The sequence below is a fragment of the Sapajus apella genome, unplaced genomic scaffold, assembly GCF_009761245.1.
Source record: "Sapajus apella isolate SASKATOON/1434 unplaced genomic scaffold, GSC_monkey_1.0 scaffold12, whole genome shotgun sequence".
Taxonomy (NCBI): domain Eukaryota; kingdom Metazoa; phylum Chordata; class Mammalia; order Primates; family Cebidae; genus Sapajus; species Sapajus apella.
Genome location: NW_022436952.1, coordinates 32,849,342 through 32,921,430, shown reverse-complemented (window position 1 = coordinate 32,921,430; position 72,089 = coordinate 32,849,342). Strand labels below are relative to the sequence as shown.

General features: G+C 39.5%; 2 protein-coding genes across 3 annotated transcripts; one reads left to right on the top strand and one right to left on the bottom strand.

Annotated features, from left to right (window-relative positions):
* Nucleotides 1-15,864: 15,864 nt before the first annotated feature.
* CCT6B (chaperonin containing TCP1 subunit 6B) lies at nt 15,865-54,718 on the bottom strand. Of its 2 annotated transcripts, XM_032280897.1 has the most exons (14): nt 54,479-54,718; nt 52,767-52,830; nt 51,731-51,865; nt 47,632-47,805; nt 45,235-45,338; nt 31,322-31,432; nt 30,683-30,842; nt 28,735-28,817; nt 27,903-27,999; nt 27,464-27,611; nt 20,564-20,697; nt 19,169-19,271; nt 16,908-16,980; nt 15,865-16,063 (listed from the first exon to the last, which is right to left on the bottom strand). In XM_032280897.1, exons 1-14 carry the CDS (start codon nt 54,613-54,615, stop codon nt 15,991-15,993), a joined length of 1,596 nt encoding a protein of 531 aa, XP_032136788.1. In that variant the 5' UTR covers nt 54,616-54,718; the 3' UTR covers nt 15,865-15,990. The 2 variants fall into 2 exon arrangements, with proteins under 2 accessions (XP_032136788.1, XP_032136789.1); XM_032280898.1 differs by lacking the exon at nt 51,731-51,865 and having other exon boundaries at nt 54,479-54,717.
* A 45-nt stretch (nt 54,719-54,763) lies between these two features.
* On the top strand, nt 54,764-56,418 carry ZNF830 (zinc finger protein 830). Its single transcript, XM_032280896.1, has one exon. It carries the CDS (start codon nt 54,804-54,806, stop codon nt 55,920-55,922), a length of 1,119 nt encoding a protein of 372 aa, XP_032136787.1. The 5' UTR covers nt 54,764-54,803; the 3' UTR covers nt 55,923-56,418.
* Nucleotides 56,419-72,089: the final 15,671 nt, after the last annotated feature.

Genomic DNA, 72,089 nt, shown 5'->3' with positions numbered 1-72,089 from the left:
GTGAGATAATGAGGAAAGGCTCACTAGATGGCTATAGTGAGGGAAAAAGAAATGGTTCATTATTCATAGGAAACAACAGAATATGGATTTCCATGGAGAAGGGAAAAGATTATAAAATTTACACAAAGCAGAGAGAAGGGAAGATGCCAAGTAACAATAATAATAGCAGCTAACACTATGCACCAGGCACTGTTCTTAAAACTTTATTTGAAGTCCCTTCATCTTCCCAACGCTATGAGGTGGATACTGTTATAATCTCCATTTTATAGCTGAGGAAGCTAAGGCACAGAGAAGTGACCTATCCAGAGTCACCAGTTAAGTGGCAGTGCTGGGGTTTGAACCAGGTAGGCCAGCTTCAGAGTCTGTGTTTCTAACTATTCGATGTACAGGACAGGAACCTGGACAAAGACGGCTTGAAGAGAAGCAGGTAGAGCAAGGGGTAGATGAGAAGCTCAGGGGACAAATGTTGCCTTTCATACTATTTCCTTCCTTCCTTCCTTTCTTTCTTTTCTTTTTTTGTCTTTCTCCCTTCCTTCCTTCCTTTCTTTCCTTCTTTCTGTCTTTCTTTCTCTTTCTTTCACAGAGTTTCATTCTGTCACCCAGGCTGGATGGAGTCCAACGGTGCCATCTCAGCTCACTGCAACCTCCACCTCCCAGGTTCAAGTGATTCTCCTGCCTCAGCCTTTTGAGTAGCTGGGATTACAGGTGCACACCACCTCATCTGGCTCATTTTTATACTTTTAGTAGAGATGGGTTTTCACCATGTTGGCCAGGCAGGTCTCAAACTCCTGACCTCAGGTGATCCACCAGCCTCAGCCTCCCAAAGTGCTGGGATTACAGGTGTGTGCCACCACTCCTGGCCTATTTTCTCCCCATAAAATTCAATGGTGATGCTATCCATTTGGTGCTTGGGAAGTTTACACAGTGCCTTTCTATCTGATCTTTTCAACAACTCCATAGAGTAGGTATTATCATCACCAAATTACAGATGAAGACATTTAGATTCAAGAAGTAACCTTACTAGGGGATGGCAAAGACAAAATTCAAATACAAGGTTTATCTGTCTCCCCTTCCCATGCTCTTTTATTCATGCAAAAGGCACTTCTGGGTACCTGTTTTATGGCAGGCAGTGACCTAAAAGTATTTGAACATGGGAAAGTCACTGGCCTTGGAAGGATCCCTTGGTAGTGCCCCTCTCACCTGCACCTATACACAACCCCATAACAGTCATCTTACTCTTGGCTGAAGCACATGAGCAGGGATGGGACAGGTAGGGGCAGGGGAGCATTCATGAGATTCTGCTCTGTGCTTGGCATTTTTCATGCATTCCATCACCGACCCCTTCCATTAGCTCAGCAGGGTATATGAGGCTGAGACTGCTTTTCCTGTCCGGCATCCTTCTTCCTACCTTCTCAGCATGAGAACCCTGGTTTAATTGCCAATGTGACTAACTAAAGACTACATTTTAAAGCCTCTGTTGCAATTAGGTGTAGCCATAGGGCTAATTTCTAGTTAATGAAATGTCAGAGGAAGTCATTGTGTGGGACTTCTAGAAAAGCTTCTTAAAAGGAAGTGAGACTGCTGAGGTGGGCCCTTTCTACTCCATTATAATGGCTGAAAGTCCAACAGACATTGTAGATCATAAAGACAATTTTGAGAATGAAAATTATGGGCTCAGAATAGTGGAACAAAAAAATTAGAAGCCTGGGCCTCAGATAATAGTGAGAAACTGCTATACACAAATCCTGATTTCCCTGCTTCTGAACATGAGAGAAAAATTAACCTTTTTTTTTTTTTTTGAGACAGAGTCTTATTCTGGTTGCCCAGGCTGGACTGCAGTGGTGTGATCTCAGCCCACTGCAACCTCTGCCTCCGGGGTTCAAGCAATTCTCGTGCCTGAGCCTCCCAAGTAGCTGGGATTACAGGCACACATCACCATGCCTGGGTAATTTTTTATTACCTAGAGACAGGATTTCACCATGTTGGTCAGACTGGTCTCAAACTCCTGACCTCAAGTGATCTGCCTGCCTTGACCTCCCAAAGTGCTGGGATTACAGGCGTGAGCCACCATGCCCAGACTGAGAAAAATAAACTTCTATATTGCTTAAGTTAATATCATTCCTGATCTCAACTGCAGGCAGCCACAGGCATGTCTTGACTTACACAGTAGCTTTACCATCATCCCCATATGGAAACAGGCTGACAGGTTGCCTAAAATCCAACAATTAAGAAGTGGGATTCAAACTTGAATCTTTCTGGTTCCAAAAGTTATACTCCTCCAATCCCTTTGGTAACAGCCCTTCGGACAATTCACTCTCAGTAACTTATGAGAGGCACAAACACCACAGTAGCGTTTAGAACAGCTGACAAGCTTTACATCCCCAGCTCTTGTCTAAGAGATGCACATCAGAGTAGATTGTCTTCCACCTTACCTATGCACTCTAGTAGATAAGTTAACCACATACCAGACAACAGAAAGGTTTTTAATTTCCCATTTAATACATCCTCTGCCTCCAAATTCCAACTTGCCAGACTCTTTCAGAAATCCCATAGAAAATCCTATAAACTCACTTTATACAAACTTGATAATATGCTCTTTTCTCAGGAATACTTATGAATTCCTTAGAATTTTCTAGAGACTGGATCATGTTGTCTGAAAATAATTTCCCTTTGTTGCCTAATGGCACTAGCTAAAACCTCTAGTATTATGTTGAAGAAGAGTGGGCATCCTTGCTTTGTTCCTGATCTTGGGTAGAATGCATTCAGGATTTCACCCTGAAGTATGATGTTTCCTGTAGGTTTTTCATAGATGCCTTTTATCTGGTTAAGGAAGTTTCTTTCACTCTAAGTTTGAGCTTTTATCATAGATTTTGTAAATAATTTGTGTGTATATTGAAATAATTGTGTAGTTTTGTCCTTTATTCTACTAAGACAGTATATTATATTAATTGATTTTTGGATATTAAACCAACCTTGCATTCCTGGGATAAATCCCACTTGGTCATATTGTACAATGTTTTTTATATGATGCTGGATTTAGTTTGCTGATATTTCATTGAAGAATTTTGCTCAGATATTGATCTGTAGTGTTCTTTTATTTGATGTCCGAATACTTGCTGTATCAGGGGCCCACAAGACCACTTCTGGGGTTCAATAATTCAGAATTCACCATGTAGTTATATTCATGGCTGTAGTTTATTACAGAGAAATGATACAAAGCAAAATCAGCAAATCATCGCACCTGGCATATGGGATAAGTCCAGAGGAAAGTTAAGTGTAAATTTCCAAGGTCCTCTCTCAGTGAAGTCAGGCAAGATGTTCTTAATTTTTCCAGCAACAAATTGACAATGTGTAAAATGTTGCCAACCAGGAAAGCACATTAGAAACTCAGAGTCCAGGATCTTTATTAGAGGTCGATTATATAGCAACTACATGCCTGTGTACCCATATGTACCCTAAATTCCAAATTCCTAAAAGAAAAGCAGGTATTCAGCATAAATCATATTGACAGTCTGGACACAGGGTAGTGGGAACACTCCCAAATCCAAATTCCCAGATGCCAACCAAATTCCAACCTTGAAAGTAGGCCTTTCAAAGGATAAAACCTGGGCCTGCTATAACTCTTTTCTACATACTTACTTTTAAAACAAAAATCCAAACAAAAAAAAAATGCTAATGTTGGAATTTTAGCTATAGGAGGTAGTGAGTTTGAATGTCAGGACATTCTTGGTACCTTCAAACTGTACACCCTTAGCTTACACACATATAGGTGTAAGGTTAAGCCTGTATCTCTAGAAAGTTTAATGTGATAGTAATAAAGTAACAGAAAAGGGCTCTCACATCATGTCATGCAGAGCTTAGGCAGAAATATTTTCCCTGCACTGTAGGAAAAATGGCTTTATAGGCCTTGTGACCTTTCAGCAACATTAGGTCCCTAAACTGCATATCTCATCAGTCACAGTTCTGGGGAAGAGACCGAGAGAATGCCAAAGGGGGAAACAGGAAAGCAAACGTATATTTGGCAAACTCCTGTGGCACACTCTCCAACCTGCCTCCAGTCAGTAGGATCCTGGTCCCACAGCCAAAGCAGTGTTGACACTTCTCCACTGCTAGAGGCAGAAGTTTGCAGAGTTACTGTCATTAGTTGATTTTGCTCTACTTATGTTACAAACTGCACGCCCAATGCATACTGATGCATAACTATTGATAATAAAAATAATCATAGCTAAGCAGTTGTTAAGCACAAAGTATGGCTCAAGCACTGTGTATAGCAATCAACACGTACTGACTTATCCTCACAACAATCCTGCAAGATAGAGAAAAAAATTATCTTCCATTTATAGACTAGAAAACTGAGGCTAAGTGGCTAGCCTGACATCAAACAGCTGATGGCAGAGGTGGAATATGGTTGCACACTATGGCTCCAGAGCTGACATTCTCCTTTTTGGTTTTTTTGTTTTGTTTTAGAGACAGGGTATTGTTCTGTTACCCAGGCTGGAGTGAAGTGGTACAATCAAAGCTCATTATGACCTTGAACTCCTCAGTTTAAGTGATACTCCCACCTCAGCCTCCTGGGTAACTAGGACTACAGGTGCATGCCACCATGCCTGGCTAATTTTTTATATTTTGTAAAGATGAGGTCTTGCCATGTTGCCCAGGCTGCTCTTCAACTCCCAGGCTGAAACGATCCTCCTTCCTCAGTCTCCCAAAGTGCTGGGATTACAGGCATGAGGCACCAAGCCCAGCCCCAACATTCTTAATTGCCAACCCAACCCTGTTTCACAAAGACAACTCCATGACACATGGGGTTTCCAACACTGTCCTTTCCATAGGATAGTCTACCACATTCTCCAAACTAGATTGGGGCATAGAGTAGGAAAGAGTACTTTTAAGACTAAGGTTTAGTGAAGACAAAGGGCCAAGTATCCAAACGATGTATCAGTAAGTAGACTCCTGAACAGTTAAAGTTTCCTTCAATTGTACCATCTTCCTGAGCATACCTGGAAACACAGGGGCATCTCTGGCTGTCACAAAGAATGGAGGGTGCTACTGGCCTTTAGTGCCTGGATGCCAGGGGTGTAAAACATCCTACAATCTCTAGGAAGTTCTACAATTGATAGAACAGTCAAGCACAATGAATCGTGTCTCCCACATATTAACAGCACCCCCACTAACAATGCATGACCAACTGGCCCTCGTATACAGCACCAGGACTATAGAAGAAAGAGGCAATAGGAAAAATCATTTTAAGTTCACTGCTCTCAAATCCTTTCCTTATGCATTTTGAGCTTTTGTGAAGCACCTGCCAGGCAAGCATATGGCCCAAACCTATTCCTCAACCTCTGCATCTAAATTTATCTCCAAGTTATGGGCAGAGGCCAGATACAGGCCCACTGGCTATTTGTCCAACAAGGCACTTGGCTTCATCCTGGCCCAGGCAGCAAACAGACATAGGGGTATGCCAGGTGATTCTTGGACTAAGCAATTGAGAAAGTCTCAGAAGGAAGGAGACTGTAGTCATTGTTCATTGTAACCATCATTAGCTCAGTTATTTAATGCCAAGAACTCTGCCAAGCATGGAGAAGATGGCAAGTCAGGGATTCCGCCCTTGGATTCCCTCCCACAGCAGCCTGGGAGCTCTCTCTCTCCTTCTCTCTTTTTCTCTCTCTCTCTTCCTAATAAATCACTCTTTGCAAAAAAAAAAAAAAAAAAAAAAAAAAAGAAGAAGAAGACGATGGCAAGTCAGGCCCATGGGAAACCCATTCTTACCATCTATAGGCTCTAGGGAAATACCAGGATCCTGGCACTTCCCTTCTCTGTCTGTCATCCTCAAACATAATATCCCTCATGCTAAAGACCCAGCTCGGCTCCTCAAGTGTCCTCTTTAAAGAAGGGCTAATATTTATGAAATAGCTAAAGATCAGGGTAGTCAGGAATCCACAATTAATTCAATACTGTAAGGCTGTCTTTATAAAATGATTAGCAGCATATGTTTGTTTTTCACTAAAGCCAACCAAAACACTGATCTTCCAGGCTCCCATCATCTCTGTCCCTTTCCTATTAGCCTAAACATCAGGCCAAGAAAAGTATGACTGAAGATTAAATCTAATTCTTGGGGCACTTGATTTCCTCATTAGAGACTTCGATCTAGAATAGAATAAGGAAAGCAAGACTATTTACAGAGTCACTGGGGATGTCCTTAATGACTATATCCTTGCTCCCCTAGATCTCTTTGACAATTATATAGGCAGCTGTAAAGGAAGAGTGAATGGATTGTTACAAGGTCTTAATACCTGGAGATATTAAACTGAATTATATTCAAGAGCCAAAACCCTGGGATGACAGTGGTATTGTGGGAGGCTGGGAGGGTAGTAATGTATGACTATGAGACAGGATCAAAACATAAAGTAATAGTGATGGCACCAATAAAGTGATTGCAAAGAAATAGTTATTGTTACAGAAAGGACTGTAAAAAAAGATAGGTTAGAAACAAGCAGTTAGGAGAATGGCAGACAAGGGGATAAAGATTCTTGGCTCATGATACTTTAACTGTAGCTGGGAGATTTATGAAACAATCTTAGGATAAAGTCTTTTTTATTTTTAAGGGAACTGTCATGAATTTTTTATGTACTTAAAAGTTGGACATTCTCCAACAGACAGAAAAATTAGTTTAAAAATTTGCATTGATATGGTTTGGCTGTGCCCCGACCCAAATCTCAACTTGAATTGTATTTCCCAAAACTCCCACATGTTGTAGGACGGACCCAGTGGGAGGTAATTGAATCATGGGGGGCTGGCCTTTCCCCTGCCATTCTCATGATAGTGAGTAAGTCTCACGAGATCTGATGGGTTTATTGAGGTTTCCACTTTTCCTTCTTCCTTATTTTTCTCTTGCCACTGCCATGCAAGAAGCGCCTTTTGCCTCCCACCATAATTCTCAGGCCTCTCCAGCCATGTGGAACTGTAAGTCCAACCAAGCTTCTTTTTTTTCCCAGTCTCAGGTATGTATTTATCAGCAGCGTGAAAACGGACTAATACGGTAAATTGATACCAGTAGAACGGGGCGTTGCTAAAAAGATACCCAAAAATGTGGAAGCAACTTTGAATCTGGGTAACAGGCAGAGGCTGGAACAGTTTGGAGGGCTCAGAAGAAGGCAGGAAAGTTTGGAACTTCCTAGAGACTTGTTGAATGGCTTTGACCAAAATGCTGATACTAATATGAACAATAAGGTCCAGGCTGAGGTGGTCTCAGATGGAGATGAGGAACTTGTTGGGAACTGAGTCACAGGTGACTCTTGTTATGTTTTAGCAAAGACAGACAGCATTTTGCCCCTGCCCTAGAGATTTGTGGAACTTTGAACGTGAAATAGATTATTTAGGCTATCTGGCAGAAGAAATTTCTAAGCAGCAAAGCATTCAAGACGTGACCTGGGTATGGTTAAAAGCATCCATCCAGTTTTAAATGGGAAACAGAGCATAAAAGTTCAGAAAATTTGCAGCCTGACTATGTGATAGAAAAGAAAAATTCATTTTCTAGGGAGAAATTCAAGGGGGCTGCAGAAATTTGCCTAAGTAGCCAGGAGTGTAATGTTAATCCCCAAGACCACTGGAAAGATGGCCCCAGACCATGTCAGAGACCTTCACAGCAGCCCCTCCCACCACAAGCTCAGAGACCCAGGAGGAAAAAGTGGTTTTATGGGCCAGGCCCAGGGTCCCCATATTGTGTGTAGTCTAGGGACTTGGTGCCCTGTGTCCCAGCTGCTCCAGCCATGGCTAAAAAGGGCCATTGTAGAGCTCAGGCTGTGGCTTTAGAGGGTGGAAGCCCCAAGCCTTAGGAGCTTCCATGTGGTATTGAGCCTGCAGGTACATAGAGGTCAAGAATTGAAGTTTGGGTACCTCCACGTAGATTTCAGAAGATGTATGGAAACACCTGGATGCCCAGCAAAAGTTTGCTACGGGGGCAGGGCTCTCATGGAGAACTTCTGCCAGGGCAGTGTGGAAGGGAAATGTAGGGTCAGGGCCCCTAAACAGAGTTCCTACTGGGGCACTGCCTAGTGGAGCTGTGAGAAGAGGGCCACTTTCCTCCAGACCCCCAGAATGGTAGAGCCACTGACAGCTTGCATTGTGCGCCTGGAAGAGCTAGACACTCAATGCCAGCTCGTGAAAGCAGCCAGGAGGGAGGCTGTACCCTGCAAAGCCACAGGACCAGAGCTGCCCAAGACCATGGGAACCCACCTCTTGCACCAGCATAACCTGGATATGAGACCTGGCGTCAAAGGAGATAATTTTGGAGCTTTAAAATTTGACTGCCTCGCTGGATTTCAGACTTGTATGGGCCCTGTAACCCCTTTGTTTTGGCCAATTTCTCCCATTTGGAATGGGTGTATTGCCCAATACCTGTACCACCATTATATCTAGGAAGTACTAGCTTGCTTTTGATTTTACAGGCTCATAGGCAGAAGGGACTTGCCTTGTCTCAGATGCAACTTTGGACTGTGGAGTTTTCAATTAATGTTGAAATGAGTTAAGATTTCAGGGGACTGTTGGGAAGGCATGATTAGTTTTAAAATGTGAGGACATGAGATTTGGGAGGGGCCAGGGGCAGAATGATATGGTCTGGCTGTGCCCCCACCAAAATCTCAACTTGAATTCTATTTCCCAGAATTCCCAGGTTTTGTGGGAAGGCCCCAGTGGGAGGTAATTGAATCATGGGGGCTGGTCTTTCCCATGCTATTCTTGTGATAGTGAATAAGTCTCACAAGATCTGATGGGTTTATCAGGGGTTCCCACTTCCCCTTCTTCCTTATTTTTCTCTTACCACCACCATGTAAGAAGTGCCTTTCACATCCTGCCATGATTTTGAGGCCTCCTCAGCCATGCGGAACTGTAAATCAAATTAAACCTCTTTTTCCTCCCAGTCTCGGATATGTCTTTATCAGCAGCATGAAAACGGACTAACACATGCATTAAAAATAGATAGGTCCAGCAGTTCTAGCACATAGCAGTCTTAGCTAATGTGGACCACCCTCTACCTCACCCCTAATTTACAAACATAAAAATGCTAGAGGAAATGTATGGCTTGCAATGAGATACCACTTCATACCCATTAGGATAGCTGTTATCAAAACATAACAAATATTGGTGAAGATACAAATTAGTACCCTTGTGTACTGCTGGAGAGTATAACAATGTAAAGAAATTCCTCAAGAAATTAAAAATAGAATTACCATATGATACAGCAATTCTACTTCTTGGTATATATTCAAAAGAACTGAAGTAGGGACAAACAGGTATTCGCACACCCATGCTCATAGCAGCATTATTCATAATAGTCAAAAGGCAGAAATAACCCACGTGCCCATCAATGGATGAATAAATAAATAAAATGTGGTAGGTACATATAATGGAATATTATTCAGCCTTAGAAAGAAATTCTGACACACACTACAATATGAATGAACCTAGACAGCATTATGCTAAGTGAAATAAGCCCGTCACCAAAAGACTGTATGATCCCATTCATATAAGGTACATCAAGTAGTCAAATTTAGAGAGACAGAAAGAAGAATGTGGTTAACAAGGGCTGGGGGAGGGGAAAACACGGAGTTATTGTTTAATGGGTATAGAGTTTCAGTTTTGCAAGGAAAAGGCATACTAGAGATGCATGGTGGTGACAGTTGCTAATGCCACTGAACTATACACTTAAAAGGGGTTAAAAGGGTAAATTTCATGTTATGTATATTTTACCATTAAAGTAAATAAAGAACAAACAAAACAAAAACAAAAACTATATGGCTGTGCCTAAAAAAGAGAAAGGGAATTTTTCTTCAAAAGGAAGCCTAAACAGAGTGACAAACTGAAGGTGAACTGTAGAAACCAGAGAAAATAAGAAACTAGATGTAAAATGTAGTCTAAATGTCAGGCTTTTAACACCCACACAGAAACAGGGCCACACTTGAAGGAAGCAGTTGAAGCTAAGGCCCCTAAATGAAATAAGAGCCTTAAAAAGGCACATTCATGGAGGCCAGTACAGAGGCTGGATGCACTCCACCCACCTGCCAAGTGAAGTCATGGGAAAACTTGCTCTGCTCAGGATGCCTATGAGAAACTGAAGCTCTAGGCCTACACCATGCTCAGGTGTGGATCATGAAATTACACCACCTGAGGGTTCAAAAAAAAAATGGTAAAAATGGTCCCATGTTTATAACTTGCCATTGAGAGTGCCCTACGGAAGGGAATTTGGAAATATGTGTCACAATAATAAAGCCTGTACAATAGCAGAAAACAATGAGATAATATTTTCAAAGTGTGATAGAAAACAGTGAATAACTTAGTAAACTATCACTTAATAGTAAGGAGCAATAAAGTCTTTTTGAGGGAAGCAAAACTAGAGTATTACTACCAGATGTACACTAGAAGAACAAAGAAATACATAGCAGTAAGAAAGAAAGTGAACCCAGAAGGAAGACAGCTGCAAGAAAGAGTGGTGAACAAAGAAATGAATAAACATATGGAAAATCTAAACAGAAATTGACTTTATAAAATAATAGCGATTATTACTATAACTAATTTAAGAGATTTAAAAATAAGATGAAATTAAAATATTGAATGAGAACACATTTAAACACAGGAGGAATTACTGTATTTAAAATGTTTTAAGGCCTTTGTATCGTTAGAGAGGAGCAGAGTTACTGTGTTAAGTATGCAAGTTAAAATTTTTAAATTAACCCTACAGTAATAAAAATAGAATATATCATTTCCAAACCATCAGAGAGAAAAAATGGGAGTAGACAAAATTGAATCAATCTAATCGAAGGAAGTAAAAAGAGAAAGTATTTTTTAAAAATAAGTGTAAACAAAAAGTATTAAAATTATATGGTAGAAATAAATCTATCAATAATCATCAAAAATAAACTAAACTCACCAGTTACTATCCAAGTAAATTTTTTAAACTAATAAAACTGGCGGGACTCGGTGGTTTACTCCTGTAATCCCAGCACTTTGGGAGACCAAGGCAGGAGGCTCGGTCCAGCTCAGAAGTTCCAGACCAGCCTGGGCAACATAGTGAGACCCCATCCCCACTAAAAATAAAAATAAATGAGCCGAGTATGGTGGTGCACATCTGTAGTCTCAACTACTTGGGAGGCTAAGGCAGGAGAATCCCTTGAGCCCAGGAGATTAAGGTTGCAGTGAGTTATTAAATTAATAAACTCTAGCAATAATGTGTTTTTAGAGACACACTTAATACCTAAAAACAAAGAAATTTCATAAAAGGATGAGAAAAGATACTAGAAAAATAGTATCATTTCCCCAACCCCTGCACTAAAATAAAGCTGGCATTGCTAGACTAATATAAAACAAGACTTTAAGGGAAAAAGCATCATTTTATAAAGCATTTCTATAAAAATACAAATTATCAAAACAACCTCAAATGGAAATAGAAAACAGAAGAACTGCCAGGCGCGGTGGCTCATACCTGTGATCCCAGCACTTTGGGAGGCAGATGGATCACAAGGTCAGGAGATTGAGACCATCCTGGCCTACATGGTGAAATCCCATCTCTACTGAAGCTACAAAAAAATTAGCTGGGCATGGTGGCGCATGCCTGTAGTCACAGCTACTCAGGAGTCTGAGGCAGGAGAATTGCTTGAACCCAGGAGGTGGAGATTGCAGTGAGCTGAAATCACGCCACTCCACTACAGCCTAGATGGTAGTGCAAGACTCCGTCTCAAAAAAAAAAAAAAAAAAAAAACCATGAGACTTAAAAGAATGAAGAAAATCGAATCAGTAGTAAAAAATCTATTCCTTCCGTTTAAAAAACTACTAGGTTCAGACAAAACTGTCAAGAAATAGATAACCCTCTATCTTACTGACTCAAACTTCCACAGAAAACATACAGCAATAATTCCTCAACTCATTTTATGAGGCTAATATGTCACTGATCCAAAAAATAGACAATGAAAGTAGAACAAGTAAAACCATAGGCCAACAGTGCTTATGAACACATGTAAAACCCTAAATAAATATTAGCATTGAGTCCACCGGTGTATAAATAGTATCATATTTCATTGAATCTAAAAATGTCACTCATTATAAGATGCACCATTACTTTATAGACTAAAAGAAAAATGCTATCACTTCAACCATGACATAATACTTTCTTATCACTCATACATTTTTTATATTTACCATAAGAGCTTTTTAAATATATTTATACAATTTTTTATCACATATTATTCCTCTGCATTAATAACATAGGCAAAAAAAATAAGGTAAGATACCCTTAAGACTTCATATTCAGAGTCCAACTCTTCTAAATCACTTCTCAACTTAGAGTCTCTGACACTCACTATCGCCATCAAGAAGTGGTAATGCAACATTTCATGAAAAAGTCTCTACTATTATCTCCGGTATTTTCTTCTAAGCCATTGACACATATTCTGAAAGTTTTGATGTTGAAGTTTTTTTCTTTAACTTACTGGAACGTGACATTGTAGTTCAGAAACATACTGGAGGCCAGGTGGGGTGGCCCACGCCTGTAATCCCAACACTTGGGGAGGCTGAGGCGGGAGGATCACTTGAGGCCAGGTGTTCAAGACCAGCCTGGGCAACACAGTGAGGCCCTGTCTCTACATACATACATACATACATACATTCAAACATACATACATACATGAAATATACTGGAATATCCCGTGCTTAGATTTTACAACTAGAAGCATAGTTTCCCACTTGATGTAAATAAGCCCTTCCCACTTGATGTAAACAAAACTTTTAAAATATATACGTATATATAATATATATATAACTTATTATATCAGTCCAGATTCAGAAACTTGTGGTAAGCCAGTTGCAGACAGTTTCATTTCACCTGAAAAACGATAACACTTTGACTGATACTGTAATTTTCAATTGTATAATATGTTTACAGATGTGCCCTGCGTTAATGTTCCTATTTTGGTTTTTGTTGCGTCTCCTGTGTGCTTGCCAAAACATAGGATGCTTCAGGCCCATGTACAACTGAAAGCAGAGGCATCCTTAAGCATTAAAGCTTTAAACTAATTGGAAAATGCAATATGTCACATAACTGAAGTTTAAAAAAAAAAAAAGGCTGTATATTTGTGTTTTTTTAAATAAAAGTTTGCATAATGTTTTTTTAAAGAAATACACTGTAATATTCCAAAATTGCTAAAATGAATGAATGAATAAGTCTCAAAACCATCAAGTGGGAAATAAAAGCACAAAAGTATATCCACAGAGTGATACAATTTATACATTTTTAAATCCCAAGAAAAGGCTGGGTGTTCATACCTGTAATTCTAGCACTTTGAAAGGCTGAGGCTGGGGGACTGCTTGGGGCCAGGATTTCAAGAACAGCCTGGGCAACATAGCAAGACCCCATCTCTACAAAAAAAAAGAAAAAGAAAAATTCACACCTAAAAGCTAGGTGTGGTGTCATATGCCTATAGTCCTAGCTACCCAGGAGGCTGAGGTGAGAGGATTGCTTGAGCCCAGGAGTTTAAGGCTGCAGTGAGCTATGATTGTGCCACTGCACTCCAGCCTGGGTGACACAGTGACACCCTGTCTCTAAATAAATTAAATAAATAAATACCCCAAATGAATTTTTTATGTTGTCACAGGTATGCAAAAGAATAAAGAGTGGCCAGGTGCAGTGGTTCACACCTGTAATCCCAGCACTTTGGGAGGCCAAGGCAGGTGGATCGCCTGAAGTCAAGAGTTCAAGACCAGTCTGGCCAACACAGTGAAACCCCATCTCTACTAAAAATACAAAAGATTAGCCAAGCGCCATAGTGGGTGCCTGTAATCCCAGCTACTCAGGAGGCTGAGGCAGGAGAATCACTTGAACCCAGGAGGCAGAGGTTGCAGTGAGCCGAGATCGCACCACTGCACTCCAGACTGGGCAACAAAACCAAAATTCTGTCTCAAAAAAAAAAAAAAGAAAAAAAGAAAAGAATAAAGTGTGAAAAAAAAAGTGCATAGGAATTAATGATCACCTCTAGGGAGGAAGGGTGGGAAAAGAAGTGGGTAGGGGAGTAGGTAGGGGAGTGGGTAGGGGAAGTGGCATCTTAACATTTTGTACTTTGGTATTTCTTTAAAGAAAATCTGGCTAGGTGCAGTGGCTCATGCCTGTAATCCCAGAACTTTGGGAGGCCGAGGCAGGCAGATCACTTGAGGTAAGGAGTTCGAGACCAGCCTGGCCAATATGGCAAAACCCGGTCTCTGCAAAAAATACAAAATTAGCCAGGCATGGTAGCAGGCACCTGTAATCCCAGCTACTCGGGAGGCTGAGGTAGGAGAACCACTTGAACCTCGAAGATGGAGATTGCAGTGAGCTGAGATCATGCCACTACATTCCAGCCTGGGTGACAGAGGGAGATTGCCTCAAAAAAAAAAGCAATCTGAAGAAAATATGGCAAAATGTTACTATTTGTTAAAGCTAGGTGGAGGCTACAAATGTGTTTACTATACTACTTTCTGTCTTTTTGGTATATTTTAAATATTTCAAAATGTAAACATGTTACACAGAAAAGATATGGCCATATGCATGGTATGCCCACTATAAAAGGACTATCCTATAGAAAAAAGACAAGCTTGAAAAGGAGATCTTTGTTTATAACAGCAACAAAAATTGAAAACAGAATTAGTAAAATAAACTGTGGTATAACCATACAATGCAATGCCATGTAACCATAAATAAATGATGGTTCAGAAGTCTGAATACTGGGCCAGGTATGGTGGCTTGTGCCTGTAATCCAAGCACTTTGGGAGACCAAGGCAGGCGGATCACTGAAGGTCAGGAATTCAAGACTGGCCTGGTCAACATGGCGAAACGCTGTCTCTACTAAAAATACAAAAATTAGCCAGGCATGGTGGTGCACACCTGTAATCTCAGCTACTCAGGAGGCTAAGGCAGGAGAGTCACTTGAACCTGGGAAGCAAAGGTTGCAGCAAGCCGAGATCATACCACTGCACTCCAGCCTGGGTGACAGTGAGACTCTGTCTCAAAAAAAAAGAAGTCTGAATACTGACTTAGAAACATGTTGACAGTATATTAAGTGAAAAAAAACAGACCATAAAATCATAGGTTCTCAACTAAGGTATTAAATGGTTAAAGGAACCTTCTATATGCGCAAACAGGCCCAAGTTCCATTAATGCACCTGCTATATTTCAGTCTCTTATCAACTAGCATCCATGGAAAGAAAACCAAAAGAACTCTGATTAACAATAAAAAGCATAATAGATTAATTCTAGAGTTTCAAACCAGAAAGATATTGCTATAATATTTACACTGAACAGTTGCATTCTAAGCCAAAAAACAATTATTTCCCACTATTGGTTTCAACAAATCTCATCTTTCCAGATGAGACCTGTTCCATCTCACCATCTAGTCAGAGAGCTACCAAAGCTAGCACAGTAGCATAAATTGTTGATCATATATACAATAAAGTCAGGCAAAATATAATAGATGATATACAAAATAAATTGAGTCAGATACTATAAACAATGCAATCCGAAGCTATATTCCATATTTATAAGAGGAAAGAGTGGCAGCAAGAAATCACTGAAAGAATTTTGAGAGAAAATGAAACATTTTTGTCCTACTACATTTATACCCTCTGATAAATTGGAAATTTACTTGGGTGCACTAAAACTCTATGTTGTTAATTAAAACTTGCCAAAAGGTCTAAAAATCATAAATATCCTATGTTATAAAAACTGCAATAGCATATAACATATATGTGGGGAGTTAGGACTCTTGGGGAAATATTTTAATTATTATTCCTTTACTGTAAATGTATTTCTTGTGTTCTTTATACCTTGATGAAATATTTTTGAGACTGTTAAGACCCGAAAGATATCAACTGCATTTATTGTGTAGAAATTCAGAATGGTTCAGGTTACACAAAAGTAGTCAGATATAAAGGGCACTAAATTTCATCTTCTCAAAGAGTTGATTTTGAATTCAATCACCCTTTGAGAGAAGACATCCCAGCTCGCATAATTTCATCAACCAGGAGAATGTTGGTGGCAATCACTGTGCTAAAGAAAAACATTAGAGAGTGAGTAAAGCCTACCTAACCCACTCTTAACTTTTTCCCCCAGCAATCTTTAGCTATGTAGGGTACTTTGTTCTTTAATGATGTTGGTGTGATATTTTATGAGACAAGGCTATTATAAATAGAAATGTCACCCTTTTTTTTTTTTTTTTTTTTTTAAGATGGAGTTTAATTCTTGTTGCCCAGGCTGGAGTGCATGGTGAGACCTCAGCTCACTGCAACCTCCACCTCCCAGGTTCAAGCAATTCTCCTGCCTCAGCCTCTCGAGTAGCTAGGATTACAGGTGCCCACCATCACACTCAGCTAATTTTTATATTTTAGTAGGGACAGGATTTCTCCATGTTGGCCAGGCTGGTCTCGAACTCCTGACCTCAGGTGATCCACCTGCCTTGGCCTCCCAAAGTGCTGCAATTACAAGTGTGAGCCACCACGCCTGGCCCAAATGTCATGCTTTGTATTATAATTTCAAATCTTTTGCTGATAAGGTGGATGCCTGATTTATATTCCAGCAAAATTGAGCTTATTTTTACAATATCATTTGATTTTCTCCACCATGCATGTTCTACTATTTTAGCAAAATTTCCCCTTTCCCTTCCCCCTGAAATAGACTAATTTTTCTTATAACTTAACACTGCTAGATCTAAAACACAAAACGGACTATGGACTATAAAATGACAGAAGCTATTCCTAATAACTGAATACTACACCTTTCATATACTTGACAATTTTTCCACTGTAGAATGACAAAAATAATAGAAAAAATTTTCACCTTAATATTATCAATTATAACTCTAAAGGTCTTTCACTTTATGTTCATACAAACTTACCAAGAGTGAAGAAGTTGTTTTTTTACACAATAATTATCCCAAACTCCTTCATCTGCTGCTACCATTGGCTCACCTGCAAAGTAAAAACAATTTTAATACCAAAATATTGGTATTTTCTATTAATATTAATTGGTACCTTCTAAAAATACTTAATACACTACCAAAACTACTTTTGTCACGGTCATCAATGACCTCCATATTGTTAAATCCAATGGTTGATTCTCAGGCCTCATCTACCAACATCTAACACAGTTAATCCACTCTCCTGCTTACTCTTTCTTGTCTTCCAGGACACTATATTCCCCTGGTTTTCTTTCTTTTGCACTACTGGCTCTTTTTCTGATTACTTCGCTGATTCTTCCTCTCCCTCCCTGACCTCTTAATGTTGAAGTACCCAAAGGTTCAGTCCTAGACTCTTTTCTCTCTACACTTACTCCCTAGGTGATCTCATCCAGATTTTTAGATTTAAACCATACACATCTGATGACTCTCAAGGTTGGGAGCAGGGGAGGTTGTGGTGTTTTGTTTTTGTTTTTGAGACAGAGATCTCGCTCTGTCACCTAGACTGGAGTGCAGTGGCGAAATCTCATCTCACTGCAACCTCTGCCTCCTGGGTTCAAGTAATTCTCCTGCCTCAGCCTCCTGAGTATCTATGATTACAGGTGCTCTCCACCATGCCTGGCTAATTTTCATATTTTTAGTAGAGACAGTGTTTCACCATGTTGGCCAGGCTGCTCTGAAATCCTGACCTCAAGTGATCTGCCCACCTCGGCTCCCAGAGTGCTGGAACTACAGGCGTGAGTCACTGCACCCCGCCTGACTCTCAAGTTTTAATCTCCAACCCAGACCTCTTCCTTGAACTCCAGACCCATATATCCAACTTTTTTTTTTTTTTTTTTTTGAGACAGAGTTTCATTCTTGTTGCCCAGGCTGAAGTGCAATGGCAAGACTTCATCTCACCATAACCTCCGCCTCCCTGGTTCAAGTGATTCTCCTGCCTCAGCCTCCTGAGTAGGTGGGATTACATGTGCATTTCACCATGCCCAGATAATTTTTAGTATTTTTAGTAGAGACGAGGTTTCACTATGTTGGCCAGGCCGGTCTTGAACTCCTGATCTCAGGTGATCCACCCGCCTTGGCCTCCCAAAGTGCTGGGATTACAAGTGTAAGCCACTGCGCCTGGCCCAACTTCTTTAATTAAAAGATTGCAGATGCTTCAACCTTGACTCTGCCAAACTGAATGCTGATGTCTTCTCACCCACAACCTGCTCTAGCCAATCTTTTCCACCACAGTTGATTACAACTCCAACCTTCTGCTTATTCAGCTGACTTCTCTACAGAGTGGAAAGTGGCCAGAGTGATCCTCCTAAACATAATTAGGCCATGTGCCTGGCCAACATGATGAAATCCTGTCTCTACTAAAAATACAAAAATTAGCCAGGCATGGCAGCTGGCACCTGTTAATCCCAGCTAGTCGGGAGGCTGAAGCCGGAGAAATGCTTGAACCTGGGAGGCAGAGGTTACAGTGAGCTGAGATCATGCCACTGAACTCCAGCCTGGGCGACAGAACCAGACTGTCCCATAAATTAATTAATTAGGCCATGTCACACCTCTACTCAAAATTGCTCCCTGCTCCTCTAAAGGAAAAGCCAAAGTCCTGAGACTGGCCCAAATGCCTTTGCATGATGTGACCTTTTGTCACCTCTCACACCTCCTTCCTCCTTCCTCAAAAACATCAGACACTGGCTTTTCCACTGGTTGTTCCCTTTCCCTAGAACACTTAACCCCAGTTGCCCACATGGCTAATTTCCTCATTTCCTTCCACTTTTTTTCAACAGACATCTTCTTGATGATGCCTATCCTGATCAACCTCTTTAAGCTGCCATTCTTTCTCCACCCTCCTGCACTAGCGTTCATGATCATTATATCACTCTTTTTCATATAATTCATTACTTTCTAAAATGCTGAAGGAGTTTATTTATTAAAGTTATTATTTACTGCCTACCTTCTCCCACTACAACATAAGCTCCCAGGGGCAGATAATTTCGTCTGTTTTGTTCTATGTGAAGCCCAAGAGGAAAACAAGCACTTAATATCTATTTCTTAAATGAATGAATATTTTTAAGAAGCTTGAAAATAAATTAAAGGCATCTAAAATTTAAATATTAAAGTTACCCAAACCTCCACTCCTTTACTAGAAGATCTGGATAACTAAAGAATAATCTCTTTATTAAGCAGCTAATTTTCCTTCACTTTCTTACCTGTATTCAAATCTATGCCAACAAGTTGTTTTGATTCGAAATGCTCAGACTGAATTTTTACTAGTGTTTCCTGTGGGTCATAACCAGCATTCTGAGCAAGAACCTTAGGAATAAAAAAATAAATAAATATAGATGCATAATACCTTCACATATATCAAATATAAAAATACTCTTTAGTCTTGTAAAAACACACCTATAACATGGCAATCATCTCCTTTTTCCACTTTTAATCTAAATCAAATGATTATTTCATCTATCTAGTAGTTTTTATATTTACTTAAACATTTCCCCTTTGCACATCACACTAAATTCTGAGGACATCAGAGTTCCCCATTTCCAGCCCACTACATTCATTTCCCTTCTTGCAAAAGGTTTTTTTGTTTGTTTGTTTTTTATTTTTTTTGGTGTGGAAGGAAGTACAGTGATGTTCTTGTTTCCTCTAGTGCTGCTAGCCACATACCCTCCAATTCTTCCTAGGCTAGGGAAACCAGAATATTTGCAGCACCTTTGTGCCCCTCATCTTCATGAGGAAAGTCATGACCTGTGGTAACAGGGTTGGAGATACCCACACTCCAAACCAGGCTCATTTCCAAGTGGTCCCAAATCACCAGCTGATGAGGAAAAAGGTACCACCAATGTATTCTAGGGTTACCAATTTCTGTCAACAACAGGATCATACTGACTTTGCTGCTCTAGGGAAAGAAAAAATAGAAATCTAATTCACAAAGATTTCACAAATTATGAATAATTTTAATAGAAATTAGCAAAGAGATTTTGCTAGTATTGTCAATAATGTTTTAATTCATGGTGATAGCATCTTTAAAGTAGTTTTAGGATATTTCTAAGATAGTTCAAAACCAATTAAGGCAACTAGAAAGGAACGGTTGTTTTCTGTCCTTAGGTTGCCACATGGAAAAATTCTGTTTTCTCTTTTTCTAGGAATTATAATGGTGATGACAAACGCAAGGTTATATCTAGGAATGCTAAACAGCCCTAAGTCCTCACTCTTTACAAATTGATTGCATTTGGATACCACTAACAAAGCAAAGATGTACCATAAAATCTAACTAAATTTTAAGTTCTAAACTTTTTCATTATGATTAGTTAATCATGAGTCATTTCTGAAGGAAATTTTTGGAGCCACTGTAATTTTTGGAACTCAGAGGAGCAAACAAGGGGGTAAGCTGGCTATTTCATGAGACAGTGCAAGGATTCTGGGCTGTTATCTCAAAAGTTTCCCTGCTTTAGTTGTAAAATATCTAAGAGAAAACTGCGTAAGGAAATGCCTATAAATGCCTGTCTGTCTACTCCATTAGCTATCAGATAATATGGGCAATTTGTAATTAAACACCTTGTGTCTAACCAGTTGTTATTTGGCAGAAAGGGTAGCTATACCTTGGGAATAATGAGTAAAGCATCAGCAAAAGCTTGGACTCCAAGACGAGCTCTTCCTGTTACTCTGTTCTTGTATGTAATAAGAGCTTCAGCCATTGCCACTTCAACTGCACCAGCCCCAGGAACCACACAACCTATTGGAGAGAAAAAAGATGACTGGCAAGACATGCCATAAAGACCAAAAAAAGAGATAGAGAAAAAAAGCAATTAACTATTCAACTATGTTTTACTGTCTACAGAAATCAAATAAATTGCACAGGTCAGTAATTACTCAGTTGTCTTATGAAACATCCTGAGGTTATATGTCATTAAATAAATAGGCATAGTACAGATAACTGGCTGCAAACAGCTTATTTCGCTGCTTATCCTCCAGTAAATGAGAATAATTTCTTTTTACCTTAATCTTACTCTTTTATAACTACTTTTCTTTTTCTGAGATGGAATTTTACCCGTCACCCAGGCTGCAGTGTAGTGGCATGATCTTGGCTCACTCCAACCTCTGCCTCCCAGGTTCAAGTGATCCTCCTACCTCAGCCTTCTGAGTAGCTGGGATTACAGGTATGCACCACCACAGCCAGCTAATTTTTGTATTTTTAATAGAGACGGGGTTTCACCATGTTGGCCAGGCTGGTCTTGAACTCCTGACTTCAAGTGATCCACCCACCTCTACCTCCCAAAGTGCTGGGATTACAGGCATTGAGCCACCACACCCAGGCTTATGACTACTTTTAAGAGGTCATTATTTTTAATTTATATTGACATGTAACTGATTACAATATCTGACGTGAAAATGTTTTAGGCCAAGATAATTTGGCCATAGTTTTCGATAAGGAATTCTTGGAACTCAGTGAAGTCTTTGTTTTTTGTATTGGAGCAGAACTCAAACTGCTATCTAAGAAAAAATTTAGGTAGTACTATTTTCTAAAGCAAGAGTTTTGGTTAAACACATCAATTTTCACATCAGGATATGACTTTTATATCTGCTACTTGTATGGTTTCATAAGGTTTATGACTGTTATTTAAATCAGTAAATTCACTTCAGAATCACCCACCTTTAAAACAAAACAATACAAAAATAATCTCCCCTTTTATCTCACATCATTTTAAAATTACTATCCCCTTTTTCTGCTTCACTTCACGATATAATCGCTCAAAGAGTTGTTTACCTACCAGATGATTACATCATTACCTCCCATTCACATTTTTAAGAAGTTCCTTGTTAAATACAGAATACACTCAAAAGAATATTTATATGTGTAAAATATAAAGAATAATTGTATAAATAAACAAATGTATCCATATACCTACCACCCACCTTAAGAAAGAGATTACTAGAATCTTTGAAAACTTCCCTGATCCCATTCCTTGTGAAAACACAAGGTATCAAAATTTTAGCATCCCTAAAGCAGTACTTAAAGAGAAATTTATACCACTATACACCTATATTAGGAATGAAGACAGTTCTCAAACTAATGACCCCAGCTTCCACCTTAAAAAACTAAAAAAGGGCAGGGTATGGTGGCTCATTCCTATAGCCCCAGCACTTTGGGAGGCCAAAGCAGGTAGATCACTTGAGCCCAGAAATTCAAGACCACCCTGGGAAACATAGTGGGACCCTATCACTACAAAAAATACAAAAATTAGTTGGGTGTGGTGGCACACACCTGTTATCCCAGCTACCTGGGAGGCTGAGGTGGGAGGATTGCCTGAGCCTGGGAAGTCAAGGCTGCAGTGAGCCATGACCAAAGTTGAAACTGTAGATCAGAGGCTGGTAAACTTCCTGCAAAAGGCCAGTCAATATTTTTCAGGCCACAGCATTTCTTTTGCAACTATTCAACTCTGCCACTGTAACACCAAAATAGCCACAGACAATACATAGACAAATTAATATGGCCACATTCCAATAAAACTTTATTTACCCAAAACAGCCAGCAAACCAGATTTAGGTCACAGATAATAGTTGATGGTCCTAACTTAGATGAAGTGGACAAATTCTCAAAAGACACAAACCGCTAAAGCTCAAACAAACAAAAAAAAAAAAAAAAAAAACTTTACAGGCCTATATCTATTTAAAAAATTGAATTTGTCATTACAAGCTTTCTCACAAAGAAAACTCCAGGCTCAGATGGCTTTATTGACAGTCTACTAAACATTTAAGAAAGAAACAATACCAATTCTCCACAACAAATTAACACTTTCAGAAATTTGAACAAGAAGAAAAACTTCCCAATTCACTCTACGAGGACAGCACTATTCTTACACCAAAAAAGATAAAAGTATTATAAGAAAAAATATACACAGACGAAGAGCCCTTACGAATATATATGTAAAAATTCTTAACAAAATTTTAGCCAGTTAAGTCAAACAATACATAAAAAAGGACAATACACATAGTAGCATTATTTACAATAGCCAAAAGGTAAATGAAATGCAACACATATTTCTATTAATAGACAAATAAATTGTGGTATATACATATAATAGAATATTATTCAACTGTAAAAAGGAAGGAAATTCTGGCACATGCTACAATATGAGGAAACCTTGATGACACTATGCAAAGTGAAATAAGCCAGATACAAAAGGATAAAAACTGTATGATTCGAATTATATGAGATACATAGAGTAAACTCATAGATACAGAAAGTAGAATGATGGTTACCCAGGGCTGGGGAGGTGGGTAGGAAATGGAGAGTTATTGTTTAATGGGTACAGAGTTTCAGTTCTGCAAGGAAAAAAAGTTCTGGAGATGGGTGGTGATAATGGTTACACAACACTGTGAATGCACTTACTACTACCGAACTGTATACTTAGAAACTGTTAAACTGTAAATTTTATGTTACATATATTTACCACAATTTAAAAACGTGTAATCCATTAAATTTTTTAAAAGTAAGATGCAATATAACCAGTATGGTTTATCCCAAGAATGTAAGGTTACTTGAACAGTTGAATCAATCAATGTAATTTACTGCATTAAAAAACTAAATGAGGGCCAGGCATAGTGGCTCATGCCTATAACCACAGAATTTTGGGAGGCCAAGGCAAGCAAATCACCTGAGGTCAGAAGTTTGAGACTAGCCAGGACAACAGGGTGAAACCCCATCTCTACTAAAAAAATACAAAACTTACCCGGGTGTGGTAGTGTGCCTGTAATCCCACCTACTCAGGAGGCTGAGGCAGGAGAATTGCTTGAACCTGGCAGGCGAAGATTGCCGCAAGCCAAGATTTTGCCGTGGCACTCTAGCCTGGGTGACAAAGCGAGACTCCATCCCCAAAAAAAAAAAAAAAAAAAAAAAAAAAAAAAAAAACCTAAATGAGAAAAATCATATGATCATCTTAATAGATGCAGAAAAAGCATTTGGCATTTATTCCGTGTGTGTGTGGGGGTGGGTGGGTGGGTGTGTGTGTGTGTGTGACCAAAAAAAAAAAAAAAAGTTTCACTCTTGTTGCCCAGGCTGGAGTGCAATGGTACAGTCTTGACTCACTGCAACCTCCACCTCCCAGGTTCAAGAGATTCTCCTGTCTCAGCCTCCCAAGCATCTGGGATTACAGGCGCCCGGCACCACGCTCAGCGAATTTTTGTATCTTTAGAAGAGATGGCGTTTTACCATGTTGGTCATGCTGGTCTCGAACTCCTGACCTTAGGTGATCCACCCGCCTTGGCCTCCCAAAGTGCTGGGATTACAGGCATGATCCACCACCCCCAGCCTGACATTTTACATTTATTCCTGATTAAAAACTGCCAGCAAACTAGGTGCAGAAGAGAACTTCCTCAACCTGATGAAAACGTATAGCTAACAACATACATAATGGAGAAAGATTGAATACTTTCCCCCTAAGATCGGGAATGAGGAAAGGATATCCATTCTCATTATTCCTAGTCAACATTATACTGGTGGTTCTAGCCCATGAAATAAGGGGGAAAATTTTTAAATATCCATATTGGAAGGAAAAAAATATAACTGTCTTATTAGCGACAACATGATAACTTATATAGACAATTAAATGAAGCCTATAAGAAAGCTAACAGAACTAATAAGTGATTTGGCAAGGTTGCAGAATTCAATATCAACGTATAAAATAAACTATATTTCTATATATTAGCAACGAACAATCAGAAATTGAAATTTTAAAAATAACATATACAATTACAACAAAATAAATGAAATATAGAGAGAGAAATATGGGGGGGAAGTGTTTGAGGCTCGTATACTAAGAATTACAAAATATTGCTGAGATAAATTCAAGAAGACTCAAATAAATAGAAAAGATGATATTCATGAGTTAGATGGCTCATTGTTAAGATATCGACTATCCCCAAATTGATCTATAGATTCAATAAAATTCCAATAAGTCAGGTGTAGTGGCTCACACCTGTAATCCCAGCACTTTGGGAGGCCAAGGTGGGAAGATTGCTTGAGTCCAAGAGTTTGAGACCAGGCTGGGCAACAACATAATGAGACGTTGTCTCTACAGAAAATAAAAAAATTAACCAGGCACAGTGATGCACGGTTGTGGTTCCAGCTACTTGGGAAGCTAAGGTGGGAGAGTCACTTGAGCCCAGTAGGTCGAGTCTGCAGTGCGCCATGATCATGCCACTGCACTCCAGCCTGGGCAACAGAGTATGACCCTGTCTCAAAAACAAAACAAAACAAAAAAAAAAGGTTCCAATCAAAATCCCAGCAGCAATCTTTTTGGTAGAAATTGCCAAGCTGATTCTAAAATTCATATGGAAATGCCAAAGACTTAGAATGACCAAAATAACTTTAAAATGAGAGTTAACAATACTGATTTCAAGATTTATTATAAAGCTACAGCCATCAGGACAGTATGATATTAACATTAAAATAGACAAGTACGTCAGTAGAACAGAAAAAAGAGCACAGAAATAGAACCACACAAATATGAAAAACTTATTTTTTTATACAGGAGCAAACGCAATTCAGTAGTGAGAAGTCAAGTCTTTTCAATAAATAAGACTAAAACAATCTGATACCTTTATGTGAAAAAAATGAATTTGTATCCTACTTGCACCACATACAAAAATTAACTTAAAATGAATCACAGACCTAAATGTAAAACCTAAGACTATAACACTTCTAGAAGAAAATCTTTGTAACCCCAGATTAGGTAAAGATATTTTAGATACCACACTAAAAGCATAATCCATGAGAGAATAAAAATAATAAATTAGACCTCATCAAAATTAGGAACTCTTCTGAAAAGCACTGTTAATAATAAAATAAGTCATAGAGCAGAAAAATCTGCCAATCGAGTATCTGAAAAAGCACTTGTATCCAATATATACACAAAGAACTCTCAGACTCAACAATAGAAAACTAGCAACACAATTTTTTTTCCTTTTTTTTTTTTGGAAACGGTCTTGCTCTGTCACCCAGACTGGAGTACAGTGGTGTGATCATAGCTCACTGTCATCTCAAACTCTTGGGGTTCAAGTGACCTTCTTGACTCAGCCTCCTAAGTAGCTGGAACTATAGGTGCAGACCACCACGCCTGGCTATTTGTGTGTATGTATGTAGAGTCATGGTCTTGCTATGTTGCTCAGGCTGGTTTCAAACTCCTAGGCTCAAGCAGTCCCCGCACCTTGGCCCCCCAAAGTACTGGAATTACAGGTGAGAACCACTGTGCCTGGCCAACAATCCAATTTTTCAACGGGCAAAAGATTTAAACAGAAGATTCACCAAAGATGTGGAGGGCAAATATGCACATTAAAAGATGGTCAACATTAGCTGAATGTGGTGGCTCATGCCTGCAAATCTCAGCACTCTGGGAGGCTGAGGTGGGAAGATTGCTTGAGGCCAGGAGTTCAAGACCAGCCTGGGCAACATAGAGAGACCTCATCTCTACAAAAAAATTTAAAAATCAGCCAGGTGTAGGCCAAGCACAGTGGCTCATGCCTGTTAACCCCAGCATTTTGGAAGGCCAAGGCGGGCAGATCACCTGAGGTCAGGAGTTCGAGATCAGCCTAGCCAATATGGTAAAACCCTGTTTCTACTAAAAATACAAAAATAAGCCAGGCGTGGTGGTATACACCTGTAATCCCAGCTACTCGGGAGGCTGAGGCAGGAGAATTGCTTGAACCTGGAAGGCAGAGGTTGCAGAGAGCCGAGATCATACCATCGCACTCCAGCTTGAGAACAAGAGTGAAACTCCGCTCAAAAAAAAAAAAAAAATTAGCCAGGTGTGGTGGTATGCACCTATTGTCCAGCTAAGGTGGGTGGATCACTTGGGCACAGGAGTTTGAGGCTGCATGATGATGCCACTGCACTCCAGACAGGGTGACAGAGGAAGATCCTGTCTCAAAAAAAAAAAAAAAAAATGTGTGGGTGTGTGTGTGTGTGTGTGTGTGCAGTTTGCAGCCAGGCACAGTGGCTTATGCCTCTAATCCCAGCACTTTGGGAGGCGAAGGCAAGTGGATCGCTTCAGCCCAGGAATTCAGGACCAACCTTGGCAACATGGTGAAACCTCATCTCTATCAAAAATACAAAAATTAGCCAGTTTCAAAACCTGGTCTCAAAACAAATAGATTAAGACTTAAAATTTAAAAGTAAAATTAAAAAAAAAAAATTTTAAAGGCCAGGTATGGTGGTTCACACTTATAATTTCAGCACTTCAGTAGTCCAAGGAAGGCAGACTGCTTGAACCCAGGAGTTCAAGACCAGCCTGAACAACATGGCGAAACCTCATCTCTACTAAAAATATAAAAAATTAGCCAGGTGTGGTTGTACGCACCTGTAATCTCAGCTACTTGGAAGTATGAGAAAGGAGAATCACTTGAACCTGGGAGGCGGAGGTTGCAGTGGGCCAAGATCGCATCACTGCACTCCAGCCTGGGCAACAGAGCGAGACTCTGTCATATCCATCACAAGAGCTTACCATCTTCAATGGCATTTTTGATAGCACGAAGTCCATCTCTTATGGCATCCTTGATTTGTGTGAGAGTATGCTTATTTGGTCCTTTAACCAACAAGGTGACAGAGTGAGGGTTAACACACTCCTCAATAAAAGTGAACTTTTCTTCACCCTAAAGGATGGCACAAAAATATTTAACTTTAATATTTAATGTCATTCTAAAATCAACAATTTATACTAGAATGCAATCTTCATTTGAATTTTTTTTATCAAGCATAACTAAAGATATGTTTTACAGGAGTTAAGTTATATCTGAACTCTTAACATTTAGGTAAATAAATTGTAAAATCTGTTCTGTGAATTAGATCTGAAAACACAAAACATGAAATAAAAGATCAAGTAGTATTTTAAAAAAGAAAGGCTTAGTATTCACTTTATAACCACTATTCACAGAAATACTCACTAATGTGTACTCATATACAAGACCAGCATGTCCCAAGCAATCCACAGTGAGATCTTCAAAAGAATTCACAGCCATTCCACCACAAGCAAGAGAGAGTCTGAAATTACATATATGTCACCATAGCTCGATTATGGAAAACATAAATAATAATTTCTTAGAGGAGAAAAGATATGCAGAAGACTGTATTGTTACTGTATTGTACTGTTTGGGTTTTTGTTTTTAATTGACTAATAAAATTGTCTATATTTATCAAGCACAACATGATATTTTTAAATATGTATATACTGTGGAATGGCTAAATCAAGCTAAGAATACAATACATTGTATATTCTTGGATGGGTTTGCAAAACATTTTTTAAAATAACAATATATTGTTATTAACTATAATTGCCATGTTGAACAATAGATCTCTTGAATTTATTCCTCCTAACTGAAATTTTGTATCCTTCCACCTACGTGTCTCAATGCCCCTCCCCTCCCACTGCCCCAGCCCCTGGTAACCACCATTCTACTATCTACTTCTATGAGTTCAACTTTTTTAGATTCCATATATAAAAGTGAGATCATGCTGTATTATGTTGTATTGTTTTGTTTTTAAAATCTGTTTTAAAAAGATAAAAACTTTCCTTATACTTCAACAAAGTTCTGCAGTAAGTTAACAACCTTGCTTTTTGACAGTTCAATTATTTATTTAAACTAAGAACAAAATTTGGATTTTTTATGCTACTCTTTTGTTCAACAACATTTACACATAAGCTAAAAGGAAAACACATGGGATAATTTCCATTTACTCTGTTAAAAAGTTAGGATATATAATTATCTACAAGCTTACCTTTCCATATTTCTTCTTTTTGCTCTGCGAAGAGCTACTATTCCATGTTTTGCAAGAGTATCTAAGGAAAATGGATCAATTCCCTATAATCAAGTTAACATAAAAATTATAAACATGTTTTAAACCAGTATTTCTCAAACCTTTCGGTCTCAGCACCATTTTATTTTCTTACAAATTATTAAGTACCCAGAGAGTTTTTGTTTATGTAAGCTCAATCTATAATATTTATCATGTTATAAAAACTGAGAAATTTTAAAATATTTATTAATTCATTTATGTTAAGATATACAATGTTTTAAATTAAAATTTACTATACTTTTGAAAGCAAAAATATATATAGTGAGCTAGTGGTGGCATTATTTTACATTTTTGCAAATCTCTTCAATGTCTATCTTCATAGAAAACAAATGGATTCTCATATCTGCTTCAGTATTCAGTTTGGAATGATATGTTATTTTGGTTTAAGTTTATGAAGAAAATCTGGCCCCACACAGACAAATACTGTAAAGGGAGTAATATTTTAATAACCTTTCAGACAACTATAGAAATTCTTCTTTGATACTATACCAAAACTCAACAAATAATAGCTTCTCAAAGGTTAGTTTCACTATGAAACCATAGCAATGAGCTTTTAATACTATCTCACATTAAAACACATTGGTGTAACTAGAACCCTGAATGGATTACTTATCCATGTACGATTTTATAAAAATCATGCATTTTTAGTCATGTAGATAGTATCAGTTCACTGAGTTACGCAAAGTTTCCACATGTTGACACATTTCATGTATAATATGTTATGTTATACATGTGGAAACTTTGCCTCAAAGAACAAAAAGTCACATTTGTTAATATCACTACTATTATCAGGAAGGTCTTTTAAGTACTGGAAAGCTGTCAGGCTCACATGGCAGATACAAGTTTTCTGAAATTCTAATTTTTGCTTAAAAGTTCAAATGTTATTGACAACAAATACTGTCAGTTGTTTTAGGTGATAGGATTTCTTCATACATTTTTGAGAAAAATCTACCAAATACCCATATCTAAATAACCATAGTTTGTCTGCCAGTCATTCTTTCAGACAAAAGTGGCATTCTATGAAAAAGTAGCTAGTTTAGCTTGCAATTCAAACAATTACACAAGTGCTTTCAAGACAACCAGCATATTTTGGTAAGCAATAGAAGTGCTTTGTAGTTCCTAGTTCCATAATCCCAACACTTTGGTAGGCCAAGGCAAGAGGATCACTTGAGGCCAGGAGTTTGAGACCAACCTGCACAACATGGCAATACCCTGCCTCTACAAAAAAAAAAAAAAAACCTTAAAAATCAGCCAGGCATGGTGGCACATAGCTGTAGTCCTGGCTACTTGGGAGACTGAGGTGGAAAGATCACTTGAGCCGAGGAGGTCAAGGTTGTAGTGAGCTATAAGTCTGCCACTGCACTCCAGCTTGGGTAACAGAGCAAGACCCTATCTTAAAAAAAAAAAAAATGTTTTGCGCCTGCCTCATATTTTGTCATACATAATAATAAAAGGACGCATATTTAAGAATCCAAATTTAATACAATTAATAAGTTTTACCACTTGATCAAGACATTCTTAAATGAAACGTGATTCTCACAGCACCTAAAAAGAAAAAGAAACTAACTGCCTTTTTTTTCCACTGCAAGTGAGTAGTGGTGTGGCAGTAAGGAATGCAATAACTACTAGTATAGATTGGCGCTACTTCTTTGATTTGTACTAAGATGCCAGCATTTTTACAGATTGCTTTTGCAACATCATTGCAAATGTCAACACAATGTAAAAGGCATAATTATTATTATGAAAATAGTTTTTGACCTCACAGACTCTCTGAAAAAAATCTTAGGAATTCCTAGGGGTCCACAAACCACACTTCAAGAAATGAGTAAGAACATTTACAAATAATTAAAATCTAAACTTTCTTTCTCACCTTTTGATTAATGACAACAAATCCTTTATTGGACTGAGCACAGACTTTGTCCTTCAGGTCTATTATTTTTTGTACTCTATCTTCAATAAATTTTCTTTCAGCTTTTACCAATTTCTCTTTCTCTTCTGCAGTCTTATAAAAGAAACCAGAGCTCACCTCTCTAAAAGATTAATAAAAGCAGCTAGTAAAGGCAGGAGGAAAAAGGAAAAAAGGTGGAAGTAGTCTACACCATGCATCTGGAAGGAAAGAGAGATTTTTTGTTTTGTTTTGCTTTGTTTTGTTTTTGAGACAGAGTCTCGCTCTGTTGCCAGGCTAGAGTGCAGTGGCATGATCCCGGCTCACTGCAACCTCTGCCTCCCAGGTTCAAAGGATTCTCCTGCCTCAGCTTCCTGAGTAGCTGGGACTACAGGTGCAAGCCACCACACCCAGCTAATTTTTTTTTTTCCTTAGTAGAGACAAGAGTTTCACCATGTTGGCCAGGATGGTCTTGATCACTTGACCTTGTGACGCACCTGCCTCAGCCTCCCAAAGTGCTGACATTACAGGCGTAAGCCACTGCGCCTGGCTCCAGGAAGGAGATTTTAAAACACCTTTAGAAAAAAACAATTTCAAAAGTTGTAAAGAGAAAGTAACACGTACGTTTTTTCATATTCTAGTGAAACATTGCAAATAAGGATGAATGCATCTTCTACTCGCTTCTTCATGTCTGGATGACGAGCACCATGATCCAAAACTAATCCTCGGATCAACCTATTAAAAATATTAATGTTTCTTCTTTGAATATATACTCTAAAATTTGGTATAAAATTATAATTATACTCTTAAAATTGTATCAATACTGCCAGGACACACATTGTTTCCTTGTAACAACTTTAACAGTTTTTGGTGTTTTTGTTTTTTGTTTTCAGATATGGGGGTCTCACTATGATGTCCAGGCTAGCCTCAAACTCCTGGGCTCAAGCAATCCTCCTGCCTCAGCCTCCCAAGTAGTTGGGACTAAAGGAGTGCACCACCTCACCCATCTCCTTGCACTGACTTTAAACCTAACATATCATTAGTAAAATTAGGAAAGAGAATCTACTTTAACATAGTGTGACTATGAAGTTGCAATAAAAAGTCAAGCCAGAATTATTTTCCAAGTTACATGATTCAAAAATATGACACAGCATATCACGTAATGAAAGATATGCATACAAATGAGTTTCTTAGGAACATTTATTCAAAATGATTATATGGAATAATGAAAAATTATTAACCTAAACGTCCAACAATAGGGTATTATTCAGCAAATAATGACCCAACCATTTGATGGTTATAAAAAGTATATATAATAACATGCAAAAAATTTATAGGGCTAGCTGATAAGCATCGAAAGACAAATTCCATATAAAGCACAACTATAACTATTCTTTTTAAAAACAACTTGGCATTAAAAAGAAAAAAATGAGAGAAACCTAAGAGTAGTGTTATGCTTGGGTGGTAGGAATACAGATGATTTGGAAAGGAGGTGTTTTTTTCCTGTTTTCCAGATACTCTTTCAAGAACAAAAATTTTTTTAACTTTATGAAATTAATTTACAAAACATTAATTTACAAAATACTTATGAATGCTTTATAACTAATTTTTGTTATACATTTAAAAAATAATTTGTAGTAGTTCAACATAATTATAAGGAAGTTTTCAAAATTTTAATTTAACTGGATTACTCCACCTCTTAATAGAATGTAAACATGTCTAGGAAGAAACAAACAAACAAAAATACTCAATGTTCAACATTCCTCACTTTTCAAGCCTCCTTCACTTTTCTCCCTTCCCACTCTCGGCAAATGACATTGTTTCTTTGAGAAAATAGAACCATTGTCCCAATATTACCTCTACTAATCCACTTGCACTTGAACCTGAACCTCCTACTACTATGAAATGAACTGTCCATGTTCCTCTCTATGGGTAACCCCTCTACTTATGTACTGGATTCCATTTCCCCTCTCTGTTCTTGCACTGTCCCTAATCCCCCATATCAGTACTTGCCTACAGGACGATCCTTACCAGCATACAATCTTGTGGTAACAATTCCTATCATTAATACAAAGAACCCTTCTCCCTCAGCCCCATTCCCATATTCCCTTCTAGCTACTGCCCATTTCTCTGTTCTCCTTTATAGCTAAATTTCTCTCAGTTACCATTCTCTCTTGAGCCCACCTTCAATACGACTTTTATTTCCACCTCTTTATTCAATCAGCTCTCATTAAAGCTGAAAAAGTAAATGTTTTTCAAATATAACAATCAACTCTCAGTTCACAGCAATGTACTCAAACTTTCAGCAGCATATGACACAGCTGATTACTGTCTCCTTGAAATACTTTCTTCTCTTGGCTTCTGGGGCACCACTCTCCCTTGGCTATAATGCCTCACTGACTGCCCCCTTCTCAGTCCCTTTTGCTGAATCCGCCTCATCTTCTCAAACTCTAAACATCCAAGTTCCCAGGGCTCATGCTTTAAAATTCCTCTACTATGTTCACTTCCCAGATGGTCTCATTAACTCATGGCTTTAAGTCATCTATACACTAATGATTCTCAAATACATGCTTCTAGTGCAGACCTCTATTCTGAACTCCAGACACATCTCTCCAACTTATTACTCAACATCTCCACATGGATCCCTAATAGGCATCTCAAACATAACATTCTCCAAACTGAACTGTTGATTTATTTCCCCAAATCATCTTCTCCTAGTCTTCTCCATCCAAGAAACAGCACCTCCACTTTTCCTGCTGATCATGCAAAAGCCCAAGAGAGATCCCTGACTGCTCTGTTTCTGTCACGTCCTATGTTGAACCATCAACAAATCCTATTGCCCTTTCCTTCTAAGTACACCCTAATCTAAACCATGTTCATTTCACACTTGTACTACACCATCATTCCTAACTGGTGTCCGGTTTCTGCCCTTGCTCCTCTTTTACCTCCCAATCAGCCATTTTGTGTGTATTCCTCACACAAAAACCACAGACAATCTTCTGAAATATAAATCAAGAATTTGTTATACTCAGCAATAGTAGGCTAACTGGGATCAGTCCTACTATCAAAAACAACTAAACATGCTGGCTGAAAAGCAAAAACCTTAGCAACATTGGAGAGCTATAAGATAGTAAATAATCACTAGGCCAAACTGAAATAAAACAGAAACTCCAAGAGGTAAGTAGAGAACTGCAGAAACTGTAGATTTTTTTTATCTTAAAGTCATTTGACAATCCAGGCAAATCTGAACTTTGGTTTCAATGTCTTCACAATGAGAAGAAAACAGAATCAAAAGCTCACCCAAGGTGGAGTGTCTTACAGGAGACCCTCTTCACATTAAGTTGGAACCACAACGGACTACATACTCAGGATTATCCAGAAGGAAGGGCTAGAAATAATCAGCCCTCACATGGACTTACAGTCAGAATTCATATCAAATGGATATTCCCAAAAACCTCAAGCTGTGAATTTAATTTAAAGTAGTCCCTAGGCTCCTTGAGGCAGCAAATGCAAATACTCTCTGCAGAAGGGCAATTTCATTCTAGGTCTCCAATTATTTCTACGAGTACTTTTTTCAAGTACAATGAATGGCACATATGGAAACAAAGCATGATGAGCATGAACCAGAAAATACAATAAATACCAGAAAGAGACGAGTCAAAACTTTAGATATTATAATTATCAAACATGAACTATATGTTTAAAGAAAGAAAAAAGGGCAAGTCTGGAAAGATCTGCAAGGAATAGAAAACCATAAAAAGTAATATGGCATATTTTAAAAAGAACCAAATAGAACTTCTATAAATAGTAAATAAGGACATCCACACATATACACACAGATATTACAAATTCAAGAAAAAAACAGAAAAACATCCATTTGTCTAATAAAAGAATGTTACAATGTTTATAGCAACACTACTAATAATGGCCAAAAATTGAAAACTACCTAAATGCCAATCAACAGTAGAATGAATAAACTGTGGTACACTAACACAAGAAAACACTAAATAGCAATGAGAATGACCAATCTACTAATCACACAAAAATACAAATGAGTCTCACAAACAACGTTAAGTGAAAAAAGTCAGAAACAAATCTACCTTATGATTCCACTTATACAAGTACAAAACAGGTAACAATCTATGCTGTAGAAACTCAGGTTACTCTAGAAGAAATACGGCTGAAGGGAGCAAAAGAGGGGCTTTTAAGGTACTAGTAGTTCTGTTTCTTGTAGAGTGATGATTACACAGATATATCTGGAAAATTAATCAAGCCATATTGATAGTATAGGTGTACGGTTCAGTGTATATTACACTTCATTAGAAATTTTTTTTTAAAACCAAGGGATTGCTTTTAGAGTAGACATTGTTTAAAAGAAAATTAGGGAACAACAAAATAAATCACTAGAAATTATCCAGAAAGCAACACAAAAGACAACAAGACAAAAGGGACATAAAAGACAAAATTAAGAACATCAAGCAAACATTTAACCGGAGAAAGAGAAAAAGGGATGAACAAAAGAAATGTTTAAACCGATAATGGATAGAAATTTTCCAGAATCAGATAAACAATAACAATTCACAGACTCAAAAGCCGGAAAATGCCAACCAGAATAAACAAAAAGAAATCTATACCTAGCTACATCACAGTAAAAGTATAGAATACCAAAGACAAAGAGAAATATCCTAAAATCACCTAGGTAAATAAAGGACTCACAGCTTTAAAAGACTCATGGCTAATTTCTGTACAGCAATAATGAAGACTAGAAAACAATGGAACAATATCTTCAATCAGCTGAAAGAAAGTAACTGCCAACCTATTATACACATGATGAAAGTATCAAAGAATAAAGATAAAATGCATTTTCAGGCAAAGAAAAACTGAAAGTACAACTCCAACAAATTATCACTAAGGAAAATCTACAGGATAAAATTTAGGCAGAATAAAAACATTCCCATGGAAGGCTGAGATGTAAAAAGCTACACAGATGGCCAGGTGCAGTGGCTCACACATGCAATACCAGCACTTTGGGAGGCCAAGGTAGGCGGATCACTTGAGGTCAGGAGTTCGAGACCAGCCTGGCCAACATGGTGAACCCCCATCTCTACTAAAAATACAAAAATTACCTGGGCATGGTGGTGGTGCATGCCTGTAGTCCCAGCCACTAGAGAGGCTGAGGCAGGAGAATCTCTGGAACCTGGGAGGCAGAGGTTGCAGTCAGCCAGGTTCACACCACTGTACTCCAGTCTCAAAAAACAAACAACAAATAGCTAAAAAGAGCAAATCAAGTTGGAAATATGAGGATAAATCTTTACCAACATTGCATGAAACATAATAATACTATCCTCCTTCTGAATAATATATTTGGGAGAAAGTAAATGGAGATATTATTCAGATGTGAGTAAAGATATTAAGTTTAAACCTCTATAAGTATAATGTAATTTCTTGATTAATCACAAAAAGAACAATGAAACTTGCAAACTAGTAGAGAAGGAAAATGAATCCATAAAAAATAATAAATTGAAAAGATAAAAGAAAAAAGAAAGAATAAGTGGGGAAGAGTAGAAAGTATAAAACAAGAAAATGGGAGGATCACTTGGGCCCAGGTGGTCAAGGCTGCAGTGAGCCATAACTGTACCACTGGCCTCCAGCCTGGGTGATAGAGAGAAAGAAAGAAAGAAAGAGAGAAAGAGAGAAGGAAGGGAGGAAGAAAGGAAGGGAGGGAGGGAGGAAAGGGGGGAAGGAAGAAAAGGAAGAAAGAAAGGAAGGAGGGAGGGAGGGAGGGAAGGAATGAAAGGAAGGAAGGAGAGAGAGGGAAGGAAGGAAAGGAAGGAAGGAAGGAGGGAGGGAGGGAGGGAAGGGAGGAAGGGAGGGAAGAAAGGGAGGAAAGAAGTGAAGAAGAAAAGAGAAAGGAAGGAAAAAAAGGAAGGGAGGGAGGGGAGAGAGAGAGAGAGAAAAGAAAGAAAGAAAGAAAGAAAGAAAGAAAGAAAGAAAGAAAGAAAGAAAGAAAGAAAAGAAAAGAAAAGAAAAGAAAAGAAAAGAAAAGAAAAGAAAAGAAAAGAAAGAAAAGAAAAGAAAAGAAAAGAAAAGAAAGAAGAAAGAGAGAAAAGAAAGGAAAGGAAAGGAAGAGAAAGAGAGAGGGAGGGAGGGAGGGAAGGAGAGAAGGAGGGAAGGAAGGAAGGAAGGAAGACAGGAAGGCAGGCAGGCTGGTACAACAGCTTTTAACATTTAAAGATTTTTTTTAATACAATTATCAATATCAGATAAATTATAGTTTTTAAAATATTACTAGAAAAAAGTCACTTCATATCAGTACAAAAGTTCAATGCACCAGGAAAATGTAACATTTAAAATCTGTATGCATCAGCAGGGGGGCGCCAAGATGGCCAAGAGAAGCCAGCACCGGAATGCAGCTCCCAGCAAATGAGACGCAGAGGACTAGAGGACTTCATGATTCCAAAAGAGGTACCGGGTTCATTTCTGTGGGACTGATAGGGCACTGAAATTAGGCCCAGGGAAGGAGCCACAGGGTAAGAGCCACCCAGGGGGGCAAATCAAGACGAGGAGTGGGGCACATCCCCACCTGAAACAGCTCAGAGGGTCGGGGGACTTAAGCCCCTCGCCGCTCCGTTTCAGATCCTGTGCTTACCTCATCCCTCCTGCAACCCACGGTCCACGAGAGCCCTGCCAAACAGTGGGGCGCCGTGGGTAGTAGATGCAAATCCGCCAGGCACCGCAAGTTGTCGCCGGGACCTAGGCGGGAGTTTGGACTAACGCCAGCGGGATGGACCATCCCACAGAGGGAGGCAGAGTGGAAAGCAGAGAAACAGACCATAAGTCCTGGCAGGCTCCACCTCCATAGAACTCAAACTGAAGACCCCACTAGAGATCTTGGCAGCAAATACACCAACTTGACCCCAACCAGGAAGATCCAGCTGGGGAAGGGAAGAGGCCCCTGGGAAGGTGGAGCCAATCTCACCTGCAAACTCCAGGGAAGGACCACCTACCCAACAACCTAACTGAACCTGAGAGAGCCCAGCAATGCCCTCTACAGGCCAAAAAAGATGCAGCTCCAGCCTCAACAGAAAAAAAGTCCACTCAGAGACTCCTCCTGAAATCAACTTCAAAGATTAAAGGGAGATAAATCTACAAAGATGGGGGGAAAAAAAAAACAGTGAAAAAAGGATGAAACTATCAAAGAACAGAATACCTCTTCTCCACCCAGGGATCACAACTCCTCACCATCAAGGGAACAAAAAAAGACAGAATGAATCTGACGAATTGATAGAAGCAAGCTTCAGAAGGCGGGTAATAACAAACTTCTCTGAGTTAAAAGACCATGTTCTAACCTAATGCAAAGAAACTAAGAACATTGAAAAAAGGTTAGATGAAATGCTAACTAGAATAACCAGCTTAGAGAAGAATATAAACAACTTGATGGAGCTGAAAAACACAGCACGAGAACTTGACAAGGCATACACAAGTTTCAACAGCCAAATCAATCAAGCAGAAGAAAAGATATCAGAGATAGAAGATCAAATTAATGAAATAAAATGAGAAGGCAAGATTAGACAAAAAAGAGTGAAAAGAAATGAACAAAGCCTCCAAGAACTATGGGATTATGTCAAAAAAACCTAATCTACACTTAATCGGTGTTCCTGAATGTGACGGGGATAACAAATCCAAGCTGGAAAACACTCTTCAAGATATTATCCAAGAGAATTTTCCCAACCTAACAAGGCAGGCCAACATTCAAATCCAGGAAATACAGAGAACACCACAAAGATATTCCTCAAGAAGAGCAACTCCAAGGCACATAGTTGTCAGATTCACCAGGGTTGAAATGAAGGAAAAAATCCTAAGGGCAGCCAGAGAGAAAGGTCGAGTCACCCACAAAGTAAAGACTATCAGACTCACAGCAGATCTCAGCAGAAACCCTGCACGTTAGAAGGGAGTGGGGGCCAATATTCAACAACCTTAAAGAAAAGAACTTTCAACCCAGAATTTCATATCCGGCCAAACTAAGCTTCATAAGTGAAGAAGAAATAAAATTCTTTACGGACAAGCAATTGCTGAGAGATTTCGTCGCCACAAGACCTGCCTTACAGGAGCTGCTGAAGGAAGTACTAAACAGGGAAAGGAACAACCAGTACCAGCCACTGCAAAAATATACCAAATGGTAAAGGATAACGACACAATGAAGGAGCCATACCAATTCACGGGCAAAAAAAACAGCCAGTAACAAAATGGCAGGATCAAATTCAAACATAACAATATTAACGTTGAATGTAAATGGCCTAAACACCCCAATCAAAAGATGCAGACTGGCAAACTGGATAAAAAGTCAAGACCCATTGGTGTGCTGTATTCGGGAGACCTATCTCACATGCAAAGACTCACATAGACTCAAAATAAAGGGATGGAAGAAGATTTACCAAGCAAACGAAGAGCAAAAAAAAAAGCAGGGGTAGCAATCCTAGTCTCTGATAATACAGACTTTAAACCAACAAAGATCAAAAGAGACAAGGAAGGGCATTATATAATGGTAAAAGGATCAATGCAACAAGAAGAGCTAACTATCCTAAATATTTATGCACCCAATGCAGGAGCACCCAGATACGTAAAGCAAGTTCTTAAAGACCTACAAAGAGACTTAGACTCCCACATAATAGTGGGAGACTTTAACATTCCACTGACAATATTGGACAGATCAACAAGACAGGAAGTCAACAAGGATATCCAGGACTTAAACACAGATTTGGAACAAGTGGACCTAACAGACATTTATAAAACACTCCACCCCAAATCCACAGAATACACATTCTTCTCAGCACCACATTGCACTTACTCCAAAATTGACCACATAATTGGAAGTAAATCACTCCTCAGCAAATGTAAAAGAGTGGAAATCATAACAGTCTCTCAGACCACAACACAATCAAATTAGAACTCAGGATTAAGAAAAGCACTTAAAACCATACAATCACATGGAAACTGAACAACTTGTTCCTGAATGACAAATGGATAAACAATGAAATGAAGGAAGAAATAAAAATTTTCTTTGAAACCAAAGAGAATGAGGACACAATGTACCAGATCCTATGGGACACATTTAAAGCAGTGTCTAGAGAGAAATTTATAGCAATAAATGCCCACATGAGAAACAAGGAAAGATCTAAAATCAATACCCTATCATCAAAATTAAAAGAATTAGAGGAGCAAGATCAAAAAAACTCAAAAGCAAGCAGAAGACAAGAAATAACTAAGATCAGAGCAGAACTGAAGGAGATAGAGACACAAAAAAACTTCAAAAAATCAATAAAACCAGGAGCTGGTTTTTTGAAAAGATCAACAAAATAGACAGACTGCTAGTAGATTAATAAAAAAGAAAAGAGAGAAGAATCAAATAGATGCAAGAAAAAACAGTAAAGGGGAGATCACCACCAATTCCTTGGAAATACAAACTACCATCAGAGATTACTACAAACAACTCTATGCACATAAACCAGAAAATCTGGAAGAAATGGATAAATTCCTGGACACTTGCACACTCCCAAGACTAAGCCCAGAAGAAGCTGAAACCCTGAAAAGACCAATAACAAGGTCTGAAGTCGAGGCAGCAATTAATAGCCTACCAACCAAAAAAAGCCAGGTCCAGACGGATTCACAGCTGAATTCTACCAGACATACAAAGAGGAGCTGGTACCATTCCTGTTGAAACTATTCCAAACAATACAAAAAGAGAGAATCCTCCCTAACTCTTTCTATGAAGCCAACATCATCCTGATACCAAAATCTGGCAGAAACACAACTAAAAAAGAAAACTAAAGGGCAATATCCATAATGAACACTGATGCAAAAATCTTAAATAAAATACTGGCAAATCAAATCCAACAGCACATTAAAAAGCTTATCCACCACTATCATGTAGGCTTCATCCTGGGGATGCAAGGCTGGTTCAACATACACAAATCTACCAATGTAATTCATCATATAAACAGAACCAAAGACAAAAACCACATGATTATCTCAACAGATGCAGAGAAGTCCTTCAACAAAATTCAATAGCCCTTTATACTAAAAACTCTCAATAAACTAGGTATCAATGGAACATATCTCAAAACAATAAAAGCTATTTACAACAAATCCACAGCCAATATCATATGGAATGGGTAAAAGTTAAAAGCATTCCCTTTAAAAACTGTCACTAGACAAGGATGCCCTCTCTCACCACTCCTAATTCAATATAGTATTGGAAGTTCTAGCCAGAGCAATTAGGCAAGAAAAAGAAATAAAGGGCATTCAATTAGGAAAAGAAGAAGGCAAATTGTCCCTATTTGCAGATGACATGATCATATATTTAGAAGACCGCATGGTCTCAGCCCAAAACCTCCTTAAGCTGATAAGCAACTTCGGCAAAGTCTCAGGATACAAAATCAATGTGCAGAAATCACAAGCATTCATATACACCAATAACAGACAAACAGAGAGCCAAATCGTGAGCAAACTCCCATTTACAACTGCTACAAAGAGAATAAAATACCTAGGAATACAACTAACAAAGGAGGTAAAAGATCTCTTCAAGGAGAACTACAAACCACTGCTCAAGGAAATAAGAGAGGACACAAACAGATGGAACAACATTCCATGCTCATGGTTAGGAAGAATCAATATTGTGAAAATGGCCATACTGCCCAAAGTAATTTATAAATTCAAGGCTATCCCCATCAAGCTACCATTGACCTTCTTCACAGAACTGGAAACAACCACTTTAAACTTCATATGGAACCGAAAGAGAGCCGGCATAGCCAAGACAATCCTAAGCAAAAAGAGCAAAGCTGGAGGCATCACGCTACCTGACTTCAAACTATACTACAAGGCTACAGTAATCAAAAGAGCATGGTACTGGTACCAAAACAGAGATATAGACCAACAGAACAGAACAGAGGCCTCAGAAGCAACATCACACATCTACAACCATCTGATCTTTGACAAACCTGACAAAAATAAGCAATGGAGAAAGGATTCCCTGTTTAGTAAATGGTGTTGGGAAAACTGGCTAGCCATAGGCAGGAAGCTGAAGCTGGATCCCTTCCTTACACCTTATACAAAAATTAACTCCAGATGGATGAAAGATTTAAACATAAGAACTAACACTATTAAACCCTAGAAGAAAACCTAGGCAAAACCATTCAGGACATAGGCACAGGCAAGGACTTCATGACTAAAACACCAAAAGCAATGGCAACAAAAGCCAAAATAGACAAATGGGACCTAATTAAACTTAAGAGCTTCTGCACAGCAAAAGAAACAATCATTAGAGTAAACCGGCAAGCAACAGAATGGGAAAAAATTTTCACAATCTACCCACCAGACAAAGGGCTAATATCCAGAATCTACAAAGAACTAAAGCAGATTTACAAGAAAAAAACAAACAAACCCATTTAAAAGTGGGCAAGGAATATGAACAGCCACTTTTCAAAAGAAGAAAATATGCGGTCAACAAACATATGAAAAAATGTTCATCATCACTGGTCATTAGAGAAATGCAAATCAAAACCACATTGAGATACCATCTCACACCAGTTAGAATGGCGATCATTAAAAAATCTGGAGACAACAGATGCTGGAGAGGATGTGGAGAAAAAGGAACACTTTTACACTGTCAGTGGGAGTGTAAATTAGTTCAACCATCGTGGAAGAAAGTGTGGCGATTCCTCAAGGATCTAGAAATAGAAATTCCATTTGACCCAGCAATCCCATTACTGGGTATATACCCAAAGGATTATAAATTGTTCTGTCATAAAGACACATGCACACATATGTTCACTGCAGTGCTGTTTACAATAGCAAAGACCTGGAACCAATCCAAATGCCCATTCATGACAGACTAGACCAAAAAAATGTGGCACATATACACCATGGAATACTATGCAGCCATAAAAAAAAATGAGTTCGTGTCCTTTGTAGAGACATGGATGAACCTAGAAACCATCATTCTTAGCAAACTGACACAAGAACAGAAAACCGAACATGGCATGTTTTCACTCATAGGCGGATGATAAACAATGAGAACACTTGGGCATGGGGATGGGAAAAACACTCACAGGGCTAGGCAGTGGGGTGGAGGGGAGACAGCGGTGGGGGCGGGGAAGGATGGGGAGGGATAACACCAGGAGAAACGCCTGATATAGGAGACTGGGGTGGGGTGGGGGGGGCAGGGGATGGAGACAGCAAACCACCATGGCATGTACATACCTATACAACAATCCTGCAGGATGCAGGATGTGCACATGTACCCCAGAGCCCAAATACAATTAAAAAAAAAAAAACCATATGCATCTAATAAGATTGTCTCAAGATGTATAAAGCAAAACTCTCAAAACTAAAGTAAAATATAAACAGGTACACAATAATATTGAAAGATATTAATACATTTCTCTCAGTAATTGACAGAATAAGCAGTCAAAACATCAATAAGGATATAGAAGTTCTAAACAACAGGATTAACAGGATACCTTGATCTTAATGGACATATATATAAAATTGTACCTACTAACTGCAGCATACACTTTTTTCAAGTACATGAAACATTAGCATAACAAAAATTGACTATGCACTGAGCCAGAAAGCAAGTATCAATACATTTCAAAGGAGCAAAATCTCATAGAACATATTCTCTGACCATAATGTAATTAAGCTAGGTATCGGTGATAAGATAACTAAAATTTCCCTATGTATTTTGAAGAAACACACTTCTAGTAGAAATCAGAAAATATTTTAAACTGAAGAAAAATTATGAAATTGTGTAGCAAAACTTGAAGGATGCAGCTAACTAGTACTTTGAGAAAAAGTTAAGATCTTAAGTACTATATTACAAAAGCAGGAGATTGAAAATTAATAACCTAAGTAGCTACTGTAATACAACAGAAGCAGCAAAGAAGTCTCCACAAAATTCCAAAAAAAGTAAATTAAATAATAAAGAGAAAGACACGATGAAACAAAAACAAACAAACCTCTGGCAACAAATTATCAAAAAAGGAAAGGAGGGCATAAACAACACCAGAAAAAAAAATAGTGATACCACTGTAGATCCTACAAATAGGATCCTCATAAAAATGTATGCCCAAAAGGATATTTATCAACATTTTATACCAAAAATTTCAGAGTTAAACAAAATGGATAAACATTACTTACCAAAATGATTCACAAAGTAAGTAGAAAACCTAACTAGTCCTATAGCCATTAAGAAAATCGCATGAATAATCAAAAATCTTCCCATAAAAACTCTTCAAGACAAATCATCAGACTTCTCCAAAATAATTATCAAGGTGAAAAACAATGAGAGGAAGAAAGAACCTACAAATTAACAGAGACTTAAAAGAGTTATCACTTAAGTGCAGTATACAGACTGTGTGTAGATGTTAATCCAAACAAAATTGAAAAAAATCTGAGACAACAATTAGACTATGTGATGGTATTAATGAGTTATCAATTTTTAAGGTGTGATAATGTTTTGTGGATATATTAGGTAAAAGCAGGGGGTTTGTGTTTAATGGATTATATGATATTTACAGGTGGTATGTGATGTCTGGATGTGCTTCAAAATAATCCAAGGTGGGAGGGGGAAAGAAGGAGGGGTATGGTTGAAAAAAGATTGGTTCATATATTGGAAATTGATAAAGATAGCTAACAGGTATGTGGAAGTTCCCTATTCTGTTCTCTCTATATATGTTTACAATTTTGTATAATAGAAAGTTGTTGTTTTTTTTTTTTGAGACGGAGTTTCGCTCTTGTTACCCAGGCTGGAGTGCAATGGCGCGATCTCGGCTCACCGCAACCTCCGCCTCCTGGGTTCAGGCAATTCTCCTGCCTCAGCCTCCTGAGTAGCTGGGATTACAGGCACGCACCACCACACCCAGCTAATTTTTTGTATTTTTAGTAGAGACGGGGTTTCACCATGTTGAGGAGGATGGTCTCGATCTCTTGACCTCGTGATCCACCCGCCTCAGCCTCCCAAAGTGCTGGGATTACAGGCGTGAGCCACCGCGCCCGGCTAATAGAAAGTTTTAAAAGAGTAAATCCAAAACCAACAAGGTACTCCATAATCTGGCCCCTCTTCCCTCATCTCCTCGTCTGTGCTCCAGGCACACTGTAATACCCCAGTCACACTTCTGCCTCAGGACCTTTTCAGGGGTCATTCCTTCTGCTTAGAACCCTCCTGTTCCAGATGTGCACATGTGGCTAGCTCCCTTGTTTCTTCAGACATCTCTTAGCTCTCTAGGTTCTTATCAGAGTGGCCTTCCCTGTCCACTATAAAATCACACACATGATTTTTTTTCCCATTTCAATTAGAAACATAAGCTTCTGGGGGAAAGAAATTCTGTTCCATTTACTCTTAATTCCTATCACCTAGAACAGTGACTTAACACATGTTGAATGAATATATTTACGTTGAATAAAAGTAATGAATTTAATAAAAGAATAAAAAACAAATATTCTAGAACCTATATGTTGTCAAGGTTTATGTAATTTACTTCGTATCTGTTTCTAATTTATGCTTCATCTCCACGATTTCCACCATGAAGAGATCAATAGGGTAACCTGGTCTTCTAACAGCCAAAACAGAATCCACCACAGCCTGAAAGAGAAGTGAATGAGAACAGTAAGTTATTTGGACTACTAAAATAAACCAATGGCCCAAACAATCTGTCACCAGACCAAGGACATAAAAGCCTTCAGGATTCAAAACACAGGGCAAGACCAATATGTGCCACTTTATTGCGGACACAAATAATAACCAATGCCAACAGACACTTTAGAGTCTAGAGAAACTTCAGAGATCATCAGGTCCAAACCTTTTATTTCACAGGTAAGGCAATTGAGATAAGACCTTAAGAAGTTACAGTTTTAAAATATGATCTAACAGCTATTAACAGGGCCAGGACTAGAATTCAGGGCTCCTTAACTGCCAAGTTAACTCTTTCTATCATATGAAGATTATCCAAACTTTTCCACCAAAGGACACCTTAATGGAAAGAAGGAAATGTAATCTAAGGTAATAGCTCCAGTATGCTGCCTATAATAACAGAAAATTTTAAAGTCTCATGTTTCATCATGAAAAGCTTTCATGTCACCCCATAATGTGTTTAGCTCAACATAAAAATAATGTTTTCCCCAAAAATTGTAAAGTAAAATTGACACTCCAGAAAGATATGTCTCATTTATTCTGTAACATATGACCAGGGATATACAATTTAAGAAGCATAGCACATCACATCTTATTGCTTAGCTCAGAAAATGATATAAAAATGATAAATTACTGCAGAAATTAAGAGCTAAGTTATAAGTACCCTAAAATATACATAAAGAAAAAAAACACTATCTTAGAAAGATTTACCTGAGGTGACATAATATTTGATTTTAAAGCCAAATAATGAATTTAAAAAGGCCATTGGACGTGAGAATATTAGTGTTTCTGCAACTCCAAAACAGAATGGGTGCCCTAGTAGCATGAAGATTCTGGGCCATTTGAGTACCCTAACAGCAGAAAACACAGCAGAGCCTTTCTTCTGACTCTGCTCATCAAGAAATTGCCCGATCTTAATCTGTTGGTTTTTTTAATGGTAAGGAGAATTGACCAGAAAGAACTCAGGTATTCCAGTACATTTGGCACTTGTAGTTCTCAAAGTAAATTATTAAGATAGTATTCTGCTTTGCATGTCAATGTCTTGTGAGTTTGTTTCCTCTGAATTTATCATTCCTGGGAAACAAATATATTCAAGTTTCAGAAACTACAAAGCTGAGAAACAATAAAGATACCAAATCATTGCCACCTGTCAAAAGCCTTCCAAAATATCCAGCCAATCTTATCTTTATATAAAATACATTTTTTTCTTGAGACAAAGTTTCACTCTGTCACCAGGCTGGAGTGCAGTGGCATGACCTCAGCTCACTACAACTTCCCAGTCCTGAAGCAATTCTCCTGCCTTAGCCTCCCAAGTAGCTGGGATTACAGGTGCCCGCCACCATGCCCAGCTAATTTTTGTATTTTTAGAAGAGACAGGATTTCATCAGGTTGGCCAGGCTGGTCTCAAACTCCTGACCTCAGGTGATCTGCCCACCTTGGCCTCCCAAAGAGCTGGGATTACAAGTGTGAGCCACCGACGCCCGGCCTATATAACATATATTCTACCTTTAGAAATAAACGAAACACTGGCAGGATGTGGTGGCTCACGCCTGTAATCCCAGCACTTTGGGAGGCCAAGACAGTTGGATCCTTTGAGGTCAGGAGTTTGAGAAAAGCTTGGTTAACATATTGACACTCCATCTCTACTAAAAATACAGAAATTAGCCGGGCGTGGTGGTACGTGCCTGTAATCCCAGCTACTCGGGAGGCTGAGGTAGGAGAATTGCTTGAACCCGGGAGACAGAGGTTGCAATGAGCCGAGATTGCACCCTCCAGCCTGGGTGACAGAGTGAAACTCTGTCTCATAAATAAATAAATAAATAAAAGAAATAAACAAAACAAACACACATTTCTAAGATGTGAATATTAATATATTAATATATCCTATCACTCCCATTTCATTATACTGGTAACCTTATCTACAAGGTACGCTGCTAAAACAACTATCTCATGTGTTACCTCACATAGTAAAACATGGACCTCTAGCTTTAAAAAGACCAGCCAAACCTTTCCCAACTTTCAAGTCACGTTTTTAAAAAGGCCTAGTATGACACTGCTGAAAATTACAAATACTGTTCTGACCACTCAAATCTAGTCTATAGGTAAGCCTATACAATAACTGTCTGTCTTCCATATTTTATGTCTAAAAAACCACATGCAATACTTGATTATCTTACAGAAAAAAGAAAAATATCACCATGCATTAAGCTATACTTGTTCTGAATGCAAAAGTTTAATAACATACCTCTGTTAACACATCAGCCAGTTTAGCATGAACTTTAGTTCGTAATGATGTTCTAGCTACATCTAAGAGGATTTTTCTTTTCATCTCCTTTGTCACTTTAACTTCCTCCAAAACTTCAAGTGCTTTTATCTTTGCAGTTTCAAATCCTTCGGCTATTATTCTAGGGTGCAGGCCCTGTTACATCAACATAAAATTATAAATTATAAAATAAGTCATCCAATGTAAAAGTAACCATCCTGTCTGATTAATATATTATGTCCAAAAAAGTAACTCCCATTAATGCCATGAAATATAAGTGTATGTAATTTGTAAGTCATTTTAGTGCTTCATACTTGAAATGATCTCAAATGTACAGTAAAGCTGCAAGTCTAGTACAAAAAATTACAAAAGTCCTTTTCATTTCCAGAAATTCTGACTGCATTGTTGTTATGTGGTGCCCTTCTGAATGGGTACACAAAAAATGATACTTTTCAATGCAGAGGAAAAGAACCATCATTGCATTGGGAAAAAGTGGCAGACAGAACACTGTGGTGTCTACCACTTCACCAAGTGATCAAAGTTAACATCACAATAATGAGACAGACAGGCATCACATGCCTCCTGATATGATGCATTCAGTAGAACACAACACTTCTGTGGTACTCCTGCCCACAATCTATAACCTGAATTTACTTGAGAAAACAGGCACATCCAAATTGAGGGACTTTCTACAAAATAACTGGCTGGTACTCCTAAAAGTAGCAATATCATGAAGCATAAAAGGTAGCTCAGGAACTAGTCTAGCTTAAAAGATACTAAAGGAACATGACAACTGAATGCAATGCATGAACTTAGATCTTTTTTTTCTGTAAAGAACACCATTAGTACAAGTGGTGAAATTTGAATAGAATGCAAATTAGATAATAGTCATGTATCAATGTGTTGATGTTATTATTAATTTCCTGGTTTTTATAACTATACTGCAATTACATAATTCGCTAGTTTTAATAAATGCACACTGAAATATTTAGATCACGTCTGCAACATACAGTTTAGAAAAGAATATGTACACTGATATTAAGGAAGAGAACAGGGCAGGCAGGGAATGAGAGAAAAATACTTGAAGAATCTGGGTAAAAAGTAAACAGGAATTCTTTGTAGTATGCTTGCAACTTTTCTATAGGTCTAAAATTATGACAAAATTTGATAATAGTATTTTTTGTTCCATAAAATAATACACAAACTTTGTGAAAGCTAGCACTTGGTTTAATTCATTCCCTTACTTCTTTTCTTTACTACAATAATCTTTAAAAGTTGGCACTGAATATCTGTGCTGGACATTTAATCCTCTAGCCACACTATGAAGTGGATATTATTTTTCCTATTTCACAGATGAGGAGACCAAGGGTTAAAGGGATAATGTAATTTGCTTTAGATCACCAAGATAATAAGGAGTGAAACCAGGGTTTAAACCCATGAGACCTGACTCTAGAGCCTGTGTTATTAACCATTTTCAAAAATGTCTTCAAGCTAGGGCCTTACAATCTGCCATCCAGACTATTATGAAAACCTCTCATCTAGACTCCCTTAAAACCATCCCCCAAATATTTAACATGCCAATCTGGGCCAGGCGTGGTGGCTCACACCTGTAATCCCAGCACTTTGGGAGGCTGAGGCGAGTGGACCATGAGGTCAGGAGTTCGAGACCAGCCTGGCCAGCACAGTGAAACCCTGTCTCTACTAAAAAAATAAAATAAAATAAAAAATTAGCCAGACATGGTGACACGCCTGTAATCCCAGCTACTCAGGAGGCTGAGGCAGGAGAATTGCTTGAACCCAGGAGGTGGAGTGAGCCGAGATTGTGCCACTGCACTCCAGCCTGTGAGATGGACAGTGAGACTCCATCGCAAAAAGAAAAAAAGAAAAATGCCAATCTGACCATATTAGTCATTAGTATGTTGCTATGTTTGGTCTGTAATACCACAAGATGAAGTGTAAGCTTCTTGGTTAGCAAACTACACACCCTCTGTGATCTGGCTCCCACTTCCCTCTCCAGCCTCTTCACTACTGTTCACATCACTTGAAATTCCAGCAACACCAAAATGCTTGTAGCTTCATACAACACCATGTTGCTTGTCTTCTCTGTGGCTTTGCTTATTTTGTTCCTTCTGCCTGGAAAGCCATTCTCCTCACCCTTTGCTCTTTTGTCTGGTTCATTCCTCCTCATCCTGAAGATTTAGCCCAGGCCTTCCTTCCTCCAGAGAGTTCTTCCTACTTCATGCTGGTTTAGGATGTCCCTCCAGCCTCAGTGATTCTATCATATACTGTGTCCAGCCCTATCACTGTATGGCCACAGGGTTTCATAATGTCTGTTAGCAACTCATCCTTGCCAGACTCCTTTCTTCCTAACCCCATTCTAATTCGGTTTGGGTATCACTCTCCCACCTGTGCTTTGGAGAAAGCTGATCTTATCACCAGCTGAAGGAGTGGATCTTGATTAGTCTAAGTCAATTCCCTAAAAATTGTTATTGGCTTGGGATGGACATAATACTAAAGTTGGCCCAATCTTACTAAACAAAGGACTTATGAATGGCTTTCTCTTGCACTCTGCCTAATTTCCTCTAACAGTCTTCCTTCCCTCCCCTCCCCGCCCCTTCCCTCTTCTCCCCTTCTTTCCTCCCTCCCTCCCTCTCTCTCTCTCTCTGTCTCTCTGAGACTGGGTCTCACTGTGTCACCTAGTCACCCAGGCTGAAGTACAGTGGTGCAATCATGGTTTACTGCAGCCTCCACCTCCTGGGTTCAGGTGATCCTCCTGCCTCAGCCTCCTGAGTAGCTAGCACCACACATGGCATACCACCAAGCCTAATTTTTTTTTTTTATTATTTCTAAAAACAGGGTCTCACTATGTTTCCCAGGCTGGTCTCAAATTCCTAGGCTAAAGTGATCCTCCTGCCTCAGCCTCCCAAAGTGCTGGGATTACAAGCAGCCAGTCTTACTTTCAAGACAGAAATAATCTAAGGATGAAACAGTGCTGTGAGTGGAAGAGTTAAGAGACAAAGGACCTGTGTACTCAATGACTGAATTTTGTTATCACACAACCTGATGGTCTGTCTTATCTCTCAATTATCTATTATGGGAGATAATCATTTCCTTATTGTTTGAGTTTTAGTCAAGTTGCTTATAGCCAAAAGCATCTTAAGTTGCAAGTACTGAATTAACAGAAAATTCCCAATACTAAACAAACACAAAGAATCATTTTGACCAGGTTATACTTTGCTGAAATGGTCCCTGAGAGAGAGAAAAACTTCAGATATTTCATTAGAGAAAAGTGATAAAATAATGCCAAGGAAAGAATACAAATTGAATAAAGGCACAGAAGTAGAAATGTACATGATGTTTTCAGAGGTGAATGGAGGCATCTGGCTGAAGTAGATGATTTAATAAAGAAAAATGAAACTAGAAAGGGAGGTAAATTCACAAAAAGGAAAACCTTCAATAATTTTTCTCCAGTTGTTTTATAAAGGTAAATAATTTGGTTTCAACTTTATGGCATTTTTTTCTTAATTACCCATGAATACATGGGTGATTTTTTACTGTTTTATGTATTTTAAATATTTCATTTTTAAAAGAGGTATATAATTCCAATAAAAGGCATTATTTTGGCCAAAAAAGTTCATTATTATTTCCATTTATCATTGGCCAAGAATATGTTAATTAAAATTAACTGTCTGGGCCAGGCACAGTGGCTCACAGCTGTAATCCCAGCACTCTGCACGACCAAGGCAGGTGGATCACCTGAGGTCAGGAGCTCGAGACCAGCCTGGCCACCATGGTGAAACCCCATCTCTAATAAAAATATAAAAATTAGCTGGGCATGGTGGCACATGTCTTTAATCCCAGCTATTTGGGAGGCTGAAGCAGGAGAATCGCTTGAACCTGTAGGGCGGAGGTTGCAATGAGCTGAGATCCTGCCACTTCACTCTAGCCTGGGCGACAGAGCTAGACTCCATCTATAAATAAATAAATAAATAAATAACTGTCTAAAACTCAACCATTTTATTAGTTAAAAAAACAACTTGCCATTCAAAAAGAACATATGAATTCTGTGAAATTCTAATACCTCAGAAATGTACAGATCAGCTTGTTTTAATAACTCTCCAATAATTAGAACATTTGAAGTAGTACCATCTCCTGTGACATCATCCTGAGCTGTTGCTACTTTTGCTATCAAGGAAGCTGTTGGATGTTGAATTTGCTGGAAAAAGCAAGCAACAGATTTAAAAAGAGAGGATGAGATAAGGAAGTAGGCCACCAAAAACAAGATAACCTAGAGGTCAGCAGTAAAATTAAAAAATGAAATAAGCTTCATTCTACAAGTTTACAAGTTTTGTATTATCAATACCTAAATGTCAAGTCCAAAATTTTTAAAGTGTGAGGTAACGAAGTCTGAACATTTCATAAATCTTTGCTTCAGAATGTAATGACATTTCTAAAATAAGATTAAATCCTTCAATCTCAAAATGAATACATTTATTAAACTTGCAAAGGATATTTTTATTTTTCTGTGATTACAAAGAACATAAGGCAGTGCCTTTAAAAGATGTTATTAATTTATAAGTATACTCAAGCTATTACATGCACTATACAAAGACATGGAAACAGCAAAAAAAAAAAAAAAAAAAAAAAAAAAAGAAGAAACTTTTTTTTTTTTTTTTGAGACAGCATCTTGCTCTGTCACTCAGGCTGGAGTGCAGTGGCACAATCTCTGTTCATTGCAGCCTTGGCCTCCTTGGCTCAGGTGATCCTCTTACCTCAGCCTCCCAAGTAGCTGGGACTACAGGCACATGCCACCACACCAGGCTAATTTTTTTTTTTTTTTTTTTTTTTTTTGAGATGGGTTTCACCATGTTGCCCAGGCTGGTCTTGAACTCCTGGACTCAAGCAATTCACCCATCTCAGCTTCCCAAGGTGTTGGGATTACAGGAGTGAGCCACCACACGCAGCCAAAAAGTCATTTTTTATTGAGGTCTAATTCAACAAGCATATCTCAAGACTGCAGTATTTAGCTGACAGTCTTGGCTTTAAAGATATACAAATTCTACTATGCTTCTAATTAAGGCTTATTACAGTTTATTAAGTCAGCAGCATCAACTCACCATCTCATGGAGCAGCACATTGCCATCTTTGGTGAGTTTGATGTCACCTGCACCAGAAACAAGCCTGTTCAGAGAGCAATGATGTTAACTTCACTTGGTAGAGTCAATCAAGACACTCCCAGAGCTTGCCACTTCATTATCCTTAATAGAGGGAACTGGGCTTGGAAAACTTCTACTGTATCATGGGAATATGCCATGGTAATTACCACCATTTGCAGCTCACAGAATGATTTCTCCCCAAATGGACAGCTTATGGCAATTTCATTCAAAATGGAGCATTTACAGGTTTAAAGATAAAAGCAGTTGATGAGTTATGAACAGTGGGTTGGTCAAAGAATACTCAGAAGTCTACAAAGCACAAATTTGCAAATTTTCTGCAGGCTTATTTTGGTGAATGTTTTCATTCTTCCAGTCGTCACTCAATGTAGCTTCCCTCATCCCTGCATTTATTAGATCGCCAAGTTCTATCAATTCTACTACCTAAATATCTCTTGATTCTGCCCCCTTCTCTCCATCTCCACTGTCATCATCATCTCTACCCTGGATGACATCCAGATATCTCCAAACTTAAATATACCCTCCTATATCCTCCACACATTTTTCTTTCTAAAAGGCAATGTGATTCAGTTAGTTCCCTGATCAAAAGTCCTCCAATGATTTTTATGTTTTCCATCATTTTCAAGTTAAAATCCAAACATAGCAATGGCATACTTGACTTTTCCCAATCTCGTTTATGTCTGTCTTCCCTGCCTCATCTACTTTCCCACAAACAAATCTTCTGGTTCCCTTAATACACCATGTTTTGTTTCTGTTGGATTTGCATCCTTGGTCTTTCTTATTCCTCAAATTACCCTCTGCCCAGAAGGCCTTTACTCCCTCTTCCAACTAGTGAACTCTTACTCTTCTTTCAAGACTCTGATAAAACATTGTTAGTTAAGACGCTTTTCCTTCTGCCATCAGTAATTAGACACTTTCCTCGGAATAATCATATGCATCTATATATAATTAGCACATCCGACTCTACCACATCTATCTCTACCACACCTTTTTTAGAACAGAACCTGTATCTTGATCATTTCTGTGTCCCAGCAGCTAGTACCTAAGTGACTTCTTCTACCATTAATTTATTTTGTTCATTACTATGACGATGTGTCTCTCCTCTTATACCCTTTTGCCCTCACTGGTCTCTTTTCCTCACTCTTGTCTAGAGAAAATGGTGCTTAATATATACTGAAGAGATAAATAGATATGAAGAACCCTAGGCACGGCAACTTGGATTTGACCCCAGGCCGCCTTCCTGGCTCCAAACCCTGTGCCCTCTCCACTACAATACATTTACCATACAAAAATAAAACAAAAATAACTACCTGTTTAATTTATGAACTAAGGGTATGTAGTTTTAAAGAGCAGAGGAGTTAAATGCTTTATGTTTTCAATGAGACACTAAATTCACTGACTTTCTAACTGCATATGAACCTTGAAGAAAAATTGGGGGTCGGGGGGGTCATAGCTTCACCCCTTGGACCTTCTATTAAGGGAGGCTTTTCTCCTCCACCCGCACCAGGCGAGAGATACCCTCAGGTCAGTGATGAGAATGAGGGAAATCAAGCTCGCAAGAACTTCCATATGGCTCCGTGGACGCCTGCCTCAGAGGGCGCCAGGACACCCAACAAGCCCCAACCGCCTAACGGCCGCTCCATCCGCCATCTCACATTTTCATGGTGCCTTTAGGACCCAAGTTGGTCCTCAGCACATCCTGCAGCCCTCGGGCGGCGCATATATTGACGGCCAAGGCTGCCTGGGCCCGCGCCACCTCAGCCTTGGAGTTTACGGCCTTTATCGCAGCCATAGCCTAATCGTTCAGGGCGAAAAAAAACAACACACATGCACACACGAGCCTTAGTGGCGATTCTAAGTAAAAACCCGAACGCCACGCCACGCTCACTTGAGCCTCGGCCAATCACCGCCCTGACAAGAAGTGACGTTATCATACCTCGCCGGACGGAAGCCGGACTCGCTTTGGGTCTGGTCGCCAAGATGGCGTTCTCCGCCTCCGCTGGGACTCCGGCTGGGAAGCGAGTGGTAAATCAGGAAGAACTGCGGCGGTTAATGAAGGAGAAGCAGCGTCTGAGCACTAACCGGAAACGGATAGAATCTCCATTCGCTAAGTACAACCGTTTGGGGCAGCTGAGTTGCGTCCTGTGTAACACCCCGGTTAAGAGTGAGCTTCTGTGGCAGACTCACGTCCTGGGAAAGCAGCACCGAGAGAAAGTAACCGAGCTGAAAGGCGCGAAGGAAGCCAGCCAGGGTCCTTCCGCCAGCCCAGCGCCTCAGTCCGTCAAGAGAAAAGCGCCAGACGCAGACGGCCAAGATACCAAGAGAACGAAGGCCACCTTGGTGCCTCAGGTACAGCCCTCCACGTCTGCGTTGCCCACCAACTTTGACAAAATAGGAAAGGAGTCCATTAGAGCGACACCCACTAAGCCTTCAGGACTCAGTTTACTCCCCGATTATGAAGATGAGGAGGAGGAGGAGGAACAGGAAGAAGGAGGTGGAGAAAGAAAAAGCGGGGACGCCAGCAAGTTGCTGTGCGACGCACAGGGCAAGGAACACTCAGTTTCCTCTTCGCGGGAGGTAACAAGTAGTGTGCTGCCAGACGATTTCTTTAATAATAATCCTCCCAAGGCCCCCATAATTCCTCATTCAGGGTCAATTGAGAAAGCAGAAATCCATGAAAAGGTGGTGGAAAGGAGAGAAAACACCGCGGAAGCGTTACCGGAAGGTTTTTTTGACGACCCTGAGGTAGATGCAAGAGTACGAAAGGTTGATGCCCCTAAAGATCAGATGGACAAAGAGTGGGACGAATTTCAAAAAGCCATGAGGCAGGTCAACACTATTTCCGAAGCCATAGTTGCCGAAGAGGATGAGGAGGGACGGTTGGACCGTCAGATTGGGGAGATCGATGAGCAGATAGAGTGTTACCGACGGGTGGAAAAGCTACGGAATCGCCAGGATGAAATAAAAAATAAACTTAAAGAAATCCTGACCATAAAAGAATTGCAGAAAAAAGAAGAAGAGAATGCCGACAGCGATGATGAGGGGGAACTACAGGACTTGTTGTCTCAGGATTGGAGGGTGAAAGGGGCATTGTTATAAGGTTTTAGAGACCTAAGGTTTCTAACAGCCTCTGCTATTGTATAAAAAGTGCTGTCTCAATAGCTTATCGGTTACATGCCTAGAGATTTGGGCACCTGGATTGCTAACTGTATTGTTGAGATAAAATGAGCTACAGCACTTTGGTAAATTTGTGTACAATGTTTTTGAGGTAAAGTTTTTGAAATTTCTGAAGTGTTATATACCAAAATGCCAACTTTTCCACAACAGGCTTAACTGAATAATTTTGTTGTAAAATCTGTAAATTGTAAATATTGTACGTAGTTAAATCTATATTAAGTAATTCTGTTTTGAATTTTTTTAATTAATAGAAGTCAGATCAACCGGCAAACTTTTAGATGAATGCTCAATGCGGTATTTGAGATGTATGTATCTACTTCTGAACCCTAAATCAAGTTGAAAAGGTTGGTTTTCTTGTTTCTTTGGTTTTTGTTTGGTTTTTTAGAACATAAATACATAAGTCATTGTAGGTTAATCAGTTCTCTTAGTATGCTGGGTTTTTTTTAAAACATCGAGAAGAATATATGCCAAACATTATCAGCCTCCCTAAACCAAAGTTTCTTTTGACTAGATCAGTGATGGTCAGATGTGGTTGCATGGAGAATCACCTATGAGGCATTAAAATAAATTCAAGTGCTTGAGGCCTTCCCCTTCAATAAATCAGAGATGGGGCCCAGGCAACTGGGTTTTTTAAAGCTCCCAGGTTATTCTAATATATGCCAAAGTTGGAGAATGCCCTAAATCTAGAACCCATTTATATTTTTCAGGTTTTTATTTAACACATTCCATAAATTTGCTGTTTCTTGAATGAAGGAAGTATTATCTTTTATTTGTTTCATCCAGTCTTAAATTTCATTATCTTTGGTAAATTAGGGTCCTTATTTGCAGGTCCTATCTGTTGTAGAAAGAATATTTAAGTTGTCTTTCCAGCAGTAACAGTTGGCCTTGCTGGTCATTGATAGTTTAAATCACTCCTTCCTTTAGAGATTGAGGTATTCAAATAAGAAAAGGGAATTTACGGTGTCTGGAGTAAAAATGCATACAGCATATCTGAATAAAAGTGAGCAGTAATAATAGATAAGACCTATATAGCTCTTAGTGTGGGCCAGGCATTGTTCTAAGTGCTATACATAAATTAATCTAGTTTCCCTAAATTCCTTTTTTATGGAGAGGAGTGCCAAGAGATAAGGTTTGAAAAGCCTTGAATGCTGAGTGAAAGCTTTTTGTGAAGTTCATATGAAAATAAACTGGAGGTTTTGAGTGAAGAATTACATCTGCAAAGAAATGTGGAACATTAACAGTATATAGAATGGAATGAACACAGAGAGGGTAGAAGGAAGCTAAGAGCTGTTTGAAAACTATTTTCAAAAGTGAGCTGACAAGACTGATTAGCTGTAGATTGGGAGAAAAGGAATAGAAGTGAAAGAATTTCATAGGAATGGCTAAATTTTAGTGACAAGAAGTGGAAGAAGAAAAACAGGAGGGCTAAGTATGGGATTCAAGATTTTGTTTGTATTTAGTGTCAGCACCTAAAAGAAGTTATCTAACACTTACTGAACAGTTGCTGTGTGCCACAAATTATTATTAATAATTGTCCTACTTCCTTTGGCAGTCTTCCTCCTTGAGCTGCTAGCTGATAAGTGATAGCAACTTCAATTTGATGAGATAGCCTGCTTGCCTCAAATGTGTGAACCCACTCTTACTCTGAATTTTCCTCCCCTTCATTCATCACTATTACTCCAGCAAGAAAGTGCAAATATGGGTTTGACTGGTGGGCCCAGTACTGCCTTGGCTAACAATCTAGTGGAGCACTATCCACTAAAGATACAATGTGACTGGGTGTAGTGGCTCATGCCTATAATCCTAGCACTTTGGGAGAACAAGACAGGTGGATCACTTGAGCTCAGAAGTTCAAGACCAGCCTGGGCAACATGGTGAAACCCATCTCTATAAAAAATACAAAAAAATTAGCCAGGCATGGTGGCCAGCACTTGTAATCCTAGCTACCTGGGAGACTGAGGTGGGAGGATCACCTGTGCCAAGGGAGGTGGAGGCTACAGTGAGCTGTGATTGTGCCACTGCACTCCAGCATGGGTGACAGACTAAGACCCTGTCTCAAAAAATAAATATATATATATATAATGCAAGACATAGGTAAATTTTACATTTTCTTTTTCTCTATACACGATTTTTTTTGGGACGGAGTTTCGCTCTTGTTACCCAGGCTGGAGTGCAATGGCGCGATCTCGGCTCACCGCAACCTCCGCCTCCTGGGTTCAGGCAATTCTGCCTCAGCCTCCTGAGTAGCTGGGACTACAGGCACGCGCCACCATGCCCAGCTGATTTTTTTGTATTTTTAGTAGAGACGGGGTTTCACCATGTTGACCAGGATGGTCTCGATCTCTTGACCTCGTGATCCACCCGCCTCGGCCTCCCAAAGTGCTGGGATTACAGGCTTGAGCCACCGCGCCCGGCTAATTTTACATTTTCTAGTAGTCAAAAAGAAGTGAAAGTTTTAATGTACTTTATTTCATCTATGACCAGAATACTAATGCTTTAATATGTAATCAATATTTAAAGATTATTAGATTTTTTTTTAACTACATTTTTGAAATCTAGGTGTATCTAACAGCACACCTCAGTTTAGACTGGCCACACTTAAAGTACTCAATAGCCATATGTGACTAGTGGCTACTATAGAGAACAGCATAGAACTAAAGAGAAAGGTATCCAGGTGAAAAGATAAAACATGCTCAGGAGGTAGTGAGCATCCAATTTAACTAGAGCAGAGGGTTTACTCCTGGCAACAGTGGGAATGATGATTGAAAAGGTAGATTAGGAGGACCTTGAATGCTAAGGTCTAAGGAATTTCAACTTTCTCTAAGTTAACAATTTATCCTTGAAGTTTGAATCCTTAATTGTAACACAGTCAAAGAAGAGCTTAAGTGCCAGCTGTGTGTTACTACTCATGTGAACCCTCGTTGGGCTTTTAGGAAGGCCAAAAAGCCCTTAAAATCTGATCTCAATGCTCTGTATTCCAGAGCAGTTGAAATGGGGCCCTGACCATAATCAGTGCTCAATGAATCCTTGTTGAATTTGAGGTCAGAATAAACAGCTACAGCAACAAGTGCATCTTTCCTGATCCACATATACATTGGAAAGCTCCATTATTATACCAACTCTGAGCTAAGTCAAATAGGTTTTGGCATTTAACTGAATCAGGGTTCCTAAATTGTAAGAATTGGTCCCAAGGACTCCTTCCAGTCACATCTCTTTTTAGAAAGTCCCCTAATTCAGCAGTCATCACAATATAGAAGTGTAAATGCTATAAAGGTATCTTCTCACCCAACTTCACTTACCAATTTAAATCAGTACCCCTAACTTGGAAGAAGGAAAAAAAAATGCTGATGCAACTAGCCTTCAAGTGTATATTTGTCCAGTGCCTTAAAATTTGCTATTTAATGATGGAAGTAATGATTGCTTTTCACACACCAGGGGACAAAATAGGCCATTGAATTAAAATTGCAGGAGAAAATGTAATTTAGGCCTAAAATCTTTAATAGTAACAATCACTAGATTAGTGTGTAGTAATGGAAAGAACCATGGAATTGGAACAGAAGACTTGCATTCAAGTTTCCACTCTACCTTTTTTTTTTTTTTTTTCAGACGGAGTCTCGAACTGTCACCCGGGCTGGAGTGCAATGGTGCTGCAACCTCCACCTCCCAGATTTATATGATTGTCCTGCCTCAGCCTCCCAAGTAGCTTGGATTACAGGTGCACACCACCACACCCTTGTGTTGGCCAGACTGGTCTTGAACTCCTGACCTCATGATCTGCCTGCCTTGGCCTCCCAAAGTGCTGGGATTACAGGCCTGAGCCACAGTGCCCAGCTTCCATTACTTTTTAATGGTTCATGAGCTTGACCAAGTCACCTCTGTGAACTTTAGTTTGCTCCAGGGGTATGGTGAGAGTCCACCGAGACATGGGCTTTCTGATGAACACAGAATGGAGGGTCTTAATGGAAATGGGTGTTTCCTGTCAAAGAAGCACCAATTGGCTAGCTATTTGGCTAGATGTTGTGCCAAGGGTTTGAGTAAATATGGGAATGGTGACTAGATAGATAACCTTAGATTGCTTTTTAATACTAATAGTCTATTAGCCTGTATGATACCAGGAGTATAGAAGATTTAAATTTGAACAAGGCTGGGCTGGGTAGCTCACACCTGTAATCCCCACACTTTTGGAGACTGAGGTGGGTGGATCACCTGAGGTCCAGGAGTTTGAGACCAGCCTGGCCAACAGATAGTGAAAACCCATCTCTACTAAAAAAAAATTAGCTGGGCGTGGTGGCACACACCTGTAGTCCCAGCTACTTGGGAAGCTGAGATGGGACAATTGCTTGAACCCGGGAGGTGGAGGTTGCAGTGAGCTGAGATCACACCAATGCACTCCAGCCTGGGCAACAGAATAAGACTTCATCTCTTAAAAAGAAAAAAAAAAAGTTTGAACAGAGAAAAAAAAAATCCCAGAACTCCCCACATTCAATTTTATATCTACATTTCCTGCCTTAGTGATCACATCCATTCCTATGGCTTTAAATATCAACTATGTACTGAAGATTCCCAATTTATATCTCCAACCTTGGCCTTCCTCCTAAGTTTCTGGCTCAGCTAAGTACCTACCTAACATTCCACTTCGAGGTTTAATAGGTGTCCAGAATATAAAAACTCTCAAACAGAGCTTTGATTTTCTTCCCAAACCTGTACTCCTCAGGCTTGTCTCAGTAAATGGCACCACTACCCACCCAGGTGCTCAAGGCAAACCCTGGGGGTCATCCTTCATTCTCTTTCCTTTCCCTCAAATCTAATGCACTAGTTAAGTCCTATCCATTCTACCTCTAGAATATGCCTAAAATCTGTCCACTTCTTTCTTAACTGGCCCTAGCCACCAACATCTCTTTCATTCATTGTTGCCTTTCCCCCAACCCTCATCACAATCTATTCTCACAAAGTAGTCAGAATGATCTTAAAATTTTTGATCAAGTCACTCTATCATTTAAAACCCTTCATTATATGCTTCCATCACACTTGGGGGGGGGGGAAATATCCAAGCCCTTAATAAGCCCACATGGTATTCAGGGGCTGCTAATTCAAATGTCTACTACTTACCAACTGATGACACTAAGCCCCATTAAAGTGGGGTGGAAGGGGACAGGAGATCATAACTGCTCTATGTAGAAAGCAATTGTTATTTGGGAATAATGGCCTGGTATAGTGGCATGACCTGTTTTTTTTTGTTTAAGAGAAATTGCAAGTCAGGATTGTTTTTTAGTAAAATATGAAAACACTGCAGGCTGAGTGTGACCTGTGGGCCTCCACCTTGTGACATACGTCTGACTTTATCTACTATACACTTCCCCTTAATTCTCTATGTCCCAGTTCACTGGCTAGCTTTCTAGCCCTCAGATGTGGCATTTCAGGGCTTGTGCCCTCGTGGTTTTCTCTGCTTGGAATGCAACTTCAGAGAGCATGGCAGTCTTCTCAGCCATTCAGTTCTCAGCTCTAAAGTCCCTTTCTCAGATGGCATAAATAGCCACCTCCTATCACTCTATCACAATACTTTATGAATTCACTAAACTTGTGACTATCTTAAGTTAGCTTGTTTATTTGTATCTAAGTTAACATCTCTCCCCACTACAATGTAAACTCCATGAGAGCAGGGAGCTTGTCTGTCTTAGCTGCAACCTAAAATAATGTCAGGCACTAACAGGGCTCCGTAAACACCTGTTGAATGAATAATACCCATATAGCTAGAAGTTGCTTGGGAAAGTGGCAAAAAGATCAAGCTGACTACAGAAATGAGAACCAGAACAAAAGTCAGTCAGCAGCTTGAACAGAGGGCTGAGATACTTTTTTCCTACTGTGTGTCTTCCCTACTTCTCTGGAACATGAAGCCATTACCTATTCTGAGGAGGGCAAGGAGGTATGCACAACAACCTCTAGGGTGCAATAGGCCACCTTCACAGTTAGCAACTGACAGGAATTCCTCATAGCACCAAATAGGCAAAGAAGGACCTCCATATGTCAGTGGGAGTTCTTGGGCAGCCTTGATACCAGGAGGAAGAAAGTAACTCAGTGACAGGGCAAGATCACAGACCCAGCAAGCACTCACTGCCCCCAGCCACGCTCAGCCCTCACCATTGCGTTTGGCTTGCCCCTTGTCTCTTGGCAGTCAAAGCCTTTCAGAGTGAATCTATGCACTCAGCCATCCTTCACTATAAGTACTCCAGAGTCTCTCGGAGGAGGAAAGCAGCTCCATCTGGCTGGATCTCCATTTTGCTAGCAGCATTCAGTGATCCTCAAGCACACTGGGTAGGTAGGCGTCATCTTTAGGGGAATGAGGAGGCCCACAGGAGGTTGTTGATGATGGTGGCGTTTGTTGTTTTCATTGTTATGTATATTGTTTCTTTGCTTGTTGTTTTGCCAAGTGTACTTATAAGGTAGTATCAATCAAGCCAGCTGATCGGGTTATTAATAATAGCTACCATTGACTGGATACCTACCATGTGGGTGGCACTATGCTAGGGCTTGATACACACCATCTCACATCCTCACAATCCTGTAAAGTATATGAAATCTTCATTTTACAGATGAGGAAACTGAGGCTCTGAAGTGAAGCAACTTACTCAAGGCAACAATCTCAAACCCCTTGTTCTTCCCACTATTACACTGCATCATTATTATTTAATATTAATATATACTTGCATAGAGTATTTTTTACTCACCAATTGATATGGGTTGGCTGTGTCCCCACCCAAATCTCATCTTGAATTCCCACTTGTTACGGGAGGGACCCAGTGGGAGATAACAATCATGGCGACAAGTCTTTCCTATGCTGTTTTCATGATACTGAGTAAGTCTTAGGAAATCTAATGGTTTTATAAAGAGGAATTCCCCTGCACAAGTTCTCTGTCTTTGCCTGCTGCCCATCCATGTAAGATGTGACTTGCTCTTCCTTGCCTTCCACCATGATTGTGAGGCCTCCCCAGCCATGTGGAACTGTAAGTCCCTTAAACCTCTTTCTTTTGTAAATTGCCCAGTCTCCGGTATGCTTTTATCAGCAGCATGAGAACAGACTAATACACCAAACTTTACACTGGTTTTCTTCATCTCACTGCCCCCCCTCCAAAAGTAAATCAACTACTATCACTCCATTTTAGATGTCTAATGACTTGTCCAAGGTCATTCAGTAAGTTAATCACTAAGACTAGATATAACTTGAGTTCCCAGACCAATGTATTTTCTATATTTAATAATAAAATGTGCAAAATGGGATAGGATCCCAAAAATAGCAAGAATTGAGATGAGGGAAGTTTGCTGTCAAGGTTAAATGAGTTCAGTGCTTTTCACAACCCCTTGCTAGGCTGGGAAGTCCTCCTTGTGGAAGTGTGTTATCCTCAGATTTTCTCCACACACTCCCACAATGCTCTTCCTTACCCCATTTTACCAGCAATAAAGTGTACTCCTTAGTGGTCTTTGATGGGAGGAAGAATGATGATTTCAATTCTCAGAAATCCCAATGGGAAACAACAGTTACAAAGTGCCCTGTGATCCACCACTTTTTAACAAGGTGACCTTGGGCTAGTTACTTCACTCTTAGTTTCCTCAACTATCAATATAATCCAGAGAGAGTAATAGTTCCTGTGTCCTAAGATTAAATGAGTTAAATGCATGTCAATGCTTTTAGTATAACACCTGACCCACATAGTAAGCACTCACTAAGTGTTAGCTGTTACTATTATTGTACGGTATGGTTTCTGTATTCCGGGAGACTGCCCTTCCTCCATGTCACCATCCGTAGAGGGTATCTGAGGGAAAATGCTTTTGCTCTTTTTGGGATAATTTAGAAGGAGAAGAGGCACTGGATTAAGAAGAGTTATTTCCCAAGGCAGCTTAGACCCACTTGCTTCCATTCACTCCCTCCCTCTCATTTGTATATTTGACATTTATTGAGAACCTACTCTGTTTGAGAGTTCCTAGGGATTCAAAGATGAATAAAATGTGGCCTTGAACAAAGCGATACAGTCTAGATCAGAGATTTTCAACCTCATCACTTTTTTTGTTTGCTTGGTTGCTTGGTTGTTTTTTTTGAGGCAAGGTCTCACGCTGATGCTCAGGCTGGAGTGCAGTGGCGTGATCATTGCTCACTGCAGCCTTGAACTCCCAGGCTCAAGTGATCCTCCTGCCTTACCTTCCTGAGTAGCTAGGACTACAGGTGTGAGTCACCAGGCTCAGTTAATTTTTTTCCCCTTTTTTTTTTTTGGCAAGGACAGTATCTCCCTGTTACCCAGGCTGGTCTTAAACTTCTATACTCAAGTGATCCTCCTGTATCAGACTTCCAAAGTGCTGGGATTACAGGCATGAGCCACTGTGCCCAGATTCCCTCTACACTACTGACATTTGGGACTGGATAATTCTCTGGGCTGGGGGCCTGTCCTGTGCATTATAGGATGTTTGGCAGCATCCCTGACCTCTACCCCCTAAATGCCAGGGGCAGTGTCACAACCCCATCACCTCATCGTGTTAGCCAAGAGTAGCCCCCAGTTGAGATCTACTGGTCTGTTTACAACTAACTATAATATCATATGATAAAATGTTTGTCTAAAGTGTTGAGTGGGTGGTGTGTTAGAGGGAGCAACTGATTGCTGAGAGGAGGGTTCAGAAAAGCTTCTGGGGAGGCAAAATTTGCACTTGGCCTTGAAGGATGAGAAAGACTGTGCCAAGCAGTGAAGGAAGGAATGAGTCTTGTGGACTAAGGTAACAGTGGCACAGACACATGGAAAGTATGCAGTGCTGGGGAAAGCATCGCCTCAAGTACATGGAAGAATGTGGAGGAAATAGGACAGGAAGCCCACTGGGGCTAATTTACGAAGAACGTTGCATATGATCCTAAGCAATTTAGACTCCAACCCCAAAGCAGAAATCTAACGTGAGAAGGAAGCGAGAAAAGTACATTCATTTCTTGGAAAGACTTATCATTCTCAACTGAGAAAAGACAGAGATGGTGGACAAAAATGAATAATTCCTTCTTTTAATCTGGATTTTTTTTGCAGTTATGGATTGGCTCTTCAGCCCACAGCTTCTATACTCCTCCAAATGAGAGGAAAGAAAAACTAGAGAAGTTCTCCTATTTTAGAACACAAGAGTCACTTAAGAAAAAGACTCAATTTTACTCCTCCAAGTAGTCCTTGAAGCTACTTGAAAACCTCTCATAGCAGAAACTGATGTATTCCTTTGGTTGATGTATTTTTATTTTAATTTTCAAAAAGTTTAATTAGGAAATATAAGCACATGGGGAAGTACAGAAAATAATATAACAAACATCCTGTACCCATTAGCCAAAAATTACTTTAAGAAATAGAAAGTATCAAAGAGTAGGCTACATAATTAATTTAAAAAAAAAGAAATAGGACAGAACACAGCTAAAACCCAAGTTAAAGAGAGTTTAGGTTCTAGATAGATACTTGGACAGGAGGACACCTGGCTAACATTTGCAGACATCAGTGTGCAGGTTCTGTAAAAAGGGCTGTCTCACCTAGCCTGTCCGAATGGGCCCATTTCAAAGACAGTGGTTCCCTAACCCAGCTATATACAATGCCCTATCCTGGCCTACTCAAGGCGATTCTAGATCAGTGGATCTAGGTTGGGGCATTGGAAACAGCATTTTAAACAAGTTCTTCAGGTAGTTCTGCAGTGGCAAAAACCAATGCTTGAAGCAATAACGTAATCTGTCAACCTATTCATCTGTTGATAACAGATCTTGCCTCACAGGTTTACTCTGAAGTTTAATACATACACACATTGCTTAGCACTGGCATACAAGAAGCACTCAGTAATGCTTATTAACAATAATCAGTGTTCACTGAGTACTTCTTTAGTATATACTATGATACAAGGGTCTGCAAGGAATTCAAAGATACATATCAACCTCTCTCTGAAGGCAGAGTCTGAGTTTATCTTATTCACTTAATCAATGCCCAGCACAAAGCAGACACTCAAATAATACTTATTAAATAAATGAGTGGAAAAAGTGGCCCTGGCCTTCAAGGAAATTACAATCTGGTTGTATTTTAAATAGTATATAAGAAATTGGGCAGGGGCCAGGTGCGGTGGCTCACATAATGTCAGCACTTTGGGAGGCTGAGGTGGGAGAACTGCTTGAAGACAGGAGTTCACGACCAGCCTGGGCAACATGGTGAGATGCCTTCTCTACATAAAAATTAGCTGGATGTGGTGGGGCACTCCCAGCACTTTAAGAGACCAAGGCAGATGGATTACCTGAGCTCAGGAGTTCCAGACCAGCCTGAGCAATATGGCGAAACTCTGTCTCTGCCAAAAATACAAAAAATTAGTCAGTTGTGGTGGCATGTACCTGTGGTCCCAGGTACTTGGGAGGCTGAGGTGGGAGCATCACTTGAGCCTGGGAAGTGGAGGTTGCAGTGAGTCAAGATCACACCACTGAACTCCAGCAAGACGGCATCTAAAAACAAAAAAGAATAAAAGAAAGAAATTGGGCAGGACCAAAATACTGGTTATACAAAGTGTAAAGAGGGCTAATCAAAAGTCTAGGGTCTGAGTCCCACTTTGCCACCCATTAGCTGTGATATCTACCTGGTCAGTTTATTCCCTGAGCCTTAGTTTTATCCCCTTGGGGAATTAGGCTATATCTGGGTACTAAGGACCCTCCCAAGAGGATCCATCACCAAGGCCAAGACAGGAACTGCAGGCAGGGGAGGTGGCAGCATGAGTGGTCGGGAATGCTTCAAGAGGGCTTAGGTGGCACCTTCCAGAGAAGGAAATAAAAGGGGTAGAGGCACTCCCGATATAAAGGAAAGGCAGGAGGAACAGCAGAGGTAAAGTGTTCAGCCCAGTCTTCAACCTCTGCTGCTGAACCAAAGCTAAAAAACCAACTATCATCAAAACTACCTATCAACCAGCCCCAGAGCCCTGTAAAGGAGAACTTAAGTCTACCTCCCAAATAAGCTCATTTCTTCATAAAATATATTTTCCTTTGAAAAGTATTAATTTGTCTCCTGAAAGACATAACCATCAGGACTTCATGCTAGAAAACTCAACCCAGGAGTTGCTACCGTGGAAGATGGTAGCAACTTTGAGTTTTTCTCATACCACATCTGTGACTTGAACCCTCTTCTTCTTCTTTTTTTTTTTTTGAAACGGAGTTTTGCTCTTGTTGCCCAGGCTGGAGTGCAATGGCGCGATTTCGGCTCACTGCAGCCTCCACCTCCTGGGTTCAAGCAATTCTCCTGACTCAGCCTCTGGAGTAGCTGGGATTACAGGCACCCACCACCATGCTGAGCTAATTTTTTGTATGTTTAGTAAACACAGCATTTCACCATGCTGGTCAGGCTGGTCTCAAACTCCTGACCTCAGGTGATACGCCTGCCTCGGCCTCCCAAAGTGCTAGGATTATAGGCGTGAGCCACCATGCCCACCCACCTCAACCCTCTTCTTAATGCCGCCCCAGAAACTCTCTCTCTGTCATAGATCAGCTACTCCCAAAGGCAAGTATGACTCCTCCCAGCTTTGCCCTTCCTCAACCTGACAGCTGTAGCACAATGTATTCAAAGGAGAGGCCAAGAAACCCCCCCGGTTAAGAACCAACCTCTGCAACCTTTATTGAGAATGAAGAACGATGAGCTGATTTGAATTATTATGTCTTCCTACAGCTGTTCCCTTTTAAATATTTATCCTGGCAAATATACCACCGTTTTTTACAACTTATTTTAATTGTGTGACTATTAAGCAAACCAACCCATAAAATCAGCTCTTGCTGCTGGGATTTATGTGATTCATAGACCACAGCTGATTAAAAAAGGGAATCCACTGAAAACGGATTAGCCTCACGAGTGCCCCTCACTGTCTCTAGGAAGGTGTCAAGCCTTTTCCCGATTCCAGCCTGTGGCTCCCAAGCTACCACAGTTAGTAGCATAGAACATGAACACAATCTACCCATTTCCCTGTGGCTCTTTTTTTTCTTAACAATCCTGATGAGTCTAAACTGGAAGTCAGGGATAGAACAGTCTTAAAGGAGGTCGTAGAAACTCTGAGAGGCTCACAAACAGGATAGATGCCCTAGAGGATTCACAGTCAAAGTCTATAGAGAGAATTTAATTGAAGACTTTGAATAGCTAGGAAGAAGCATGAGGTATCCTGATTATTCACCACCAACTTAGTTCTTGTTTGGATCATAAAAGTGCTTTGAGACTTCATAAAAGCTCTTCCCCCAAAATGTGCATGCACACAAATGTTTATATAAAATTTCAGGAGATTCAAGGACACCCCTGAGCCCATCCACAGTTCCCCTAGGGATCTATAAGTCTCAGTTATTTCTTACTATCACTGTTACCACCCAAGCTGCCCTCATCTCTCCCCTAGATTATTACAGTGGCTACCTGACTCATCTCCCAACTACTCTACACAGCAACCTGGCTGACAGTGATCCTGTTAAAGCCTAAGTTAGATCACATGACTTCTCTGCTCAATACAATCCACTAGCTTCCCTTCTCACCTGGAATAAAAGCCAACGTCTTTGCAGTGTCTTACAAGACCCTACAGCATCTGTCTCCTTGCTGACCTCATCTTCTGCTTTTCTCACTTTTAACTCCAGCTGCTCCAGCCACATGGATCTCCTGGCTATCGTCCCAAATGACAATCACATTTTTGGCCTCTGAACCTTTATCTGATGTTCCCTCTAACCTCAATCTGCATGGGGCTAACTCATTTCTTCACATCACTTCTCAGTTGTTACTTATAAGGCCTTCCTGACCTCCATTTAAAACTGCTGCTCTGCCCCTGCCCCGCATCTCCCACCCTCCTCCTCTCCTTCCTTCTTCTCCATGGCACCCTCTCACTTCTTACACCTTATGCATTTTACTTACCTGTTTGTTATTTATCTCCCATTCGCTCCATGAGGGCGGGATTTTTGTCTGCTTTGTTTCGCTACTGTATTACACTCCTGGAATTGTGCCTGACACAGAGTAGGCACTCAATAAATACCTGACTGACCAATCCATGACTGAGTGATTAAACTCTGATATGAATGTATCCACGCTGGGTAGCGCAGAAGAATGTACATTTATTGAAATATCTCTAAGTGCCAAACAGTTTGCAAGCTGATATCAGTCATTTCATTTAATTAGCACATACAATCCCAGGAGTTATTTTATCCTCATTTCACCACCACCCCAAAAATGAAATACTTAAGCATAAATCTACTACAATATTTATGTGTATGAGGAAAACTACAAAACTCTGATAAAAGAAATCAAAAGACAAATCTTCCATGTTCATGGATACGAATACTCAATATTGTCAAGATGTCAGTTATTTCCAATGTGATCTACATATTCAATGCAATCCCAATAAAAATTCCAGCAAGTTTGTTTGTGGATATTGGCTTAAGAAACTGATTCTAAAATTTATGTGAAAAAGCAAAAGATCCAGAATAGCCAACACAATATTGGAGGAGGAGAACAAAGTTGGAGGACTGACATTATCTAAGTCAAGACTTGCTATAAAGCTACAGGCATCAAGACAGTGTGGGACTGGTCAAAGAACATATAAATAGACCAATGGACTATTTATACAGAGCCCACAAATAGACCCACATAAATACCGTCAATGATCTTTGACAAAGGAGCAAAAGCGATACAAAGGGGAAAACAGTCTTTTCAAGAAATGGTGTTAGATCAACCAGGGATCCACATGGCAAAAATGGAATCTAGACAGATCTTACACCCTTCACAGAAATAAACTCAAAATAGATCAGAGACCTAACTGTAAAATGCAAAACTATCCCCATTTCACCATGAAAACTGAGATCCAGAAAAGTTAACAAAATAGATGAGTTAGAGACAGCTGATAGTGGAACATAATTCAAACCTGTCTGTACGAATCCAAAGCCGTGCTCTCCCCACCACGCTTTGCCTCATTCTCCTTGGTAGAGCAGTTCCAACTTTTCTAAAGAAATGCAACTGCCAGCTTTCCTACCTAGTTCCATATCTTTTGTACCTAGCTCCACTTCACAGCAGGGGACCTGAATCAGAGATTAGGGGGTCCAGGGAGCTCTCATCAAACAAAACCAACATTTAGAGCCTGAGTCTTTTCAAGTTTATATCAAAAATTGTTACAATATAATAAACATCCTTCTAAGGGATCTTATCACTTCCAGAGTTTCATTCATTCATTCCATTCACTCATGAGTTTCATTCATTATTCATAAATATTTGCTGAGTATCTACTAAGTGCCCAGCACTGTTCTAGGCAATGAACATATGGCACAGATGCTGCCCTCTACATGTAGGTTTGAAATCTAGGGCAGTGCACTCTAACAGAAATATAGTGCAAGCCAAACATGCAGTTTTATATTTTCTAATTGCCACATTTTCAAAAAGTAAAAATAAACAGGTAAGATGAACTTTAATATTTTATTTAACACAACATATCCAAAAAATCATTTCAATAAATAATTAACATACATATAGGATAGTCATGAATCTTTTAACAACAGAATATGTTCTGAAAAATGCATCATAAAGTGATTTTGTGATGGGAATATCATAGAGTATACTTAGAAAACCTAGCTGGTATGGCCTACTATATACCTAAGCTATATGGTATAGCCTGTCACTTCTAGGCTATAAACCTGTACGGCATGTTACTATACTGAACACTGGAGGTGACTGTAACACAATGGTAAGTATTTGTGTCTCTAAACATAGACAAAGTACAGCACACACACAAAAGGTATAAAAGAAAATGGTACACTGTATAGCCTACTTATCATGAATGGAGCTTACAGGACTGGAAGTTGCTCAGGGTGGATCAGTGAGTGAGCGGGGTGTGAATGTGAAGGCCTAACACATTACTCTACACTACTATAGACTTTATAAACTGTACACTTAGGCAACACTAAATTTACTTTAAAATTTTCTTCTTTCTTCAATAATAAATTAATCCTAGCTTACTGTTAACTTTTTTTTACTTTATGAGATTTTTAATTTTTTTTTTCCTAATTGAGATAGTCTCACTCTGTTGCCCAGGCTAGAGTGCAGTGGTGCAATCTCAGCTCACTGCAACCTCTGCCTCCCAAGTTCAAGAGATTCTCCTGCTTCAGACTCCCGAGTAGCTGGGATTACAGGCACATGCCACCACACCCAGCTAATTTTTGTATTTTTAGTAGAGATGGGGTTTCGCCATGTTGGCCAGGCTGGTCTCAGACTCCTGACCTCAGGTGATCCGCCCACCTCAGCCTCCCAAAGTGCTGGGATTACAGGAGTGACCCACCACGCCAGGCCCTGTTTGTGTTTTAAGCAAAGTGTTATTACACAAGAACGAAGTTTTATAAAACTAAAAAGCTTGGCTGGGCATGGTGGCTCACACCTGTAATCCCAACACTTTGGGAGGCCAACACAGGCAGATAACCTGAGGTCAAGAGTTCAAGACAAGCCTGGCCAACATGGTGAAACCCTGTCTCTACTAAAAATATTTTTAAATTAGCTGGGTGTGGTGGCAGGTGCCTATCATCCCAGCTGCTTGAGAGGCTGTGTGAGAGAATCGTTTTAACCTGGGAGGCAGAGGATGCAGTGAGCCAAGATCATGCCATTGCACTCCAGCCTGGGTGACAAAAGCAAAACTCTGTCTCAAACACACACACACACACACACACACACACACACACAGACAGCACTGTCGTATAACAATTTTTTTTCTTTTTTTTAATCAATTTTTTTCTTTCTTATAAATATGTTGCCCAGGCTGATTTTGAACTCCTCCTGCCTGCCTCAGCCTCCCAAAGTGCTATGATTACAGATGTGAGACACTGTGCCCAGCCAGTATTTTTCCCTTTATATTTTTATTCTATACATTTTTCCTATTTTAAAAAAATGTTAATTATTTTTTTGCTTTTAAAACTTTTTTGTTAACAATTAAGACACAAACACACACATTAGCCTAGTAAGACTTCACAGGATCAAGATTATCGGTATCACCATCCTCCACCTCTGTCTATATCTTGAGCCACTGGAAGGCCTTCAGGGGCACTAACATGCATGGAGCTGTCATCTCCTA

Excerpts from the sequence above, each read along its gene's own strand:
- CCT6B (XM_032280897.1), bottom strand. The coding sequence starts at position 54,615 with ATGGCTGCGATAAAGGCCGTAAACTCCAAGGCTGAGGTGGCGCGGGCC. Across the intron at positions 52,831-54,478 it reads CCTAAAGGCACCATGAAAAT|GCTTGTTTCTGGTGCAGGTG; the intron begins GTGAGATGGCGG and ends CTCTCTGAACAG. Across the intron at positions 51,866-52,766 it reads ATGTGCTGCTCCATGAGATG|CAAATTCAACATCCAACAGC; the intron begins GTGAGTTGATGC and ends TGCTTTTTCCAG.
- ZNF830 (XM_032280896.1), top strand. The coding sequence starts at position 54,804 with ATGGCGTTCTCCGCCTCCGCTGGGACTCCGGCTGGGAAGCGAGTGGTA.